Genomic DNA, 72,089 nt, shown 5'->3' on the forward strand with positions numbered 1-72,089 from the left:
ACTTCATCTAAGATATCTAAATTTGTTGGCATACAGTTTTATGTGTGTGTTCACCAACTGTATCCCCTCTTTATCAGGAAGCTGTCCACCCCCATTCTCTGTAGTTACAGTGGCAGAGTTCCCCAGCCACATTTATAAGATGTAAGCCAGGCTGCCTACCTACCCTTGATTGGCTCATCTGACCAACTGCGGTTTGGAAAAGTGTTCTCTTCTCTCCAGTCTCATAAAGCAGTTACATGTAAGCTCAGAAGCTCTTGGTAGCCACATTTGCCATCCCATTAGCTGAAAAATGGGGGAAACCATTTTGCAGTGAGAGGCATCAGTGAAGCCAACTCGCGGAGTAAATATGGGAGGCAGAGGTTTGATTAGGATTAAATCACTGGTTTTGGTTCATATTACTGAAATTTAGTTGCATGTCTGTCAATGTTTTCTCACTCTCACAGCCTTCTTTTCTTAAGGCCTTTGAGAAGACATCTTTCAAATACAACTAATAGAGTCTTGACTAGTAGAGAACTCTGTCCCAGGGAGCGAGCATTGTAACTGTAGTCAAGAGAGGCTGTATTCTGTGTTCTTTGGGTGCAGTCACAGTCAGTGGTGAGTCTCAATGAGAGAGTGACAGAATAGGGATGTAACTCAGCCAGGAACATCCTTTCTCTTAGTAGCTAGTGAACTGAGGCAATGTACGATCAGAAAATTACTCTTCTGGGTGAATAGTAATAGCTACATTCTCTGTTATACTCCATTTCTTTCTTTTTTAATTTATTTATTTATTTATTTTTGGATGTACATCATAATATATTTCGAATTCTGTAGATTACATCATATTCACCACCCAAAAACTAATTATAGTCCATCCCCTCACATGTGAGCCTAATCACCCCTTTTGCCCTCCCCCCTTCCCCTTCCCCTATGGTAACCACTAATCCAATCTACAATGCTATGTGTTTGTTTGCCATGGTTTTTATCTTCTTCTTATGAGTGAGATCATACGGTATTTCACTTTCTCCCTCTGACTTATTTCACTCAGCATAATACCCTCAAGGCCCATCCATGTTGTCACAAATGGCCAGATTTCCTCATTTCTTATGGCTGAATAGTAGTCCATCGTATATAAATACCACATCTTCTTTATCCATTCGTCCCTTGATGGGCACCTAGGTTGCTTCCAAGTCTTGGCTATTGTGTATAATGCTGCAATGAACATAGGGGTGCAAGTATCTGTATGCCTTCGTGTTTTCAAGTTCTTTGGATAAATACCCAGCAATGGGATAGCTGGATCGTATGGTAGATCTATCCTTAATTTTCTGAGGACATTCCATACTGTTTTCCATAGTGGCTGCACCAGTTTGCACTCCCACCAGCAGTGAACAAGAGTTCCCTTCTCTCCACATCCTCTCCAACATTTGTTGTTTCCTGTCTTGCTAATTATAGCCATTCTGACCAGAGTGAGGTGATACCTCATTGTAGTTTTGATTTTCATTTCCCTGATAGCTGATGATGTGGAGCATCTTTTCATACGCCTGTTGGCCATCTGTATGTCTTCTTTGGTTCAGATCCTTTGTGCATTTTTTAATTGGATTCTTGGCTTTTTTTGTTGTTGAGCTGTATTGGTTCTTTGTTTATTTTGGATATTAACACTTTATCTGATATATGGTTTGCAAACATCTTCTCCCAATAGTTAGGTTGCCTTTTCATTTTGTTGATGTTTTCCTTTGCTCTGCAGAAGCTTTTTAGTTTGATGTAGTCCCATTTGTTCATTTTTTCTTTTGTTTCCCGTTCCCGGTAGGACATGGGACTTGAAAATATGCTGCTCAGACCAATGTCAAAGAGCGTACTGTCTATGTTTTCTTCTGGAAGTTTCATGGTTTCGGGTCTTACATTCAAGTCTTTAATTCACTTTGAGTTGATTTTTGTGCATGGTGTAAGGGAATGGTCTACTTTCATTCTTTTACATGTGGTTGTTCAGTTTTCCCAACACCATTTATTGAAGAGACTCCTTTCTCCATCATATGCTCTTGGCTCCCTTGTCGAATATTAGCTGTCCATAAACGTGTGGGTTTACTTCTGGGCTCTCAATTCTCTTCCATTGATCTGTGTGTCTGTTTTTGTGCCAGTACCATGCTGTTTTGGTTACTATGGCTTTGTAGTATATTTTGAAATCAGGGAGTGTGATACCTCCAGCTGTGTTCTTTTTTCTCAGGAATCCTTTGGCTATTTGGGGTCTTTTGCTGTTCCATATAAATTTTAGGATTTTTTGTTCTATTTCTGTGAAAAATGTTGTTGTAACATTGATAGGGATTGCATTGAATCTATAGATTGCTTTAGGAAATATGGACATTTTAATTATGTTAATTCTTCCAACCCAGGAGCACAGAATATCTTCCCATTTCTTTGTGTCCTATTCAATTACTTTCAACAATGTTTTATAGTGTTTGGTGTAGAGATCTTTCACGTCTTTGGTTAAGTTTATTCGTAGGTATTTTATCCTTTTGGTTGTAAATGGGGTTGTATTCTTAATTTCTCTGTCTGCTACTTCGTTGTTAGTGTATAGAAATGCAACTGATTTTTGTACATTGATTTTGTATCCCACGACTTGACTGTATTCCTTTATTGTTTCTAAAAGTGTTTTAGTGGAGTCTTTAGGGTTTTCTAGATATAAAATCACGTCGTCTGCAAAGAGTGACAGTTTCACTTCTTTTCCAATGTGGACCCCTTTTACTTCTTTTTCTTGCCTAACTGCTCTGGCTAGGACTTCCAATACTATGTTAAATAAGAGTAGTGACAGTGGGCATCCTTGTCTGGTTCCTGTTCTTAGAGGGATAGCTTTCAGTTTTTCTCCATTGAGAATGATATTAGCTATGGGTTTGTCATATATGGCCTTTATTATGTTGAGGTATTTTCCTTCTATACCCATTTTATTTAGAGTTTTTATCATAAATGGATGCTGTATCTTGTCAAATGCCTTCTCTGCATCTATTGAGATGATCATGTGATTTTTATTCTTCATTTTGTTAATGTGGTGTATCACATTGATAGATTTGAGGATGTTGTACCATCCCTGCATCACTGGAATGAAACCCACTTGATCATCATGTATGATCTTTTTAATGTCTTGTTGTAATCGATTTACTAGTATTTTGTTGAGGATTTTTGCATCAATGTTCATCAGTAATATTGGCCTGTGATTTTCTTTTTTTGTGTTGTTCTTGTCTGGTTTTGGTATCAGGATAATGTTGACTTCATAGAATGAGTTAGGAAGCCTGCCCTTCTCTTCAAATTTTTGGAAGAGTTTGAGAAGGATAGGTACTAAGTCTTCTTTCAATGTTTGGTAGAATTCACTAGGGAAGCCATATGATCCTGGACTTTTATTTTTGGGGAGGTTCTTGATTGCTGTTTTGATCTCCTTACTGGTGATCAGTCTACTCAAATTTTCTACTTCTTATTGGTCCAGTTTTGGAAGGTAGTATGTTTCTAAGAATTTATCCATTTCTTCTAGATTATCCAATTTGTTGACGTATAGCTTTTCATAGCATTCTCTTATTATCTTTTGTATTTCTGAGGTGTCCGTTGTAAACTTTCCTCTTTCATTTCTGATTTTATTTACTTGAGCCTTGTCTCTTTTTTTCTTGGTGAGTCTAGCTAAGGGTTTGTCAATTTTGTTTATCTTTTCAAAGAACCGGCTCTTGGTTTCATTAATTTTTTTCTTTTTCTTTTTTAGTCTCTATTTTGTTTATTTCTGCTCCGATTTTTATTATTTCCTTCCCTCTGCTGATGTTGGGCTTTGTTTGTTGTTCTTTTTCCAGTACCTTTAGATGTGCTTTTAGATTGTCTATTTGGGATTTCTCATCTTTGTTGAGGTCGGCCTGAATTGCTATAAACTTCCCTCTTAGAACCACTTTTTCTGTATCCCACAGATTTTGACACGTCGTGTTTTCATTTTCATTTGTATCCAGGAATTCTTTGATTTCTTCATTGACCCAGTCGTTGTTCAGTAGCATTTTGTTTAATCTCCACATTTTTGTGGCCTTCTGGTTTTCTTCCTGTAGTTGATTTCTAATTTCATACCTTTTGGTCAGAAAAGATGCATGGTATTATTTCGATCTTATTAAATTTATTGAGACTTGTTTTGTGGCCTAGTATGTGATCAATCCTGGAGAATGTTCCATGGGTATTTGAAAAGAATGTGTATTCTGTGGTTTTTGGATGGAATGTGCTGTAAATATCTACTAAGTCCATCTGGTCTAAAGCGTCCTTTAAGGCCAGTGTTTCCTTATTGATCTTCTATTTAGATGATCTATTCATCGGTGTAAGTGGAGTGTTAAAGTCCACTACTATTATTGTGTTACTGTCTATTTCTCCTTTTACGTCTGTTAACAATTGCTTTATATATTTAGGTGCTCCTGTGTTGGGTGCATAGATATTTACAAGTGTTACATTTTCTTGTTGGATTGTTCCCATTATCATTATGTAGTGACCTTCTTTGTGTCTTGTTCCACTTTTTGTTTTAAAGTCTGTTTTGTCTGGTATAAGTATTGCTACCCCCGCTTTCTTTTCTTTGCCATTAGCATGGAATATCTGTTTCCATCCTTTCACTTTCAGTTTGAGTGTCTTTAGGTCTGAAGCATGTCTCTTGTATGCAGCATATACACGAGTCTTGCTTTTTTATCCAATTGGCCACCCTATGGCATTTGATTGGCATATTTAGTCCATTGAGATTTAAAGTAGCTATTGATAAATATGTATTTATTGCCATTTTGTCACTTTTTTCTAGTTGTTTTAGCAGTTCTTCTCTGTTCCTTTCTTTTTCTCTTGCTCTCTTCCCTTGTGGTTTGATGGCTGTCTTTAGTAATATGTTTGATTTCTTTTGTCTTACTTTTTTTCTTGCTTCTTATAGGTTTCTGATTTGTGATTACCATGAGGATCCTATTTAGTATTCTATGCATATAATAGTCTATATGGAGTTGATAGACTCTTTAGCTTGACCTCTTCCTAATAGATCTACTTTTTTACTCCCCTCCTCCAACATTATATGTTTTTCAAATCATATATAGTCTCTTGTTTAGTGTGTGTCTATCCATTACCCTCTTATTGAAATAGGTGATTTTAGTACATTTGTATTTTAACCTTCACATTATCTTCACAGGTAGTTGATCTGATACCTTTACTATATATTTACCTTTACAAGTGATTTTATTGCCTGGTTTTTTGTTGTTGTTTTGTTTTTTTGATAATTTTTTTTAATCTCTATTTGTGGTCATTGCTTTCCCACTTAAATAAGTCCCTTCAGCACTTCTTGCAGAACTAGTTTCTTGGTGATAAGCTCCTTTAACTTTTGCTTTTCTGGGAAGCTCTTTATCTCTCCTTCCATTCTGAGTGATGACCTTGATGGATAGAGTATTCTTGGCTGTAGGTTTTTCCTTTTAGAACTTCAAATATGTCATGCCATTCTCTTCTCAGCTGTATGGTCTCGGCTGAGAAGTCTGCTGATAGCCTGATGGGCTTCCCTTTATATGTCACTTGTAGCCTTTCTCTTGCTGCTTGTAGGATTCTCTCTTTGTCTTTAATTTTGGACATCTTAAGTATAATACGTCTTGGTGTGGGCCTCTTTGGGCTTATCTCATTTGGAGCTCTCTGTGCTTCCTGTACTTGGATGTATGTTTCCTTCCTCAGGTTAGGAAAATTTTCATCTATTATTTCTACAAATAAATTGTCTGCCCAATTTGTCTCTCTCTTCTCCTTCTGGGACACGTATAATCTGAATGTTAGCATGCTTGATAGTGTCCCAGAGTTCCCTTAGACTGTTCTCATTCTGTCTAAGTCTTTTGTCTCTTTTCTGTTATGCTTGGGCGATTTCCTCTCATCTTTCGTCTAGCTCACTGATCTGCTCTTCTGCGTCCTCTACTCTGCTATTGAGTCCCTCTAGTGAATTTCTCATTTCCAGTATTGTAGTCTTCATTTCTGATTGTTTTGTTTTTATATCTTCCAGTTCTTTACTGATGTGCTCACTGTGTTCATCCATTCTTCTCCCCATATCTGTGAGCATCCTCATGATATTTTGTTTGAACTCTTTGTTGAGTAGGTCACTTGCTTCTGTTTCATTTGGTCCCTTTTCTGGGGTTTTGTCCATGTTATTGCTCGGAGCAGCCACCTTCTAGAGGTATATTCTTAGTCCAATAAAATAACACCAGTTAAGTGCTCTGAAGACCCTCAAGCACTTTGTGGCAGGATAATGTTGGAGATCTTGGGTAGTCTTCCCAGCCCCGCGCCCCATCATTTATTACTTTTTCCATCATTAGCAGAAAGCAGAGAAAAGAAGGTTTCTTTCCGGCTTTGCATTTCAAAGGCCCGCACCCTCTGTGAGTGGAGAGGACTCAGGCACAGCTCAAGTGTTGGGAAGCCAAGGAAAGCTTCCTGCTCATAGCCTAGGTGGGGTGGGGTGCCAAGAGAACAGAGTCAGTGGAGCCAGAGGGAGGAGGTTTCCCTCTGGGGCCACCAGGAGGGGCCTTGTGGGCTTCCTTTGAGCCCCCAGGAGCCAGCTGGGGAGCAGGTCAGCACTCACACTTGAATAACATTGTTCATCAGCTGAGCTGAGGGCTAACCAGCTAACCTGGCTTTCTGTCGGGTTCCATGCAGCCTTTACTACCACAGTCACCAGAACTTTACTCCGAAGCTGTGCAGCAGGATTTTCATGTTGTGAGGACTGTCCCCCTACCCTGCACTCTCTCAGGACAGCTGTGAACCCAGAGAAGTAGCATGGGATCCTAGACACCCAGCGGGTGAGGGTGGGGTGGAGGGAAATTCCAAAAACATATGCCGGAAAGAGTATGGGTGGGAGTTGAGAGAAAAGAACTTGGGAGTCCCTGCACTGAGACAGGGTTAACACAGCCTCGTGATGCCGTAAAAGGCCCTGGCTGGATGCTAGGGGGCCTGGCTTTAATCACAGCTCTGCTCCCAAGTCACCATGTGATCTTGGACATAAAACCACATTCTCTGGGTCTCAGTTTCAACACTGTCTGCATGCGTTCATTCATTTACCCTCTCATTCATTTTTTTCTTCATTTAGCAACTCCCAACCTCTTCTCGAATATAATAAACATTTATTGAGCACCATTTATAGGTGGAAACCTGTACTGGGCACTGGACATAACAAACGGAGATGGGGTCTGTCTTCAAGGAACTTCCAGCCCAGAGATCCAAAATAAGGGAGTCTAAGTGATTGGTCTAAGTTTCTGCCAATTCTGCCATTCTGTAATTCTATTATTACTGCAAGTTTTACATTATCTTACCCACCCCCCAAAAAGATATAACCCCTCTTTCACAGAGCTGTGGCTCAATGACAGCAATTTCTTGCCCTGATGGATTGGTTTCAATATTTGGAAATGTCTAAAGGCCATTTGGAGCCAAGTGTGGTGGAGAAGGCAGCTAAGACCTAGAAAAGAACCAAGTTCCAGGTGGGCTGGTAGCAGAATCTTATGTTCCTGTATTTATTTTTGGTTGAAGTCACTGAGAGCACAGCTTTTGAGTGCCCTGTGGTGGTCTGCCCAGGGATGTGGTTTTTGTTAAGCTTTCGAGTCATGTCCCGAGCACAGCTTGCTGATGCCTGGTGGGGAGACTCCCAGCTGCTTGTGGGCAGCCTCCATCAGCGAGCTCATTGCTGCGGCCTGCTTTGTCATCGGCATAATTTGGTGTCTCTGCCTCTGCCATAGTTAGGGTTATTTCATCTTCCCTCTCCGCACCTTCCTTCAAGGACTGACAACAAAGGCAAGCAATAAAGGGTGACACAACTAAGAACCTACTTGTCATGAATGCTAATCCCATGCCCTCACTCATCTCAATTTAGAGGTAGTTTTATACCTTCTGGGTGAAGAAGCCTGTTGAATGGAAGCAGCCATTGTCATTCCATTAGTACTTCCTAAATATTGAGCCAGATTGTTCTGTGTGTTCACTTGCAGATCTCCTGCCTTCTCTAGACCAGGACTCCTTGATTCCATCCACTCATTTACTCCTTTATTCTCCAAATAAATAAGAGTCATCAGGAGCCAGGCAATGTGCTAGGCTGGGATGATGCATAAGACATTATCCCTGCCTCGTGAAGCTCACAGTAGTGGGGAAGGGATGGACACGTACACAGTTATTGTGAGACGGCACAGTAGGTACAGATGGAGAAGTACCTAAGAGAACAGTGGAAGCACAGAGGAGAAGAGGGCAGGCTGGGCCCTTCTTTGTGGTAGACTGTGTTCTTGTTTGCAAAGATATACTGCTCTTCTCTGTGCTGAGCTTTATACTTCCATGCTGTCGTTATTATACTTCTCTCTATTAAAGTCAGCCTTGGCCACGGACTTGCTTTGGTCAATTAAATGAGGTGCAACATTTTGAGTCAGAAGCCTTAAAAGATAGCATGTGGTCAGCCATAGTCTTCCCTTTTGCCCTTTGCCATGATGACCAGCAAATACTCAAGATTGCTCTGTTACCTTGGGTCCCGGAGAGGAGCTGGCATAGGATGGTCATGCAGAACAAGGAAAAAGTAAATTGTTGTTTGAAGTCATTGAGATTTTAGGGTCATTTGTTACTCAAGCATATCCTAGTTAATTTTGACTGATACGCTTTTATTTGTCTTTGTTCCCCAGTGTCTGATGTGTAGTAGCTACTTCATAAAGTTTGTTGAATGAGCCAAGAGATGAAGGATTCAATATCCTTGAGAGAGAGTGAGGAAGAGAGGTGCTGTGGGGTCTGGAAGGCCTTGTGTTAAGAAATTCAGCAGGAGCTTGGCCATGGTGGGTATCATAATCTTTTCCAGATGAACTCAACAGGAAAGGCTCACAGGGCTTTTGTCTCCCTTTATGTCTTCTGTTTGCCGCTATGTCACACACAAGCTTTGGGAGCTGATGCGACTGATTAGCCAGAAAAGAAGTGATATTCACAGGATATTGGGAGGCTCATCCAATCACTGGGGAGGGGGAAGTGGGACAGAGAAGCAGACTTGGGGCTAAGTTTCCAGGAATAACACCACAGAACTTCTCAGAGAAGGCAGTGTTTCCCAACTCCACTAGTAAGGGTAAAAATAAATGACTAACAAAAACACTCAAAATATAGTGCCTGAAAGAATAGAGATCTTACTTCTCTTTCATCCAGCAGTTCTGAGGGGAGCAGTCTAGGTCATCCGGGTGCCCAGAATCTTTCCACATCCTTGTTCCATTATCCCTTTGGGCACTGTCATCATGTGGAATATCAAGGTTGAGTGGCTTCGATATCTGGGTCCCAGCCAGTGGGAAGACAGAAGAGGAAAGACATTCATAGTCTTGCCCAAATCTGAAACTGGCATCTAACACTTCTACTTATATTTCATTGGGAAGAAATTCCTCACATGTCAACATCCAGCTGCAGGGGGCATAGAGTTTAGTGAGGTAACCATGTGTACAGCAACAGTACTATCAGGATGTATGTTCATCAAGTATCATTGCAATGATGCTCTGTAACAAACCCTCCTAAACCTGGTGGCTTTTAAACAAGCATTTATTCACACCCTCACAAATTTGCACGTTGGCTGCTGTTCAGCTGCTCTAAGCTAGGCTGGGCTGGAAGGCTCCCGTTAGTCTACAGGTTGGCTGGGCATGTGCCAGGCTGTGGGTTGGGTTCAGACCTGCGCCACATAGGTTTGTTCTGGGGCTCAGGTGGCAAAGGCAGTGTCTCTCTGGGGCACATTCTTCTCCTGAGAGAAGACCACAGGAGTGAGCAGAAATGCTTGATGCCTCTGGAGACTCAGTCCGGAAGTGTCGCATAGTCACCCTCACCCACATTCCACTGATCAAAGCAAGTCACGTGACTAAGCCCAACATCAACGGGGCTGGGAAAATACTGTGCCTGCTCTATTGAGAGATACTGTGAACTCATATAGCAAAGGTGTGGGTGTGTAATTCTAATACAGAGGGTGCATGAATAATCGAGAGCAACATTTCAGCCCACACCCTGTGAATGAAGGGGAGAATATGTTTTTATGGATAGTTAGAAATCTCTGCCACGTGTAAGTTTTTCATTTGTTGGCATTTGTAGAATTTACACAGCACATTGCGTTGAGATGGAAGGAATTTGGGGCCATCGATATGGGACTTGGTGAAAAAATTCAGTATATACTTATAATAACATAGGTAAAATACAAAATATTAGGGAAGATATTAAATATTGAAGAAGCAGTAAACTTCTAAATAAAATATTTTCAATTTTTTATTAAAAACGTGAGTTTGCTTCTGTGAACCTATTTTATTGAGGTATAATTTATGTACAAAAATGCACCCATTAAAATTGTACAATTTGATGACTTTTGACAATTTGATATATAACTTCTTTTAGATCAAATTTTATACTTGAAAAGCCTACTTTCAAATCCAGGCTTCATCAGCAAAAAAGAGGAGGACTGGCAGTAGTTAGCTTAGGGCTAATCTTCCTCAAAAGAAAACCTTTTGAATGATGTTTTTTTTTGGCTTCAGCAGCAGAAATTTATCTTCTCACACTTCTAGAGGCTGGTAAGTCCAAGATCAGGTGCCAGGCAATGTGGGCCTGGGTGAGAGCTCCCTTCCTGGCTTGCAGATGGCTGCTTTCTTGCTGTGTCCTCACATAGTGAAGAGTGATCAAATTTTTTTTTCCTGAGGAAGATTAGCCCTGAGCTAACTACTGCCAGTCCTCCTCTTTTTGCAGAGGAAGCCTGGCACTGAGGTAACATCCGTGCCCATCTTTGTCTACTTTATATGTGGGATGTCTACCACAGCATGGCGTGCCAAGTGGTGCCGTGTACACACCTGGGATCCAAACCGGCGAACCCTGGGCCGCTGAGAATCGGAACGTGTGCACTTAACCACTGTGCCACCGGGCCGGCCCCAAGTGATCAAATTTTTAACACAGTTAATTCTTTTAGAGCATTTTTAGGTTTACAGAAAAATTGTGCAGAAAACACACAGAGGTCCCATATATCTTACCTCCAGGCTTTGGGCCCCAACTTTCCCTAGTATTATCATCTTTGCCTTTTCCAGAAGGTCATATAGTTGGAATCATACAGCATTACAGCTTTTTCAGACTGGCTTCTTTAGCTCAACAATATCCATTTAAGGTGCCTCCATGTCTTTTCATGGCTTGATAGCTCACTTGCTTTTATTGCTGAATAGTATTCCATTATATGGAGGCGCCACTGTCTTCATCCACTCACCTATTGAAGGGCATCTTGGATGTTTCTTTTTGGCAATTATGAGTGAAGCTGCTATAAACATTTGTCTGTAGGGTTTTGTGTGGACACAAGTTTTCAACTCATTTGGGTTAATACCCAGGAGCACAATTGCTGGACTTCATGGGAACCATATGTTTAGCTTTGTAAGAAACCACCAAACTGTCTTCCAAAGCGGTTGTACCATTTGACACTCCCGCCAGCACTGACTGGGAGTTCTTATTGCTCCACCTCCTCACCAGCATTGGGTGTCATCAGTATTTTGGATTTTAGCTCTCTAAAAGGTGTGCAGTCTTATCTACAGTTATCTGTTCAGATCTCTTGCCTACTTTTAAATAGAAATATTCACTTTGTTACTTTGAGTTTTAAGAGTTGTTTGTATATTTTGGATACAAGTCCTTTGTCTGATATGTGTTTTGCAAATATTTTCTTGCAGACTGTGGTTTGTCTTCTCACTCCCTTAACAGTGTCTTTTGCAGAGCAGAAGTTTTCAATTTTAATGAAGTCTGACTTATCGTGCTTTTGGTGTTCTATCTAAAAAGTCATCACCAAAGTCAAAGTTACCTTGATTTTCTCTTATATTATCTTCTTGAAGTTTTATACTTTTGCATTTTCATTTAAGTCTATGATCCATTTTGAGTTCATTTTATGAATAGTTTAGGTCTGTATCTATATTAATTTTTTTTCATGTGGATGTCCAGTTATTCCAGAACATAAAAAGGACAGTAGAAAAAAGAAAAAGAAACCATCCATTCTCCATTGGGTTGACTTTGCTTCTTTGTCAAAGATCAGTTTACTACATTTATGTAGGTTTATTTCTGGGCTCTCTTCTGTTCCATTGATTATTTCTTTCTTCTTTTCCTAGTAGGCACTGTCTTGATCAATGTAGCTTTATATTAAGTCTTAAAGTCAGTCCTCCAACTTTGTTTTTCTTCAGTATTGTGTTGTGTTTTGCCTTGCCATAGAGACTTTTGAATAAATTTGTCAGTACCCACAGAATATCTTGCTGGGACTTTGATTTGAACTGCATTGAATCCATAAGTCAAGTTGAGATTAACTGGTCTTAACAACACTGAGTCTTCTCATCCACAAACACGGAATATCTCTGCCTTTACTTTGTTTTTTTTCGATTTCTTACATCAGACTTTTGTAGCATTCCTCCTACAAATCTTGTATTATTCTTTTAGATTTATACCTATTTCTTTTTTCAATTATCAACGTTTAATGGCTATAAAAATGTTTATTTATTTTTTTAGCAATGCACAATACTTACAACCCTCAATGTTTTGTGGCTCGGACACTTTTTCCATTTGTGGCTCATCCAAGCATGGTGACCCGTGGGTTAGGAATTTTCTGTTGAGGAGCAGCAGCTGCTACCACTGAGCCTGAGACACTCTTCCACTGCCACTTGTTTATTAAAAACTGGCTCTTGCCGGCTCTTCCGGTTGTAACCAACATTCTCAATTCTCACTCCGCGGGTAGGCCCATCTTTCCTTTACTCAAATGCCTCTAGTCATCTCTCAGAACGGTTCAGATTTGGGAATTTTTGGAGGGGAGTTTTACTCAGCCTTTTGTTTACCAGACCTAGACATTTTGTCTGTCCTACAGATCAAACAGGACCTCAGTTGGATGTTGGTGATCAGCAAATTCTCTGTGGGTCACATCACTCTGAAGTCTACTTGAGCTCCTCTGTTCATGTCTGTCCTCACACCCTCCTCAGCACTGAAAGTTAAGTACTACAACTTGTCCTCTGCTAATCCAGGTTCCCATCACTCCACTTAAATCAGGGAGCTCCTTTCAACTGCACTGTCTTTCACAGCACCCCTGGTCACTGAGAGCAGCCACTGTGGTAATTTCTATAGGTGGCAGTGCTTCTTTCACCAATGATTCTCCAAAAGCCTTGGTGGAGGCCCCTTCAGGAGACATGGTTACAAGAGAAGTGAGCCGGCTACATGTGAAAATGCACTTCAATATTGCCTTCTTCTTGATTCTTTGGATTTTTTCCTATACAAATACCAGGGGATTTCCTCCTTCTCATTCTCATCTAGCTGAGTCCAGAAGTCAATCAATTTATCTAGATGATACATTGAAACCAGAGTCACTGGACAGTGCACTCAAATTGACAAATCTAGGCTCATTCACATGTATACTTTTCTATTTAAATTCTCAAAACCTTGCAATTCTTCCTGTTCCTGGGATTGACTTTGTAACTGGCCTCCCAAGGTGTGCCTGCATCTGATCCAAGTATTAAGAGTGACAGAGGTCAGAGGAGATGGGCTGGTGGGCAGGGTAGGAGATTAATTCCCTCTCCAAGGTAACTGTGTCAGGGGAGGTCAGATAGGGCCTCAAATAAGGCAGGGACAGCCTCATACAGAAGGGAAAAGTCTCTGTTGCTGCTGCCAAGAGGGGCCTGGGAGCTTGAGTTTCTAGGCTTATCCAAAGTCTCTTTTATGGCCCCATTTCCACTCCCAGATTCCCACTTTTTCCTGGTGATAACTATCTCTCACACATGAAATATGGGAGGCTCATAAGTCAATTGACTTTGTAATTTGGCAACTTGTAGGCAAAATTTTGAGTTTGGGTTTTAGCCTTGCAGTTCAATTAATAATTGTTTTTTAGCTCTGTTCTAAGAAAATACAGATTTTTAACTCTTGAGCTGAGCATTCAGGACTCCGAGAGTGTCACTGCATTCCTTTGAGTGGTCCAGGTTTAACCTCATCACTTGAGTTCAGTCTTGAATTCCTCTTGCTCTTCATGTTATTTTTTTGACTGTGGCCACTTGGTTTCCCAAAGCCTTGTCTTCAGTGGGTACGTCACTCCAGGTGAGCATGAGGAGTAATTCGTTGTTTTTCCATGTGTGCCCAGGGCTTCCAGAGCCCAGATCTTTACAGCAGCTGAAGCCCAGCCTTCACGACAAACCAGGCCAGGTGGCCAATCCTGGTTTCTTCTCATTTCCTCAAACTTCTGTGGCTTGCAGTCCCACTTTGGGTGATCTTCGTTCTGTTCATTTTCCCACTGTCCTCCTTCTGCTTCCTTGGGATGTGAGATAATGATTTTGGGGTATTGAACATGACTCTTGTGGAGCCAAAGGTTGCTATAATAAGGATGGACAAGTATATAACCTTAAAGAAAAGCTTGGACTGTGTCGGGTGGTGACTTTTCTTTGATCTCTAGGCAGTCTCAGATCTGCTGCTTGGGGTGGGAGAGGTGAGGTGAGCCCCGTTGCAGTTTCACACTGGAGTGGGACAGTCCTATCACTGCCAGCTCATCTATGCACATGGGGCTTTACAGACCACAGGCTGTAACCTGCCCTCCACTGGCCTTGCCTCCTCCAGCTTCTCAGCCACCTGTGAGATGGCCAGAACAAACACAGATGTGCTCGCCTTGGAAGCTGAGAAAAGAAATGAAGAGACTTTCCCAGGACCCCTAGGGTTGGCCAATAGCTGGGCCAAGAATCAAATCCACATCTTCCCAGAGCCTCCATGCTGACCTCCCTGTCAGGCCTGGCCCTAACCCTCACAGGCCCAGGGCAAGGCTACCATGGGGGCTCACACACTATTATCTAAAGATTCAAATGTAAGAATCAAGACAGCAACTGTCAAATAAAATATACTCTATCCTCCCATCTTGATAAATTGTCACAGTTTGGAGTCTCCAGAAGCAGATCCTGAGACTGAGTTTGCCCTGTAGGGCATTTATTAGTAATCAGTAGGGGGAGGGAGGAGGAGCAGGAAGAGAGAGATGTCCCACTGCAGTGCAGGCCCCACCAAACCTCAGCCGACCCCACTTGGTGTCCCAGAGGATATGTGGCCCCTCGGAGTTTGCCAAGGTTGGGTGAAATGGCTGGGCCACCTCGCCCCCAGCCCCAGGACAGGGTGTACCTCTGGAGAGGGGTCCCTGGGCAGCTGCAGCAAGAGCTGAGAACAGGGCGACAAGGCCCTCCTCTAACAAATACTCCGTGATAATGACCTGTTCAGCTCAGGAAGGGCAGCGGGGTGAGAGGCCCTCCTTCTCTTTCTACTCCAGAACGTCCTGGCCCCCAGGTCCAACCTCCGACCACCTGCCTCCAGAGTCGAGTCTTGGCCCCTCCTTGGGCCTATGAACACATCACACGGGGGACTGAGCCGCCCTGGGGCAGACAGAGGGGCAGGAGATCCGCTACCCACAACACCGTGGAGGCGGGCAGGGAATTCCAGAGTCCCCAGTACCCAGAGATTGGTCTAAATCCGGACGGGGCCCATCCGGATCCCTCCACAAGGGGAGCAGGAGGAAGGTTCCTAAAGAGGGAGGGGCAGGATAGGGCCCCCCTTGCTGGGTCTAAGGTACAGCTACCAAAGATCACAGGGAGCTGCTGGGAGGCATAAACGAGAAATCGCGTTAAGGAAGGCTCTGAAATTCCTAGAGGAGGAGACTGACTCCTGGTTAATATTAAATAAAATACAGGCTTAAAAAAAAATTCCCATGAGTACAAAGATTGTTGTTGCTATTAGCCACATTCCTGGTGTAGCCCTGCCAAGGTCTGTGTCACTCTTCTGGGTTCGCCCCTGGTCCAACAATCCGCTTCCGCGGTGGAATCCTTCCCGAGAGTGTAGGCCGGGATCACCCTCCATCCCCGCCCGCGGCCATGTCCCTGGGGCCGCGCCAAGCAGGGCGCTGTGGGACGGAGGAGTAGGGGAGCCCGGGCAGGGAAGAGCGCAACCAGTACCTAGAGCAATGGCCACTGGAGCAGGAGGCGGCCGGGCCCAGCCTGATGCAGTGACGCCAGTGCAGCCCACTGCCAGGGCGCCCAGGCCACCAACTCCAGCCGTCCCTCCGTCTTCTCCTCCTGCTGCTCACCACGCGTGGGAGTGAGGGCGTCGCGCGCCCGCCGGGGGTCACGGGCTCAGGGGCGTCCCGTGCAAGGGAGCCCAGGCGGAGGGAGGCGCACCAGCGCGCACGAGGGGCGGAGGCGGGGAAAGGAGCGGGAGAGGTGGAGGCAAGGCGGTGGCGAGGGAGGAGGACGGAGAGCGAGGGAGGGATCCGCCTGCCGCGCCCCGGCTGTCCAGCATGTGTGGCCGCAGGCGCTCGTCTCCACTGATGTCCTGTGGCTTGGCAGCTCCCGGTGTCGGGATGGTGTGTGTGCGAGGCTGTGTCCACGCGGACCAGCGCGCCGCGACCCCAAGCCTCCAGCTAGCTCCTCCGGGCCGCGGTGCATGTTCGCCTGCCACTGTGTGCCGAGAGGCAGGAGGACTATGAAAAGGATCCACTTTCGAGCTCAAGCATCAAATCGCTCACCCAGGAGGTGAAACGCACTGAACGATTCGGATATTTCCTGAAGCATCCAGGTGTGGGTAGAGCACGACGAAGGAGCCTGGGACGCGCGGGGCGGGAGGTGGGGCTCCGCGCGTGGGCGTGTGCTGGCAGGGGCGAGAACCCTGGTGCCAACTGGAAAGCCAGATTTCACTTCCTCCGCCCTCTGAGGCTGGGAGCGAACCAAACAATGGGGAACAGTGTCCCAGACAGGCGCCGGTGGCATGTACCCGGCTTGGCTCTTTCCCGGAGAGCATGCTATGCGCACGTCTCGCTGGGGCCAGGCTTGGGGCTCTGGGCAGCTGTCTGCCAGGAGACCCTAACCCTACTGTCCTCCACCCCGCCAGGAAATGGGAGCTCTGAGAGCCCACAGGGGCACCTGTGTGTCGCCACTATCCTTCCTCCCTTCTTCCACGTGGAGAAGGCATGCACCAGCCTGCCTTGCCTCGTTTCTGGCTCCCGCACCTGGGCTCCGAAGGTGTCCTCAGCCCCAGGGATCCGCTCCCGCTCCCTGCCGCTTCCCTTCCCGTGCCCTTTTTTCGCGTGGGGCGGCGGCGAAGTTTCCTGGGAGTGAGAGCGGCCAGGCTGCCCGGAGCTCCAGCGTTGAGGGACGGGCACCGCTGCGCGGAACTGGAGCTACCTCAGAAGGAATCCTGTGAAATCTGTTTCAGACAAAGGAAAAGGGCTGTGAGGTGGGCAGGGAGGGACCCTGCGGGACCTGGGTCCCGGAGAAAAAACGCCCCTTGGATTGTTGATGGACGTTGGCTCTCGCCCAAGCTGGAGAAGGGAGAGCTGTTTGGGTGAGGGCAGTTTTGCTGACAGCCCCATCCTCGGGTAGCAAGTGCCTTTGTGCTTGCAGGAGATCTGGTGTGAGCTGCTAGGGCGTGTGTGTTTGTGTGGGCGTGTAGGCGCATGTGTGCACTTTCGGTGCGTGTATACGTAGGCTGGTGTGTGCCCGCTGCCATGACCCACTCGCTGCCCACAATCTGGAAGAGTCATGTCAGGGCTCAGCATATTAGCTTCTGACTCGAATTTCTTTACTTATCTCTGGGAATTCCTCTTCTCACCTACTCCAAGGCTTGAAGCTCCAGGATTGAGCTGTCTTTTAAATGCAGGGCTCCCTGTCCACTGAATGTTCTGGAGGATCTTGATTTCATTCTGAGCTAAGCACTGCTTAATCCTTAATGAAAGGATTAGCAGCGTGGGCAGTTTTCCTGCTGCCACAGGGTTGCACACAAACGTTTGCCGTGTACTGTCCTGTGATCCAGAGAGAGTGATTGTGCTCTTTGCTTTAAGTCCTAAAGTGCATGTACAAGTCCTTTAACCCATCCTGAACATGGCGATAATGAGGGGCAAGAGCAGGCAGTGGGCTGTGGACTTCTCCTCTGCTCTCTCAGCCCTCTGTCTGCCCTCTCCAGGCTCACTTGGTGGGAATGCCCCTGACTTTTTCCCCTTTCTGGACTATGTCTTGCTTAGAATAGGTAAGCCGTCCCCAAAGGACGTGTATTTGTTGTCTGGTGTTCTGGGAAACAATAAATTGTGCCAGCCCAATAACAGTGTGGAAAGTTAGAGTTTGTTCTGCCCAACTGATGCCAAAGAGGTAAAATGCCATGTTCCAAAATGTTGATTTTGGCATTCTGAAAAAAAAATCCAATGTTTCACTTTGTGGCACATCTTTTGCTGCCCCTAAGTGGAAATTATCATTTAACCAATTAAAATGAATTAAAAGGTTTTTATTTTGATAATTTTGGACCTTGTACCTTCCTAGTGTTCTATACCCAGGGATTGAAATTGCGCTTCTGCGTATAAGGTCCCAAGAAACTTTCCATTTGTTTTAGAGTGAGAACAAAAGGAGTTTTTTTTTTAAAGAACCTTTTGGAGTCACCAGTATGTACCCTGGGAAGTCCATCTGTCCTTCCTTCCTTGCCTTTTTCCTCCATTCCTTGGAATCACCAGGTTAAAGGAGTGTGTGGACTGTTGCACAGTGACGAACACATCCTCCCTCCATAACCTGTGCAAGAGGTGGTTTATGGGTTCTTTTTGAAAAACAACAGCTTTTAAATATTCTTTTTCCAAATTATATATTGTGCTGTATTTTGGCAAAGAAAACTCTCCAACAACCGACCTAATGGCAGGTCTCAGCAGCCTGATAGCCATTCCCAGGAGGAGATGCCAAAAGCCACATGCTCTGTCTTTTTTCACAGGGTCTGGAATTCTTTGTCGTCACGTCATTTGCATGTGAATGTTTAGGTAGGGTGGAAGAGGAATTCAAATTGACAAGGAGCAAAGCAGAGTCTAGGGCACCAGACAGAGGCCTGGGGAAGGGAAGGAGTCGCTAAATGGTCTCTACTGGTCTTTTCGGATTGAGCCAACCCTTGATCCTGGAGACTGTAGAAGGACGTGGCTGAGCTCTAACCTCTTTCATTCAGTCTTCCTCTTTCAAGTGGAGTGGAGTCCTAGCCATCTTCCCCATCTGTCCGCGTTTTTGGATGCCAGCATGGTATTCACAAGCCCTTCTAATGAACCTGCTATTTTTAATCCTGACTTTTATTGAGTAATATGTAGACTTTCACATTATTCATTCTTTAGAAAAGCCTGGTACACTTGGTTGATATTGTTGGAATCGGCTGCAAATTTGGATCTGGATTTGAGTAGAAATCCTAGCATAGTCCTAGCATGTAGTAGGCACTCAGCATATACTTGTAGATATAGATTAACTTCCTTTCCACACTATTAAATCCATGAGTTCAGGAATATTTTGTTGTTGTTTTTCATCAAGGAGTCCCCAGTAGGTAGAGTAGAATCTGACATATAGTATGTGTTCAGTAAACACTTGCTGAATGAATGAGTGCCCAACATTTAGTCTAGCTCATTATCAGCGTGAGGGTAGCATGACAACATTAGATTGGGAATCAGGAGATGTGTGGTTTAGTTATGTTACTAACCAGTTGTGTGACATTGAGTGAGTCATTTGACATTGGAGTCAGTGTTTCTTCTTTTGTAAAATAAAGGAATTGGGGAGATGGATGACTCCAGTTTTAAAAGTGTAAGGTTTACTTATTACATAAAATCAATTACATTTGCGTAAAACATTGCTGTTGACAGAGTGGTTGTATACTTATTATCTCCTGTGATTTTTATAACTCTCTTGTTTTATCTCAGTCTTATAGTTATGGAAAAGGAGGTTCAGAGAGATGAAGCAATTTGGGTCACCTGGGAAGTAAGTGAACCAGAACCCAGGTCATTTGACTCAAAGTCCGGAGCCCTTTCTTCTCTGGAGCACTGCCTCTTAAGACTTGAGAGTTAGGATGCTTTTGGCTGAAAGTAAGACAGCAGGCCAGCTAACATGGCTTCAATAGTAAGGACACTTATTATCTTACCTAAGGAGAAGTCCAGAGGTAGGACAGCTTCAGTGTTTTTCAGCAGCTCTGCATGGACCCAGACGCTTTCCACCTTTCCACTCTGCCATCCTCAGCACACCACTTATGTCACCCAGTCATCATGATTATGAGATCGCTGCAGTAATTCTGGATGTCGCTAGGCACTACCACATCCACCATATAAAAGGTGGTATTTCCTCATGCATTCCTTTTAATCATGGAAGAACACCTTTTCTAGAGGCCCTCATAAATCTTCTCCTTGGATCCCATTGGCCAGGATTGGGTCATATACCCATGCCCTAGCTGCAGAAGAGTCTAGGATGGTGTGTGTCTGGTGTCTTCACTCTTCACTCTCTATAACGAGAGATGGACTTTGCCATTATGGGGGGAATGGAGAGGTGTGTGTGTGTGTCTGTGGTGAGGGGCAGGGATGGCTGTTGGCTGAGCAAGCAGTAGTGTCTGTCAGAATAGGTCAAAGTGAGTTACAATTATTGTTACAATAAAACTGTCAGGAGAGTTTAATAAGAAGTTACGTAAACCCTGGCTTATTTCAGGGAATCTCTGTGTGATCAAATTCCAGGACAAGAAAAATTATTGGATAACTCTTCTTAGTTTGTGTTACTAAATATCAGGTCAGTCCTTACTGAATTGCTGGGTTCTGGGCAGCTACAAGCCATCTCATATGTCAAGTGCTTAGTCCCCGGGCCACAGTAAGCACTGAGAAAAATACCAAGTGTTATCTTGATATTATGTGAAGGCGTATTAGATGTAATCCTAAGTAGTGGGAAGGCTTTGACTTAGAATCTAACATTTTTAAGCCCAAATTCTATCAGTTTGTGACTGTGCAAGACCTGAGATGATGTGTGTAAAAGCACGTTGTGAGTGTCAAAACACCATCCAAATGGAGAGTACTACTCTAATCAATTTAGTTTTAAAAAAGGGGAGTAGCTCCTGCTCCCTGAGTTTCTTCTCTGTTGGAGCAGGAATTGGATGGTCACATGCAGACATCCATATGTGCTAAGCTGAGTGTCGGGCTCCATGAGAATCCCGCTGTAAAATCCAAGCCAAGAGCAACTAAGGGCCACACCTTTTCTTTTTTTTTTCTGCTTTTATTTTTCTCCCCAAATCCCCCCAGTACATAGTTGCATATTTTGGTTTTGAGTCCTTCTAGTTGTGGCGTGTGGGACCCCACCTCAACATGGCCTAATGAGCAGTGCCATGTCCCCGCCCAGGATCCGAGCCCTGGGCTGCCTAAGTGGAGCACGGGAACCCAACCACTTGGCTGTAGGGCCGGCCCCAGCCACCGCTTTTCTGCTAAAAGGACAATCCCACACTTTTCTTTATCAAACTCATCTAGAATGCCATTCAGGGTCTACTGAAAATCAGACACAAAAGGAACAGAAGGGAGAGACAGTTTGTTAAATACTGTGGCCCAGCTCTGATGTTTTTAGGCCTAGATTACATGGGCCAACTCTTTGTATTAAATATATTCTGAAAAAAAGTAATGTTATTTCAATGGTCTGCTAAGATCTTATGTCTTAACGTCCTCAAAGCAATGGCAGAGTGCATTGACTGTGAGGAAAATGCAATCCTGTTAGCTCCACATCGGTTGGACAGTATATAGCTGGATGCTTTCACTCATCTAGCAAACTCTAATTCAAACTGACTTTAACATTAAGGACATTTACTGTCTCATATATCCGGAAGTCCTGAGTTAAGGACTTAGTTCAAGGACCGTCCTGCCTTTTGTGATGACTTTATCCTTGGACTGCTGTTGGAATGGTTGTAGTAGTTCCAGTTCTCACGTTTTCATAGGGTCCCCTCCAGAGGAAGAGAGAAACCTCTTCCGACTCAGCATTCCAAGCAAAAGTCCTGCAGTCACTCTGATCAGACCTCCTAGGCCACATGCCCAACCCTGCAAACCCTGCACCAGTGACTGTCATCAGTGGAAGGGAATGTACCTATTAGCTTAAGGTGACCAGAGGCTGACCCTGGGACTCAGGGTGGGTCTAACTTCCCTCCTGGTGGTGTTCTGCATGGGGGAGGGGTCAATACCAAAAACCCAGGCCTCTTTCCAGAAGGAGGAAGGGGAAGGGGGCAATGACTTCTAGGAAGATGACCTCCAACAGCTAGTGTAGATGCTTTGTCTGGGTCAGTGGTTTTCAAGGTGTGTTCCGGGACCCCTGGAAGTCCCTGAGATCCTTTCAGGGCATCTATGAGGTTTACAGTAATTTCAAAATAATACGAAGATGTTGTTTGCTTTTATTGGGTAATAGTTTTATTGAGATATGATTCACATACTGTAAAATTCACGCACGTACTCAAAGTGTATAAATTTAATATATTCACAGAATTGTGTGAGCATCACCACAATCAATTTTAGAACTTTCATCATCCCCGAAAGAAACCCTGAGCCCTTTAGCAGTCATACCCTCGCTTCCTCCCAATCCTCTCAGCCCTAGGTAATCACTAATCTACTTGATCATTTTTCCTTTATTAGGCAACTCTGACCTGAGCAAGAGCTTCTCCATGTTCTTCCGCAAACAAGGCAGCCAAATAGAGTTATCAGTGGAAAAGCATTTTCCTGCTCTTAATCCTCATTTCCCGGCTTGGACTAGCAAATGAAAAAGGCCTCTCTCAGCCTTAAGGTTCTGAGTTACAAGCACAGGATTTTCACTCTAGGAAAGTTGCCCTTTAAGACAGTGTTGTGAACATTAAATAGATAATACATTTAAAAATTCTGTCAATGTGGCACCAAATGAAAGTTAACATGTTATATGAGGGACAGCTTTGCAAGTTAGGCTACAGTAATTTATCCTTTGCTTAGTATTGATTTATATCTCAGATGTCTTCTTTGGCAAATTTTGTTTTCTGTTTGCTTTCCAGGGGGTTATTGTGAATATTAATTATAATAAATCCAAATTCTGTAAAATCTCTCCAAGAAATAATCTAGTATTAGTAACGTAATGACCTGGACCTTAGATGTTCAATAAAGTTTTGTTTGAATATATCGATATACTATGATAAGGTTTGGAATATGGTCATTCTGTAGCAGGGGAATGCAATTAGCATGTTAACAGATCGGCATTTGGTTTGTTATCTGTCACCTCAGAAGCATAATTTGTTGCTTTAAGGCACTAGGCCTTGGTGGTAAACGTTGGTCTGAAAAGGACTGACTGAACCAGGGTCTTCACATACAAACTAAAAATTCAAATACAATATCATTGTATTTGATGGATTGATTATAAAATTAAGCAGTTTTAAAAAATCAGTAATAATTAGCCGTATTAAAGGAAGAGAGGACCAAAACCTAATTAATACGTTGGCTACTAGTTCTTCCTTGATGTTGCCAGCTGATGTTATTTTGGGGGCTTGTCTGTACACATATTACTGCTCATTGTTGTGAAAATAATGTGATCTGTATCTGTATATAGGTGTCATGTACAGTGTTACGGTGCTGTTGGGTATTTATTGGTCCTTTGTTTGGCAGCATCCTTTCTCTTCACTCATAAGCCTCTTGATATCCTTGAGTCTTATGTAAATAGTGTACATTAGCTATTTGATTACGTTGAGATCCAGAGAGGGTATGTAATTTGCCCATAGTTGCATATTTAGCAAAGTTAGGATGGGGTATGGTGTCTTAGCTTTTAGGTTTGCTCTACACCACTAAATACTACTGTTATTTTGCTTTTGAATCTTCCTTCGTAGCCTAAATGATGTAATTCTTCTCCACTGACAACACTTTTAATTGCACAAGAGAAAAACCGTGCACTGACCGCATTTCTGGGCCAGCAAGCACCTTGATATCTTAGACCTGTCATCTAAGGACAGAGTTTTATTTCTTCTCTACTTTCTTCTAGTCAACATGTGGCTCAATGTATATCCAAATGAAAACTGCAATCAACTTACTGTGTATTTATGAATGTTTTGCCATCTAATGTAACTAGGTAATTGAAAGATATCTTCCGTTCCCTTCACATGTTTGGCATGGTTCAGACACTGTTTGTAGTTTGAAATTTAAAATTCACTCCTAAGAAATTGCAAAGAAAAAAAAGATGAATGATGATACCAATAGAATTTTCTATCCGTCCTCTATGGTAATTTACCTTGTAGTTTTGAGGTTGACTCTGGAAGTGAAAAACCTAGCAATCCTAGACCATGGTATTTGGAGGACTTCTAAATCTCTGAGGTACTGAATTTTTAACATTGTATAATTTTAATTCACTAAAACCTAAATGTAAATAGCTGCAATGCTAGTGGCTGCCATATTGGACAGCACCGTGTTAGCCTCTGAGCAGTGTTAACTCTGCAACGAGAGAGGAATTGCAAGTTCAGGTGGGGAGAAGCACATGATAATTTCCCTGCCTTTCTCTATTTACTTCTGTACCATTTGAAGTCTTGGTAAGCATGTGTTAGTTTTGTAATTTGTAGAATGTAAGTCACTTTGAAGAAGGTAAACGTGCCTTTATTGTCAGAGAGGACTTAGAAAGTTGGAAAGGATTTTCGACTTTTAGTCCAATGCCTGCGTCTTTCTCAGGATCCCCTGAAGTCCAGAGCAGAGAAGGGCACTTAACCTGGTGAGTGACAGAGAGGACTGGGACCCAGGCCTCCAGACTCCTGTTTGCATGGCTCTTTTCTCCTCATGATAAGGCATTGTTGACGTGAGCATGGTCACCGCTGCTATGTTTTTCCTTTGTTCTAGAAATAAGTGACATACAATGATTGAAGTTCAAGTTCCACTGTTCATTGCTGGTATATAGGGAAGAGATTGACTTTTGTGTAGTAACCTTGTATCCTACAACCTTGCTATAATCCCTTATTAGTTCCAGGAGTTTTTTTGTTGATTCTTTCAAACTTTCTACATAGATGATCATGTCGTCTGTGACCGATGACAGCTTTACTACTTCCTTCCCAGCTGTATGCCTTTTATTGCCTTCTGTTGCCTTTTTGCATTGGCAAGGACTTCCAGTGCGACATTGAAAAGGAGTGGTGAGAGGGGACATCCTTGCCTTGTACCTGATCCTAGGGGGAAAGCTGTGAGTTTCTCACCATTGAGTGTGATACGAGCTGCAGCTTTTTTTGTAGCTATTTTTTGTCAAGTTGAGAAAGTTTCCTCTATTTCTAGTTTACTGAGAGATTTTATCATGAATCGGTATTGGATTTTGTCAGAAGATTTTTCTGCATTTATGTGATATGATCGTGTGATTTTTCTTTTTCAGATTGTTGTTGTGATCGACTATATTAATTGATTTTTTTTTTTTTTTGAGGAAGATCTGAACTATCATCTGCTGCCGATCCTCCTTTTTTTGTTCAGGAAGATTGGCCCTGAGCTAACATCCATGGTCATGTTCCTCTACTTTATATGTGGGACGCCTGCCACAGCATGGCTTAATAAGCGGTGTGTAGGTCTGCACCCGGGATCTGAACTGGCGAACACTGGGCTGCCAAAGAGGAATGTGCAAACAACCTCTGCACCACCGGAGCAGCCCCTATATTAATTGATTTTTAGTGGCAAGCCTGCCTTGCATACCTGGGATGAATCCCACTTGATTATGGTGTGAAATCCTTTTTATACATTGTTGGATCATCCAATGGTTTAGACAAAGGATAGTAACTCCTAAAACTTGTAATCATTGATTAATACGCAGCACCTCTCAAATCAGTAATTTCCCATCATTTATTTTAGTGAGAATATCTTTTTTCTTTAATAATTATTATAGAGCACAATAATTCTCTTTAATGATTATTATAGTGAAAGTTCAAATAATACAAAAGATGATTCAATGAAAAATAAATCATCCTCATATACCAGAGCCCAGATGTACTCCTTAGGGGTCACCACTCTCCACAGATATTTTTGGTGCATCCTTCCAGAATTTTCTGTTTTAGAAAACAATGTTGACCATCTTTTATTAGGGAATAATAGCAACCCCATGGAGGGGTAGTTTGTATGGGCCAGAATGACCTGGGCTTGTATTTGTGCTGGATGAATGGAATTCACATCCCGGTTTTTTGGAATGTCCTCACTGCTTCTTCCGTTGCATCATTTTGTTTTCCTCCTTTCCAGAGTGACTGGAATAAATGCTGTTCCCCCTTCTCTGCTTATCTCTGTGTCTTTCAGACTCAGGATGTCTTCAGAGAGGACCTTTCGTCCCAAGGACCCTGTTTAAAATTGGACTCCCTCAGTGATGTGTGAAGAAGAGTCACAGAAGCTGAAAGACATCTGACATGTGAGATTCCTTTCAAGGAATAGTCATTTACATAGATCCCCGAGGACCTGAGACAGTGGGAACAAGAAGAAAGGGGCCTGGCCTCAGCGAGGAGGAAAGCGGAAAGGGAAGGCCTGGAGATTTCTCAGTAGTGTGTGAGCGGGATGCAGCGAGGGTATCAGGTGCATGTCCGTCCACTGGTCCCTGGCCTCACTTTTGCAGGAGAGCTTAGAAAGGTTCTCCAGTCGATCAGTTGATCAACCAGTGAGCATTTACGGAACCACACAATTTTAATGCCCCATCACACACACTGTCTGAGTCTTCTCTCTAAAGTGACACTCCAGATCACATTGCTCCTTGTCACTTTTTCATAGCACTTATGGCTGTTTATTAACTCCTTTCTTCGGGTGCCTGCTTGCTTGTCTTCCCAGGTAGAGGGGGGCCAGGGATGCTGCTGCCTCCCAGGGTCTAGAACATCCCCAGCGCCTGGGACACCACAGGTGCTCAACACAAACATTGGTTAGCTGAAAGAATCCATACGTGAACACGCTTTACCAAATAGTCATGACAGTGGTGACAGGGACTGCCACAGTCCACTGAGTACTTGCTACAGTGCCAGCCCCCCTGCTAAGCTCCTTTCCTTTCATTTCATCCTAGAAGCAGCCCTATGAAGTGGGAATTCATGTCTCTGTGTTACAGGTGCGGAAAATGGGCCACAGAGATGTATCCTGTCCCAAGTCCCACAGCCAGTGAGTGGGGGGCTGAGATTTGAACCCTGCTCTGTCCAAGACTAAGAAGTTTAACAAACTAAAGTGTAATCCCTAGAGATGTCAGGCTAAGTGGTACCTTCAGAAAGGGGGCCGGCCAAAGAGCAGGTTTCCGCCTTCCAGGTGAGGTCTGGCAATGGTAGGAGACCAGACACCTGCTCTTCAGGAACTGAGATGGACACACACACACACACACATGCGCGCACACACGCACCCACACACACACAGAGCCCGTCAACAGAGTGCTGCGGAGCACGTTTATCCCTGATGCAGGTTTATGGGAGATGTTTTGAGCAGTTGTGAATCATTTAGGTGCAGAGGCAGAAACGCTCCCTGGCATTGAATCCTAACTGAAAATTGTGCGTGAAGTTAAAGTCGAGAGGTTCAGCAGTTACTCATTTATTTTCCTGTTAATGAATGGGGGAGAGAAAACCACCCTTCAGCCATCAGCCCTGTGTCTCACCTTTTCGTTTTTCTTTCCTGGCTCTCCGGATGGCCCCTGCGTGTTGTGAGTCTTTTTATTTTTGTTATGTCATGTGTTGCCAAATACCCGAGAGCCATTTTCCCCTTCTGGGTGCCCAGAGAGTGCTCAGTCTGATGCATTTTCCTACCAGGAGACCTCCAGCCGAGAGAAGAGGGCTAATGAGTGCCCTCGTCCTGGCAAACTCCTTCCTTCTCCGGGTCCCATTGCTTTCCCCCCCTCCTCGGATTTATGCTGTTTGGGGACCAACTGAGCTGATTATGGTGAATTTATACGGTGCGTTGTATTTTGTAAAAGCCCTCACCTTCAGTTTATGGTCGTTTCCTAAGTCAGTCACTAAGCAGGGAAGGAGGAGAACCTGGGAGATGCAGGCCCTACAGCCAGGCTCAGGCTGGTGAGGTAACTGGGCCAGGGCAGAACTTTCAAGAGGGACCAGGTGCATCTTGTGAATGAGGGTCAGGCCTGTTCAGAGTCTCTGAGCGGCATCCTCTCACATCTGTTTGTTTAACAGCTTTATTGGGATATAAAATACATGCCATACAAGTCACCCATTTAAAGTGGTGTTCAGTATATTCACAGAGTTGTGAGACCGTCACCACAGTCAATTTTAGAACACTTCATTCCCTCCAAGGAGACATCAGCCGCCGTGGTTGTCGCTCACCCAACCTCTGCATTTCTCCCGGCCCTAGGCAACCACTAATCTGCTTCCTGTCTCCATCGATTTGCCTGTTCTGGACAGATCATATGATGGAATCCTAGAACGTGTGGTCTTTGCGACTAGAGTCTTTCAGTTAGCATAAGGTTTCCCAGGTTCCTTTACATTGTCGTGTGTATCAGGACTTCATTTCTTATTATTACCGAATGAGATTCCATTGTATGGATCTACCACAGTGTACTGATCATTCATTGGTTGATGGACATTTGAGTTGTTTCCACTTTTTGGCTCTTATGAATACTGCTGCTGTGAACGCGTGTGTGCACATTTTTGTGTGGATGTATGTTTTCATTTACCCAGGAGTGGCTAGAATTGCTGGTTTATGTGGTAACTGTAAGTTTAAATTTTGAAGAACTGGCCGACTGTTTTCCACAGAGGCTGGACTATTTTACATTCCCACCGACAGTGTGTGAGGGCTGTGATTTCTCCACATCCTCACCAGGAACACTTGCTATTATCTCACTTATTGATTGTAGCCATCCTAGTGGGTGTGACATGGTAAAGTAGATTTGCACTGTGGCTTGGATTTGCATTTCCCTGATGGCTGCAACCTGCATCTTGACAATGTGTTTTTCCTTAGGTGGCTGGACGTTCTGTTGGGGTTAACATTTGAACAGGTGAGGAGAGTGGGGCTGTCTCTGGAGCCCGACTCTCCTCAGGCAGCCTCATGTCCAGGGGCACCCCCCACCCTGAGCCTTTTCCATCTGTAGGGCTGGGGATGGTGGACGGTGACCGAACCACTGCCCAGGCCCTCACTCTGTTAGCCACTGTCAGAGTTGGCCTTCTGCTGAACTGGCCGTTTTTAATTACCACACGATCCACTAGGAAAATGAAGATTCAAAGCAATTTGCTTTTAAAAGTAAGTTACAGAGTTGTCCTGTCATACCTACAACATTAGTTATGAAGTTTCTAAGGCCACAAGCGTTTTTATGAAGACACTGTACGTCAGGCCCACAGCACAGAAGAATGTGTGTGTTTTCCAGCTTTCCTTTGTCCTCAAGAATGAAGAGATAAGCAGAGCCAAACCTTGGAAACGTAGTTTTAATTAAATTCTTTATTTAGAGATAGTTGTAAATTCACAGGTAGCTGTAAGAAGTAATACTGAGAGATCCCATCCTTGGATCTGTTTCACTGTGAGAGAAAGTGAAGATTTACTGAGGAATTGGAAAATAACTCTGGAAGTGAGCCAAGAATTCAAACTCTGCTGCCATCAGCTCCTGCTTTTCCCAGGATGAGGGCCATAGGACCCCATGATCATATGAGCTGCTCCCAAGGATGGTTCTTTCTTGACAGGGGCTCTTCAGCTTTTCAATTTGTTTTGGCTTAAAGTAGACAAAGCTAATATCACACCCCTCTCTTTCTTAAGCTCATCCCCACTCTTTAAGTGTCAGATGCTAATATTGAGTACTTTCTACTATGGCTGCTGCTACCCCTAATCCACTGAAATTTTAAAAGAAATTACACCTGCCAAAGATCTCATTTTAACTGAGACCTACCCACACAAGGAAAAAAATCCTCTAAATGAGGCAAAGAATATAAATGAGCTAAAGATTATAGAGTTGGTCAGCATAGCACCTGGCACATCAGCTGAGTCCAGTGCTCTCACTGCTCCCACACGTTTATAGAATTATCACTCTGTGTGCGGCCCTGCTTGAGGTGCTAGGATCACAGTCAGAGAACAAAGCACACAGAAAGCCCTGCCCTCATGGAGCTTACATTCTCCTGAGGGGAGACCAAAACATTTAAAACAACAACAACAACAGTAATATCTGGAGTCTGCCAGTTGTTGGTAAATGCTTTGGGTGAAATGTAGAGGGGAGGGGCAAAGTGGGAAGGAAGGGGAGCGGGGATGGATTCCAGTTTCTCTTGAAATTTTTGCTAGCGTGCACTTGCAGTACGTTACATCCCCAGGACTTATTCATCTTGTAACTGGAAGTTTGTACCTTTTGACGGCCTTCATCCATTTCACTTACCACTCAGCCTCCGCCTCTGGCAACCATCAATCAGTTCTCTGTCTCTATGCATTCTTTTATTTTTAGATTCCACATATCAATGAGATCGTATGAGGTTTGTCCTTCTCTGACTTATTTCACTTAGCATATTGCCCTCAAGGTCCATCCATGTTGTTGCAAATGGCAGGATTTCCTTCTTTTTTATGTTTGAATAATATTCTTCTTCTTCCATCCATGGAAACTTAGTTTGTTTCTATGTCTTGGCTATTGTGAATTATGCTGCAGCGAACATGGGATGCAGATATCGTTTCAATGTAGTGATTTTTTTCCTTCAGTAAATACCCAGAAGTGGAATTGCTGGATCATATGGTAATTCTCTCTTTAATTTTTTGAAGAACTACCATACTGTTTTCCATACTGTTTGCCCCAACTTACACTCCCACCTGCAGTGCACAAGGGTCCCCTTTTCTCCACATCCAGTGGATTCCAGTTCTAAACGAGGTCAGGGAAGCCCTCCCTGGGAAGGTGGCCTCAGAGCAGGGCTTGGCGAACCCTTTCTGCAAAGGGCCAGATAGTACATACTTTACTTTAGCCTTTGCTGGCCAACTGCTCAACAACGTCCTAGTGCAAATGCAGCCCTACACATTACATAAAGGAATGAGCATGGCTGTGTCTCATGAAACTTCATTTACAGAAATAGGCGGGAGACCAAGTTTGGCCACAGGCTGCAGTTCGTCAATCCCTTGCATTAGAATAAAATGTGCAGGAGGTGAGAAATCAGGCCCTGCAGATATCTGTGGGGAGATCATTCCAAGCAGAAGCATCAGCCAGTGCAAAGACCCTGGGGTGGTGTGAGAGGATAACAGTTAAGAGTCGAGTGAACAAGTGAACGAACAGCAGGAGATGAGGTGAGAGAGACAATAGGGCCAGTCCTATGGGGGTTCGCAGGCCAGTGTAAACTCAGTACATGTTTATTAAGAAGATTCAAAAGAACAATCAATGAACTGCTTTTTTAACAATTGAAGTATGACATGCTGATGGAAAAGAATTATAAGTGTACAGTAAAATTATAAGTGTACAGCCTGACACACTTTGTAAAGAGAACACTCTGGGGTGACAGCACCCAGATCCAGAAACACCCCATGACTGGCACCCCAGAAGCCCTCCTCATGCCTCCTCTCGGATGCGACTGCTGGAGGGTGACCACCATCCTGGCTTCCAACACCATAGGTTAGAGGTGCCTGTTGGTGAACTTCATAGAATTTCTCATAAACGCATTGTGACGTCGGCACTCGTTTGTCTTCTTGCATCTGGCTCCCTGTGTGCACTGTCGTGTTTTTGAGATGCATCCTTGTTGCTGCTTGCAGTTGTAATTCTTTAATTCTCACTGATGTATGGGAGTCAATTCTATGAATATGACATTATTTAGTTATTTTTTCTACTGTGGATAGACAGTTTGGGCCATTACAAACTGGTTGTTAGCTTTAAATTTTTTTCTTAATAAATAGTAAACTCTTAAGTACACAGAGCCAGCTAAAGATTTAGGGGCTTTTGGAGTTTTTGGAACGCTTTTCTTTGAGAACAGGACAGGCCGGGACCATTCGCAGACCCGTCCAGGGTTGAGGTGGTCGTCCTGCTGCTGCAGCTGAAGAGGTCAGAGCCGTCGGCACTGCAGCTGCCCGGGCCTGGCAGGCAGTGGACATTCATCACAAGTTGGTGTGGTTGCTCAAGTTGTCCTCAGCACACTCCACCTTCCCCTTTGACGTTCCTCCAGTAGGTGTTTGTCTGTCTGTTCCAGGATGAGGCTTCTATGTGGTGGGGCCTCCGGGGCTCTCACAGGCTCTTCCACAGCCACATCTGTGAGATCACGAAGAACCTGCCTTCTCCAGATCTGTAAGCCCACGGTGCAGGAAATTTTCTTCCCACGTCCTGGGAAGGAACTTAAAAATTTAGGCAACTCAAGGGGAATCTGCCAAGAGAAGAGAAGACTGTTTGCAAATATTCTTCATGATGTGCTCAAGCAGCACCATGAGCAGATCACTTTTTGATGATTTTGAAGCTGACCTTTTTGAGAACGTGGTTCTTGTGCTGAGAATGCAGTCCAGGTGCAGCTGTAGAGTCATGAGGTGGAAACCTGATCACTTTATTAGGATGACCTTGGTGGCTCTCCCATTTCTCCCAACCCCACCTGTCCTCTTGAGCCTCTGCTAAGCCTACACAACTCCCCTCCCATCTGTAAGTCATCCTCTTAGTAAACAGCATGGCCCCAGCTGCCGATCAGATGGCCTTGGCACCTGGCTAATCATAGAGCATTCCTGAGTCACCAGCGGGTTTCCATGGCCTCCATGTCCTTGAGCACTCTCTGATCTGACTGGAGGGGGAAATTCCTCCTTGTGGACTCATTCTAAATTGAGGAGCCCAAAGAAGACAAACAAGCTGGTAATCTGAGGAAATGATTAGGCTGGAAAACGCAAGAGAGACCTTGCAAGTTAGCAGTTCTGAACATTCTCATGTGTTTATATATGTATGACACATTTTACACGAGTTCCCAATAGCATGGGTATTTCTAGACTATTCCATTGTACTATGAGAATCATTGTAAAATACCTGTTTCAAGGTGCATTATTATAGGAGAGGTGCTCTCCTTATCCGACATGGAAGAAATTCTCCTGAGAGGAATAGACACCTGGCACAAAGTAGATGCGTGGAAATTGTTTACTGAAAGAATGAATAGGGAAAGTCTGTCTTTGAACTTCATGCAGCAACTCTGACATCCACTATATTGGTGTCTCCAGAACCCAGTATTGCTTGCTGTTTGACTCTAGCTGACCCAGTCTGACCACCCAACATCTTCTAGAAGACTTCCTGTCATTCATTCATTCAGCAGATATTCGCTGTGCCAGGTGGCCAGAGGGGACCTTGGGAAACAGTGGTGGACCAGACGAGATAACCTTGTGGGGCTTCTGCTCTGTGGGGAGAGGCTGACAGGAAGCAAACACTCATGCAAATAAAAGTCATGACAGGTGCTGATGAGGTCTGTGTAGAAGATAAGCTGGGTAAGGGGTTAGAGTGCAGCAGAGAGGGAAGAGGGGTGTTCTCCATAGGTGGTCTGGGAAGGTCTCTCTCCTGAGGTGATATCTGAGCAGAGGCTGAAGGAAATGAGGGAGAGAGCCAAGTGGATATCTGGGAGAAGAGTGTTCCTGGAAAGGAGAAGAGGCTCAGAGGTCTTAGAGCAGAAGAGAGTATGGTGTGTTTGAGGAACATGAGGGAGTGGAGTGAGTGAGGGGAGAGGGCTGGGAGAGAAGCCCAGAGAGGGAGTTGGGGCCCACCAGGAGGGTGTTACAGGTCACTGGGAGAACTTGGGGGCCACTGAAAGGCTCTGGTAGAGGCTGGCCAGCTCAGACTATGTGTCTTAAGAGGATCCCTCAGTTGCTGCGTTGAGAGTAGGCCCAGGGCGACAGGAGCAAAGGCAGGGAGACCCCTTAGGAGGCTAGTGCACTACTCCAGGGGAGATGTGCCCTGTGTGGTGAGAAGTTTCGTTACGCCCAAGGCTGCCAGAATGTGCAGTGGTCCAGAACAGGCGGCTCTGCTTTTGTGTGAATTTCAAGCTCAGGAGATAAACACAGTCTTGGCCTTGGAGAGGGAGCTGGCAAGGGCTTCCCTGGTCCCCAGCTCCCACCTTCTTCCTCTCTGAGAGCTGTCACCACAGAACATAAACCTGAGCAGAGCAGTGTACATCTGGGTGTCAGGAACACTCATTGCACACCTGAAATTACAGTAGGTCCCCAGGTGTTTCCTCATCATTCACCTTCCACTCCCATTGTCACCAGCTGCAGGGCAGCCCCCTCGTCTGAGGAGCCGGAGAGTCTCACCCAGCATTGATCACCAAGAGCCACCACTGGGGCTTCGCCTTGTGCCTTCCCCCCGGCCTTCTTGTGGGAATGAGTTAGGCCTTTCCTTCTTTTTTTAATCAAGATATAATTGGTATATAACCTTGTCTAAGATTTAGATGTAAAGTGTTGATTTGATCTATTTATATACTGCAATATGATTACCACTATAGTGTTAGATCATACCTCTACTGTGTCACATAATTATTTCTTTTTTGTGATAAGAACATTTAAGATCTACTTTCTTAGCAATTTTAAGTATATAATACAATCACTCGGCTGTGCATTAGATCTTCAGAACTTATTCATCTTTTAGTGGTGAGTCTTTACCCCTTAGGAATGTCTCGCTAATTCCTCCCCCCACCCCCAGCCCCTGGTAACCACCTTCCTACTCCCTGTTTTTATGAGTTCAGAATTTTTAGAGTCCACATACAGGTGAAACCATAGAGTATTTGTCTTTCTCTGTCTGGCTTATTTCACTTAGCATAATGCCCTCAAGGTCCATCCATGTTGTCACAAATGACAAGATTTCCTTCTTTCTAATAGCTGAAAATTATTCCATTGTATAAATAGACCATATCTTCTTTATACATTCATCCATTGATGGACACTTAGGTCATTTCCATATACTGGCTGTTGTGAACATGGGAGCACATATATGTCTTCAATATCCTGGGAAATATACCCAGAGGTGGCATTGCTGAATCATATGGTACTTCCAGTTTTAATTTTTGAGGAACCTCCATAACATTTTCCATAGTGGCTGCATCAGTTAACATTCCCACCAACAGTGCACAAGGATTCCCTTTTCTGCACATCCTCGCAACACTTGTTTTTTTTAATCTTCTTGATGATAGCCATTTTTACGAGTGTGAGGTGGAGTTGGGCCTTTTCTCACCATGAATTCACCTAAGTCAACCAGGGTGCACTTTCCTCAGACTCCTCAGGGACTGGACTCACCTGGTTCACTTAGCTGGTGGAGGTGTGGCCCCATGAGAGTCGGTCATTCCAACTCTTAGGTCTGGTTTAAAACGTTTCATCTTCACCATTTGGATTCCGGATTGGTTATCTGCTGGTGTGTAACAAATGACCACAGTGAGTGCCTTAAAAGAATGCCCATTTATTAGCTCTATAACCAGCAGTCTGGTGGGCTCAGCTGGGTCCTATGCCCAGGGAATCACAAAGCCAAAATCAAGGCATCGGCTGGGCTGGGCTGTTATCTAGAGGCTCAGGGCAAGAATCTGTGTCCAACGTGATTCAGGCTGGTGGTAGAATCGAGTTATTTTCAGTTGTAGAACTGAAGTCCCCCTTTTTTTGGCTGTTGGCCAGGAGCTACTCTCAGCTTCCAGAGGTCACCCATATTCCCTGTCATGTGGCCCCCTGCATCTTGAAGCCAGCAATGGTGCATCGAATTCTTCTCATGCTCTGACTCTCTCTTACTTCTCTTCTGCCACCAGCTGGAGAAAGGTCTTAGCTTCTAGGGCTCACATGATTATGTTTGGCCACGCTGGATAATCCAAGATAACCTCCCTGTGTGAAGGTCAACTGTGCCACGTAGCACAGCAGAAGCATGAGACTGTTCTCTCATCACGGTGATAGGTTCCAAGGATTAGGGCAGGACATTATTAGGGGCCACCATAGAAATTCTGCCTAATCAAGAGAGTGCTTCCAATATCAGTAGTATTTGCAGACCTGCCTTTGGCCTCATGGCTGGTATGCCTTGGCAATTACTACAGTGCTTTTTTATTTAAAAGATTTTTAGAGAGGCAGTTGGCATTTTGAAGCCACTTGGTGCTCAAAACACAGCATAGTGATCAGAAATCAGTGCTTAGTGTTTCTGACTCTGAATGAAAGGAAACCAAAGAAATTATGGCCTATTATATCATTATATGATCATTAAAGCTTCTATTTAAAGGTGAAATTATGAGGGCTGAGATGGTCAAGGTATTTTTTGTGTTTGAAGTCTCCTGAATCATAAAATGGGAAGGAATCTCCAATGTTCCTGAGCATCTGCTTTTACCCATCACAGCCAACTTCTAGGTAACATACCGAATGAGTCTTTCCACCTCTGCTGGTGCCTCTTGTGACTGGGAGCTCGTTACCTTACAATACGCTCTATTCCATTCTTGGACAAGTCTATTTATTAAAAATTCTTTCTTTTATTGGCCCATATTGGCATCCTTCTGACTTTCACCCAGAGTATCCATTTATGGCCTATAGCCACACGATTTGCTTCTTTTTTCTTATAAAATATGGTTATTCAGATGTTTGGAGGCAAATATCAAGACTCAGAGCGTCTCTTCTCCAATTAGACTTGATCTTTGCCAGGCTACCTGGCATGTTAACTTCACTTTTGGTGCTGGGTACCCCTTCAGAATGTAGGCTCCATCACTCGCTTCTCTGTTGTACTCCCCTCTGTATCCCCAGCTCCTAGCATAAGGCATCATTCAGAGTAGGTACCATTAATACTTATGATGGGATGCAGTTGCCTTTGGAACTTAGGTGTTTGTGTGTTCTCCCTACTGACATTGCCCAGTCTTGTGAGTCATCCCAAGTCTTAACCTAGAAACAATTAATGTTTCCTGTCTTAAATACTTTCCAGAACAAGGCCCATATATAGATAAATAAAAGAAGTTAATGATTCAGGCAATTGAGAGAAGTTACTTCCATAAGTAACAAATTTTGGTGCTTGATGTAAATTGTGCCTCATTTAGAGTTGCAGTGAAAGGAGGAGGTAAATTCATTACAGGGCAAAAAGGATCATACTAAACTTGGAATTGGTTTTCCTTTCCTCTCTACTCAAGTGCATGGAGTCACTTAATCAGGTGCATCTCTCAATGTTGGCACTTGGCTGCAGAAGATGTGATTGCCTTGCTGCTTCCTTCACAGCAAGCACCTTCTTACCTAGAGGTAGCAAATATGGGGTTTCATGGTGGGTATTGGCTACAATTTCAAACATTACTGCTTAGTTTAAAATGCTTAATTTTGTATAATGTAATTATTGACACATTTGTGTCATTTTTCTACAGAAGAAGTGTAGGTAATTATGTCTGTAAGAAATTGCATATTATACCCATTAGCTTGATAGCTCAGCTGTATAACCTGAATGCATTATAACACTCCCATGAAAGAACATTGCGCACTTATAAGAATTTCAGGATGTAGTTCTTCTCTGTGAAAAATTAATGTGGAAGTGATGTCAGCATCATGGCAGAGTGAGTTATTCCCTTTGTCTCTCCCTTCTAAGTTACAACCAATTGGACATCCATTGACCAACAGAGGATTCCCTGCAGAGCACAAGAGGATGCCTAAGAGATCTATGCATCTAGACATCTGAAGGTGGGTGGATTGGATCTCTGGTAAGAAGTGGAAACATGAGAGCAGCCCCTACCCCTTTCCTTTCAGCAGTGATCCAGGGTGTGGATCCTCACATTGACATGTGTGTCTGTGAGCAGACTCTGGGAGAGCAGAAACCATGGTGTGGGTTGGTCCTTGCCTCTCCCCTAGTGGACCCAGCCCATACGACTGCAAGCAGACCCACCAGGACCAAATACATTAGGCATGGCTTCGTCCCTGCCCATCTCCCAGCAATCTAATGTGGGTGCCTCCTCCCACTCCCCTAGCAGTGGCTAGGTCTTTCCAACTTGGGGGGCAACATGCAAAACTCAGATTCTCCTGGGGTTGTGCACCCATGACCTGATTTTTAAAAACATGCCAGCTAGCACCAGAGAACAGAGGCTGCATGAGTGAACGGGAATAATGATCTCTCCTTGCTTAGACTTTGTTCAACCCCAGAGTAGCAGGTGAACCTGTGACCAGAGGCTTCAAGAACCACAGCAGAAGTGGTAACCCAGCTGCCGCACCCCTGACACTAGCTTCCACTGCCACAGGGGCTGCTCACAAATCCCAAGGTCCCTAGGCCCTTGGCAGCAGCAGCAACACCCAAGAACCCAGAACCCTGACAGCAGAGCAACCAGCACCCCCAGACAACCTTGGAGCAGCAGCACAGCTGGTACAAGGAGCAGCAGCATCTGAGAATGTGGAGAGCCCACAGAAAGACAGTAGAGGACATGAGACTCAGGCAACCCCAGAAGTAGCAGAAATGCTTTCAGCATGGTGACCCCAGTGGAAACACCTGAGACTGCAGTAACATCAGCAGCAGCAATGCACTGGCAACCTCAGGGGGACAAGCGGGACAAGGAGGGCACTGATGATGCCTCTGGCAGAGGCAGTGGAGAGTGAAAGTGTAGGCTCTTAAATACAACCAGAAGCAGCTCAGAACCAAAGTAGCAAAAGCTATACTCAAATAAGAAAGGTGAGTACTACCACAATGTGCTGACAGAGGATCAATTCATCAAACACCACCAAGAATTGTAGTAACATGGCAGGAGAGAAAGAAAATGACAGCTACTCAGAAACCAAACTTGAAGTCAGAGAAGATTACAATCAAACTGGCAGAGAATTCAAAATAGCTGTCATGAAGATACTCAATGAGCTACAAAAAAACTCAGAAAGACAGTTTGGTCAGCTCAGGAATGAAATTAATGGACAGAAGGAATACTTCACTGAAGAGATTGAAACTCTAAATAAAAAAACCAAACAGAAATTCTGGAGATGAAGGACACAATTAATGAGATGAAAAACAATGTAGAAAACATTAAAAATAGAGCAGACCATATGGAAGAGAGAATTAGTGAGTTCAAAGATAGAAATCTAGAAATGGGGGCCAGCCTTATGGCTGAGTGATTAAGTTTATGCACTCCATTTCAGCAGCCCCCGGGTTTGCCAGTTCGGATCCTGGGTGCAGACCTACACACTGCTCATCAAGCCATGCTGTGGTGGAAGCCCACATAGAAGACCTAGAAGGACTTACAACTAGGATATACAACTATGTACTGTGACTGTGGGGAGAAAAAATAAGGAGGAAGATTGGCAGCAGATGTCAGCTCAGGACCAATTTTCCTCACCAAAAAACATACCTTAAAGAAAAAAAGAAATCTAGAGATAATTGACGTGGAGGAGGTGAGTGAACTAAGATTTTTTTTTTTAATGTAGAAATTCTACAAGAATACCCAACTCAATTAGGATAAGTAACATAAGGATAACATACATACCAGAAAGAGAAGAGAGGAACAAAAGAGCAGAGAGCTTATTCAAAGAAATAATAGCTGAGAACTTCACAAACCTGGGGAAGGAATGGACATACAAATACATGAAACTAATAGAACTCCTAATTATCTCAATGCAAAAAGCCCTTCTCCAAGGCATGTAATATTAAAACTGTCATAAGTCAATGACAAAGAAAGAATAGTAAAGGCAGCAAGAGAGAAGAAAATAACCTACAAAGGAACTCCCATCAGGCTTTCAGTGGCTTTCTCAGCAGAAACCCTATAGGCCAAGAGGAATAGAAGGATATTCAAAATACTGAAAGACAGAAACAATCAGCCAAGAATACTCTATCCAGTGAGATCATCCTTCAGCTATGAAAGAGAAATAAAAGCTTTCCCAGAGAAACAAAACTAAGTGAATTCATTGTCACCAGACCTGCCTTATAAGAAATATTGAAAGGAACCCTCCTACTTGAAACAAAAAGGCAAAAGTTTACAAAGCTTTGAGTGAGGAGATAAATAGACAGAAAATATGTTAGTAAACACATAATTATACCACAAAGGATAAAGGTAAAGGAAGAATCAAAAATAATTATAACCACTTAAATTTGGTGACAAACTCACAACATAAAAAAGAATAATTTGTGACAACAAAAACATAGAAAGGTAAGAGGAAAAGACAGAACCTGCCTAGTCTAATGGAGTAAGAGGCTATCAGAAAATGGACCATCTCATCTAGGAGATCTTTTATACAAACCTCATGGTAACCACAAAACAAAAAAATCAGAGGAAGGTCACAAATCATAAATAAAGAGAAAACCATCACAAAAAACCACCAAACTGAAATGACAGTCAGAAATACAAGAAAGAAGAAAAAATGTAAATATATAGCAAACAGAAAACATAAGATAAAATGGCACTATTAATCCCTCATATATCAATAATCACTCTAAATGTAAATGGATTGAATTCACAATCAAAAGACACAGAGCAGCTGGATGGATTAAAACCAAGACTCAACAAGATGCTGCCTCCAGGAAACACATCTCAGCTTTTAAAGACAAACATGGGCTCAGAGAGAAGGAATGGAAGAAGATGCTCCAAACAAATAGCAAGCAAAAAAATGTGAGTGTAGCCATACTTATATCAAACAGACTTGAAAACAAAAAAGAGGGCAAGAGAAAAACATGAGCATTATATAATGATAATAAGGACATTCCTGCAAGAAGATATAATACTTATTAATATATATTCACATAGCACAGGAGCAGCAAATTATATAAAGCTACTATTAACAGACCTAAAGGGAAAAGTTGACAGCAACACAATAGTAGTAAGGGACCTTAAACCCCCACTTACATCAATGGATAGACCATCCAGACAGAAGATGAAAATGGAAACAATGGCCATAAATTAAATACTAGACAGGATGGATTTAGTAGATACATATAGAATATTCCATCCAAAAATAGCATAATACACATTCTTCTCAAGTGCACATGGAACATTCTTCGAGATCATATGTTTGGAAAAAAGGCAAGCCTCAATAGACTTAATAAGATTGAAATCATATCAAGCATCTTTTCCAAGCACAATGGTATGAAACTGGAAATCAACCACAAGAAAAAAGTGGGAATAGTTACAAATATGTGGAGACCAAACAACATTCTACTGAACAACTATTGAGTCAATGAAGAAATCAAAAGAGGAATCGAAAAATACCTGCAGACAAATGAAAGTGAAAACACAACATATCAAACATTATTGGATGCAGCAAAAGCAGTACCAGGAGGGAAATTTATAGCAGTACAAGCCTACCTCAACAAACAAGATAAATCTCAAATAAGCAGTCTTACACTACACATAAAAGAAGTAGAGAAAGAAGAACAAACTAAGCCCAAAGTAAGAAGAATAAAGGAAGTAATAAATATCAAAGCGGAAATTTTTTTAAAAGACACTAAAAAACAATAGAAAGGATCCATGAAACTAAGAGCTGGTTCTTTGAAAACATAAACAAAACTGACAAACTCTTAGCCAGACTCAATAAGAAAAAAAGAGAGAAGACTCAAATAAATAAAATCAGAAATGAAAGAGGAGAAATTAAAAGGGACCACAAAAATACAAAAGACTATGAAAAGCTATATGCCAACAAATTGGATAACCTAGAAAAAGTGTATAAATTCTTACACTCATACCCCCTCCCAAAACTGAATCAAGAAGAAATAGGGAATCTGAATAGGCCAATCACAAGTAAGGAGATTGAAACAGTAATCAAAAACATCCTCAGGCCAGCCCAGTGGCGTAGGAGTTAATTTTTCATGCTGCACTTTGGCAGTCTGTGGTTTGAGGGTTTGGATCATGGGCACAGACCTATGCACTGCTCATCAAGCCATGCTGTAGTGGCATCCCACATACAAAATAGAGGAAGACTGGCAGCAAATGTTAGCTCAGGGACATCACCCAGAGAAAAGAAAACCTCCACACAACAGAAGTCCAGGACAAGACAGATTGGCAAATTCTACCAAACATTCAGAGAATGTTTAATACCTATCCTTCTCAAACTATTCTGAGAAATTGATGAGGACGGGATGCTTCCTAGCTCATTTTACAAGGCCAATATTACCCTGATACCAAAACAAGACAAAGACAACACAAAAAAAGAAAATTTAAGGCCAATACCACTGATGAACATAGATAGAAAAATACTCAACAAAATATTAGCAAATCGAATACAACAATACATCGAAAGGATCATATACCACAATCAAGTGGGATTTATTCCAGGGATGCAGGGATAGTTCAACATCTGTAAATAAATCAATGTGATACACCACATTAACAAAATGGTGAATAAAAATCACATCATGATCATCTCAATAGATAGTGAAAAAGCATTTGACAAGTTCCAACATCCATTTATTATAAAAACTCTCCATAAAATGGATATAGAAAAAGAGTACCTCAACATAATAAAGGTCAAATATGACAAACCCGCAGCCAACATCATATTCAATGGTGAAAAACTGAAAGCTATTCCTCTGAGAACTTGAACAAGACAAGGATGTCCACTCTCACCACTCTTATTCAAAATAATACTAGAAGTTTTAGCCAGAGCAAGTAGGCAAGAAAAAGACATAAAAGGGATCCACATTTTAAAGGAGGAAGTAAAACTGTCTCTATTTGCAGATGACATGATTCTTTATATAGAAAACCCTAAAGAGTCCACCCAGAAACTATTAGAAATAATGAATACAGTAAAGTTGCAGGGTACAAAATCGACATACAAAATCAGTTGCATTTCTATACATTAATAATGAACTAGCAGAAAGAGAAGTCAAGAAAACAATCTCATTTACAACTGCAACAAAAAGAATAAAATACCCAGGAATAAATTTAACCAAGCAGGTGAAAGACCTATACGCTGAAAACTATAAGACATTATTGAAAGAAATTGAAAAAGACATAAAGAATTAGAAAGAATTATTCCATGCTCATGCATTGGAAGAATAAACATAGTTAAAATGCCCATATTACCTAAAGCAATCCACAGATTCAATACAATCCCAATGAGAAACCAATTCCATTCTTCACAGAAATAGAACAAAGAATCCTAAAATTTATATAGAACAACAAAAGACCCTGAATAGCCAAAATAATCCTGAGAAAGAAGAATAAAGCGGGAGGTATCTTACTCCCTGGAATTGAAAATATACTACAAACCATAGTAATCAAAATACCATGGTACTGGCACAAAAACATACACACAGATCAATGGAACAGAATTAAAACCCCGAAAGTAAAACCATATCTCTCTTGACAGCTTATCTTTGACAAATATCCTACAAAAAAAAGAAGCCAAGAACATAACATGAAGAAAGGAAAGTCTCTTCAATAAACGGTGTTGGGAAAACAACTGCATGCAAAAGAATGAAAGTAGACCATTGTCTTACACTACACACAAAAATTAACTCAAAATGGTTTAAAGACCTGAATATAAGACCTGAAACCATAAAACTCTTAGAAGAAAATATAGGCAGTATACTCTTTGATATCGGTCTTAGTGGTATCTTTTTGAATACCATGTCTACTCAGGCAAGGGAAACAAAACAGAAAATAAACAAATGGGACTCCATCAAACTAAAAAGCTTCTGTAAGGCAAAAGAAACAATCAACAAAATGAAAAGACAACCCACCAACTGGGAGAAAATATTTGCAAATCTTATATCCAACAAGGGGTTAATTTCCAAAATATACAAAGAACTCATACAACTCAACAACAAAAAAATGAGCAACCCTATCAAAAAATGGGCAGAGGATATGAACAGACATTTCTCCAAAGAAAATTTACAGATGGCCAACAGGCATGTGAAAAGATGTTCAACAGCACTAATTATTAGGGAAATGCAAATCAAAACTACAATGAGACATCGCCTCACACCCATCAGAATGGCTATAATTAACAAGACAAGATATAACAAGTGTTGGAGAGGATTTGGAGAAAAGGGAACCCTCATACACTGCTGGTGGGCTTGCAAACTAATGCAGCCACTATGGAAAACAATATGGAGATTTCTCAAAAATTTAAACATAGAAACACCATATGATCCAGCTAATCCACTAGTAGGTATTTAGCCAAAGAACATGAAATCAATAATTCAAAAATATTTATGCCCCCCATGTTCATTGCAGCATTATTCACAATAGCCACAGTGTGGAAGCAACCCAAATGTCCCTCCATGGATGAGTCGATAAAGAAGATGTGGTGTATATATACGATAGAATACTACTCAGAAATAAAAAAAGGCAAAATTGTGACATTTGCAACAACACAGGTGGACCTTGAGGGTGTTATGCTGAGGGAAATAAGTCAGACAGAGAAAGACAAATACAGTATGATTTCCCTCATATGTGGAAGATAAACACATAGATAAGGAGAACAGATCAGCGGTTACCAGAGGAGAATGGGCGGGGCAAGGATGACAGGGGTAAAGGGGCCCATATGTATGGTATCGGATAAAAACTAGATTATTTGTGGTGAACGTGATGCAGTCTATACAGAAACTGAAATATAATAATGTACACCTAAAATTTGCACAATGTTATAAACCAATATGACCTCAATAAACTAATACAAAATGAAAAGACAGATGAAATTAATTTGAATCATATATTTTATTTAACTCAATATAAAAATATGTTCATTTCAATACATAATCAATGGTAAAAAGTTTTAATGAGATTTTACGTTATTTTTCTTCACATTGAGTCTCAGAAATCCCATGTGTATTTTGTTTCTGCAGTGGGATGCTAAGCTTTCATCAGAAATACTGGATCTTTATTTAGATTTTACAGAATTTACAGTTGAAAAAGTAGACTCACATACCCAAGTTGTTCTATACATACTTTAAAATTTTCCAATAACTGAATGGGCATCAGTTTTTAAATTAAAATTATTTAAAATTAAATGTTTAGTTCCTCAGTCTCACTACTGACACTTCGAGTACTCAGCATGGTGCAGAGTTAGAACTTTTTCATGACTTTCTACATTAGATTTCTTTCCTGATTCCAATCATCTGTTTGTTAATATATTTTTGAGGGTATATAATGAAGGTTAGATGTACCTTACTCTTGAGTAGATTATAAACTAATAAAACAGCGGTACATATTGCTTTGAGTTAAATTAGTTTTCTGCATGACTGTTGTAGCTGTTTTGATGAACCTGATTCTGAGAACTCAGGTTTAAGATCTAAGATTTAAGGTGAATAAAATTCCGGATGATAATTCTTTCACCAATATACTTAAGCTCAGGTCAAATGATCCAGGTAACTCTTAGCCTAAGATGTGATATCTAACTTTCCAGTTTTTAGAGAAAAAGGTAATAAATTGGGACAGAAAAGAAAAAGTCCATTCACAAATAATCAAATAAAACTTTAAAAATATAGAAAATATAATTTCATGGTTTAAATGAAATCTCAAGAGTTAGGTAACCAGGGATGGTTTATTTAGCTACTGAACATAAACTAGTAGAATTGGAAATTGAGCAAACCAGTTTTGAGTATAGATTTTGTTCCAGATTTTTGACACCTCGCATATCGGGTGAGAGGAGACTCGTGTAGATGTGGAAGTCTGTCACGTCAAAGGTCTAAGTGGCTAGAAGAGAACTCTTGGAGGAAGGCCACAGGTACTTGTTCCCCCGTCAGCACAGCTGCTGGAACGTTCTCAGAGCCCAGAGAAAGGAGGCAAGAGTCTTTAGTGCTCCCACATCCCTGCTGACGTCTTGTAAGAGGAATCAAGGCCTGGGACTTGGGACTTTCAGAGGAAATAGCCTTAGTTCTTCCTTTTAAACTCACAAACCCCTGGGATCCCTGAAATAGTTATTAATAATGTACAGATTCCCTGACAGGCTGTTTTGTCTGTCAAAGGGAGGGGCAGGGAAGGGACCAAATCTGACTTGAGTTCTCTTTTGTGGGATGCATCCCAGGGATGACTCATTTTCAGGAGGGGAATGGCTGTCTCTTCTCACCTCATACCTGCCAGCTCCCACTTCACTCTCTTGCCTGGTTAAACCTTCAACCTGATTTCACAGCACATCCTGTAAGAAGCCAGCCACGAGTGCTCCTGAAAACTTCCTGTCAGCATTCCTGTCAGGGACTCCTCAGGTTGCCTGGCAGCAGCCTGCACCCAGCTGTGGCTCTGTCACCCTGCAGTGTTTCCAAGAGAATCACCCTGGTGGGTCCCATTACAATACAGACACAATGGGAGTATTTAGTATTTATGTGTGTGAGATGTGTGTATTTGTGTGCATGTGTACCTGTGCTTTCGGGCACTTTAACATTTCCTTCTATTGCTCTTAAAAGAAGTTCAAATACTACCTTTTCTAAGAAATGCATGCATCTTATGGAACATATGGAAAGGCACAAAGGACAATATACTCCCACTTAACTCGCCTCTCAAGATGATCACCGAGGAAGCCTATCTCCCTCCAGTGTTTAAAAATAATCCTGTAGGAAAAATTCCACCCATTTTGGTTAAAAGGATAAGGGGCAGTTTTTATGGGGTTTTTGGTTATAAAAACCAGAAAACAAATTGCTTGCAGCTCCGAGGAGCTGCGCTCAATGCTCTCGGGCTGAGGGGGGTTTTGTGGTGGATTGCTTACGTCCCAGAGCTTCTACAGACATGATGTTTCACGTGTGGGTACTTCTTAAATGGGCGTTCATTACAGCCTCATTCCCAGATTTTATCCGTTTGGAAAGATCGCCCCCATCCAATTTGAAATTGTGTCTTCTTACACTGCTTCGACTCTGAATGATCTCTCCAGCGCAAGCATTCAGCTGTCCCTGTTGCTGGCTCTGGCTCTTGGTTCCCAGCACGGCATTCTTCTAGAGAAGCAGAATTTCTTCTCTCCTGCCCAGGACGACAGGCAGGCAGTCTCTGCAGCAGCAGCCTTCGTGGATCGGTACCTGGCCCGGTGGCCACAGAGCCCCCTGCTCTGCCGTGTCCCTGGAGAGCCAGCCCTCCCTTCCCAGGAGCTGAGGGTCTTTGTTCCAGGCAGCCACGTGGGCACCCTACTGTTGTGAAGAGGAGGAGGAAGAACGCTGATGTATGCATTCTGCCCATCACTGCTTTCTGAGCAACTGTCTTGGGAGGAAGACATGAAAGACAGATGTAAAAACTGAGGGTCACATTGGGATTTCATTAGCTTAGTGGCTGTCACAGTATGTCCAGGAAGGAGGCTGTGGGCATGCGGCGGATGGTGTCTGAGGAGCTGAAACTGCACTTGTGTGTGCGCGTGTGTGTGTGTACATGTGTGTGTGCACTGCATGCCTGAGGTAGGGCAGACATTTCAGGCTTTGCCATGTAATTTACTTGCTTCAGCTTTAAAAAACATTGTCAGTTGGGTTGCACCAGGCTTGGTTATTTTTCTTTATGGGTGCTTCTGTGAAAATCTTTAAATTTCAGCATAGCCTCCTTCGCGGGGCATTCACTGTGAAGAATAGACACACTATGGCTTTGCTTTCTTTTTCCATTACTGTGGCCTGAAATGCTTACAGTAAATGCCTCCAGTGCACTAACGTAAGCCAACAGCCCCAATCAAGGTGAGAGTGCTCCCATAATCTGGAAGGTACAGGCCTTCATTTGATCATTGTAGGAATACATGAGTGTCCACTCTCAGCGGCCACCACTGCCCTTCCCTACCCTGCTAGTCCAGTTCCCAGTTCCTGAATTGCCGGGATCCGTGGCTACATCATTTGATCGGCTGTTTGACAGGGTCCAGCCGATTAACGCCGAGGGGTGCAGGGTCACCCCTTGGTGAAGAATAACTGGCCTGCCCCTCACATAGTTCTGAAACCTGTGCTGCTTCTAATTGCCCTTCATTCCTTTTCCTTTCTTAACCTCCAGTTTTCACTCCTTTGGGTGGCTGCTTGGGAGGCACTACCTCCTGGGAAAATTAGATATAGTAAGAGAATGTGACCACCTGCAGGTAACTTTCAGGATATTTTTCAGTTAATTATTGGAGGAGCACACAGTCCCATTTGAGACAAGCAGAAAGGAATCCTGCCCAGATAAGATGTCGAATTAGGTTTATGTCCTCCATCTGGTTAATATTTCCTTCTCCCTCCAGTTCTTTGTCTAAATATATATATGCATCGTCCTTCTAAGTTTGCTGGTTAATTGGATGATCAAGAAGTATGTATATATTATTCTTGACCTTCTGCTTTCTGTTAAAATGTTATAGAGGTTTTCTCCTAAAAGCAATAAATAATAAATAATTGATGAGTAGAAGGGCCGAGGGGTGCAGGGATGCCCCTTGGTGAAGAATGGCTGGCCGACACCCCTGATATTTTCTGAATTATATGCATGCTTTCTAGCAAGGTTATGTCTATACTTATTTCTGTTTTTCATTCTTGAAGATAGATAGTTTAGCTTAGCTTTTCAGCCCTTTACTTTACTAACAAAATGATACTTTCTCCAGCAGTGTGCTTAAGGGACTGTTAGCTCCACAATCTATAAGACAAAGGAATGCTTTCACCCCCTAAAGGGCGCGAAAATGTAAAGATGTTTAACTGCCTGCTGAGAATGCAGATAGCCCTGGGGATAAGATGCCTTGGAGTCCCCTTTTGTTCCCATTAGCCATCTACACTAATGGTGTAAATGATTGAGGGAGGCAGGGATGGCTCCCCCAGGATGTAAACAGCTGTCCTGTCTGGAGGCCTGGACCTTCTCTCTTTGATTTAACTTTACCATGAATTACAACAGATGCCTAGGTACCTATCCCCTTTAGCTTAGAGACAACAAACACTAGTTAATTGTGGAGAAGACGATCATTAACCTTATGCTATATAGAATGGAATGGTAATAAATATTCTTGTGCTCGTTTTTTCTTCCTTATCTCTCTGAGAATATTTGTAGAACTATTTCTGTACTAATCCTGAAAAATATATAAACGACACTTGTGCACAGTAAAGTCGGACTTGCTAACACCAACCCAAGTCTCACGTCCCCTTTATTTTCCCCTCATTGCGCCGACGCTGTCCATCCCTCAGGAACCTGGACTCAGCCGGGGCAGGACCCCAGCACTGAATCTTCATGTTAAGCTCCTGAGATGAAGTTTGTCACTTGGTTATAATTTCCAACCAACGAAAGTGATGCTAGGGCTGCGATGTCTGCACCTGTCTTCACCGCAGATGAACCTGAGGTTGGCAACAGCTCACGATGCCATGGAGGTCAGACGGACACAAATGGGAGACTTTGATGCCTGGAGATTCCTGCAATGGGAGCCAGAGGCCAGTGTTCTGCACCCAGCTCTGTCGCTAGCCAGCAGGGAACCTCACTGTGTTTGGGTTTGATTTCTGAAGTCCTGCCCTACAATGTGATGGCAGTATGATTCCAGTGGAAATACGGCCTGTCATGTAAAAACAGAAAACCCCAAAATGCCAAGGTTCATCCAGGAAACTTCCGTGATCCAGGAGCCAGATCAGATGTCGGTTTTCTAAAAGACATCTTCCAGCTGTTCGCCGGCCTCCTCCTGTCTTCCTGGAGGCAGTGGCCAGGCCTCTCAGCAGGCTGGACGCACGTTCACAGAGCCATTCACTAGTTCTGTGCCAGGGTTTTTATTTGTTTATTTTTTGAATATTTGTGCTAGGTTTTCAAAACCACAAAATGTGGATAATAATACTACTTTCTCCAGGGGGCTGTTGGCTGCTGGGACAATTGTTCTATTTGGCAGGGCCGCCTTGTCATCTCTGTTGTTATGTATTTTGAATATGGTCCTAGCCCCCAAAGCATCCCATGAGAACTGGGCACCTCCCTCAATAAATGCAGTGTCGCCTCCTGATTTCCCTGCTGCCCACAGGGGCTCAGCCAGCCTTCTGCTTGGAACACAGTCATGTTTCACATGAATAAAACCCCAAGGCTCATTCAGCTGCATCACAGTGAGCTGAACAAGACCACAGGCTGCAGGACACCCGGGAATCTCTAGCAAAGCCTGGATCTGCTGTCGGGGGGTGTCTGCTTTTGCTTCTTCCCACTGTACAGCTAGAGCTGCAAGAAATCCAGAGAAGAAAGTGTTGGTCACTGCTCACTCCACTGTGGCCAGGATAATGGGGAACTTGTGGGATGAGGTGCTTTCAAGGTTTCAATAGCTTTAGTCCTCTTAGCCAAAGCGAAGTGGAAGATTAAAAATCAGGTCCGATTTCAAGCATCTTTTCCCCTCCGAGGTCTTGGGGAGATGATTAGACACTGGCTCATGTGCCTTCACTTAACTTGGTAGTTGTTTCTGTTCTGAGCTTCAGTGACCGCCCCCAAAAGGTTCTGATGCACCTCCTTTCCTCCCCACCTTTCTAAGGCACCCTTTGATGCCGCCTCAGGACTCAGAGCTGCTCTGCTGGGTTTGGCTCTGCTGCTAGGGGATGTATCTGTGTTAGCAGTAGGGTGGTCATCGTGGACTCGTGGCTGCCTGTGATAGGGTTGAGGGTGGGCAATATGAGCTGTTGGACTTCACCTCTCATATGCCTGGGCCTCTGCCTGCCATTTACTCTGATTCTTGGCTTAAGGGCAGGGGTCACAAACTCAGATGCCTGCAGGTCTAGGCAGGTAGCATTAATGTGCAAATCGGGCCAGGGGCAAGACAATAGGGAGTAGTGGAGACTGTGGCAGAGATGGACATGCCTCTTGTCAGATAAAGATGTTTATTTTTAGGTATGTGACATAATGTCTGTTAGAGGAGGGTATTTAGGAATACCTTTAGGAAGATTAGAAAGGTATGAAGACTGTGGGGGAAGTAACATTGAAACTGTACTCTTGTACACACTCAATAACCAACTTTTAGGTATTCAAACTAAAAATAACAAACAACAGAAAACCCCAAGCACACATCTACAGGTATTTAGCTTGGGCACTGAGAATTTGCTACTTTCAGTAGAGTCTTGAAAGAAAAAGAAAGATGCACTGAGCACCCACTATGTACCCAATAACACACCAGCATTTTGTAAATATTATCTCATTTAATGCTCACAACAATCCTGTGAAGTAAGTCTGTCATCTCCAATTCTTAGATTAAGAAACAGGCACAGTGAGGACCCACCATTTGGGGTTACTCAGCCGGATGTGGTGGCATTAGCATTGACTTCTGTCTCCAGTCTGGAAGCTCCTGACCTGCACCACAGTACTGCTGGGTTTGTGGCCTCTGCTGCCCTCTGGTCTCCTCCATCCCTGTTGGGTGCCCTTTGCCCTCTCTGGGGGCTGTCTGCCTGCTCTGGGCTGACCCTCCGACTCTGAGGTCAGGCTCTCCTCCATAGCCTGTGTCCCTGCGATGCTGACAGCAGCTCCCTGTTCTCCCGTGACAGGTGTCACACCAGCCATCGCAGTGCCTTCAGCCCATGGCTCGGTCCTTCCAGCCTGGCTCACTCCTGAGGTCCAATTCCCTGTCGGTCTCCTCAGGTGAGGATCTCTGTCTGTCGGGTTTAGGTGTTTGCTAGGCGAGGGTATGAACCTCAGCCAACAGACCATGACCACGACCTCAGAGCCTGGAAGCCCACCCCACAGGACCACTGGAGAGGAGGGCAGGTGACCTCTCTCATTTTGTTTGAATGTGATCCTCTGTCTGTGGAGAGGGCTTGGACGTTGGCAACATGTGTGGGGAGAAACATAATTCGCTGTGCAGGGTTGTGTTTTCCTGCCCTTTCATATATTCTCTATTATAAATAAATTAGAACATTTGGAGTCCAGTCAATTTCACACCTCCCCCTCCAGTGCCCAGAAACACTCCCTGTTCACGGGGTGAGTGAAGGGCAATTGGTGAAAAGTACAAGGAAAGGACTTTCCAGTGGCAGGTGCTTTCTCAGGGGTGGAGGTCGGCTGTGGCAGACGAGAGTTTTCTTTTCAAGTGTGGGTTACAGTTTCACTCAGAGATCCGTATTCAGGGTCCCCTGAAGGCAGCTGCGTGGAGTGAAGCCCCGGCTCTTGAGGACTCACAGTGAGGTCAGGTGCCCCCGGGGCATCCTGCTCCAGGCCTTCCTGCTGGTCTGTTCCACCCGCATCGTGTGGTTCTGCCCTATGGCTGATTTCTGTGGAAGGGACCCGTGCTCTTCTCTCACCTCTGCCACTAGATAAGTTGCACCCTTGGACAAGCCGCTAACCTCCCTGAGCCGCAGTTCTCATATTTACATAATAAGGAGAATAAGGGAAACTTACAGGGTCATTTTGAAGATGAAATGAGATAATATCCATAGAGAGCTCCTTGTGAGCTCGGAAATGCTATGAAGTGCTGGTACTAGAAGCATCAAGTCCTCACCACAGACTTGTAGGCTTGAGTTTGATGTTTGTACCAAATTGTGAAGTAGGCAAATAAGTCCTAGCCCCTTCCCACTCCCTCTCTGTGTCAAGAAGCCCTGTGTCTGCGGGCTTGCTTGTCCCAGAAAAGCAGCTCCCCGCTGTGCGAATATTCCTGATCCCCAAACATCCCTTAAATCCTTCATTAAACTCAATTATCCTTCTCCGTACATTTTCTCTCTTCCTAAACCCACACCTGTGCCGGGCTGTGTGCGATTAGACAGGATCATAGTAATCTCTTTGCAGGGATGGACAGTGAGGCATCCCTCCCAAGTGTATTTGCTTTGTCTGCCAAGAACAGAAGGAAGTGGTTTTGTTAAATGAGTGAATTTCAGATGGTGAACTATCATGCGTCTGAGACGAGGTTGTGGTGGGAAAGGAGAGGCCCCTCTGGTGCCTTTCAGGCTGTGCTTTCTGGGTGGCACCTCTTTGACATGTCTGTGCCTGCTAGCGGTGTCTTGTTAGTTTATATATTTTATATAGGATTTTTTTTCCTTTGTTTCTCGTCCCATGATTATTGGATTCCTAATTCAAGTAGGTAAATTTCTGTATTGGCTTTCTTCTTATTTGTAATTTGTGTCTTTATTCTTGTTCTTTGTTTAGTGGTTACCAGTTGGTTTGTATAACACATCTCGTAGATGAGATAGTCCTTTTTCTGATAGCCTCTTGTTTCCTTAAATTAAAACGTTCCATCCCTTTTCTCTTCCCCTTCTAGGTTGTTATTGTCAGATTTGTTTTTTTCCTCTTCCTTTTTGTGTTGTGAGTTTGTGGTTAAAATGACTAGGTTATATTTATTCTTGGTGTTTCTGTTCCATTTATCTTTAATGTTTTATTTAACTTTTGCTAACCTGTTCTGATGGAGAGCTGCTACTTTCTGTTATTGTCCTTCTGCTTATCTCCTTTGTTCTGGATTTTGTAACCCCTTTCCTTTTTTTGATTTTTCAGGTATGAGGATCTTCCTGAGCATTTCCTGAAGAGGAGATCTTGTGGCAATGAACTCCCTTAACTTTTGTTTATCTGGGAAAGTTTTTATTTCTCCATCGTATTTGAAGGATATTTTCGCTGGGTAGAGTATTCTTGGCTGCAGGTTTTTGTCCTTCAGAGTTTTGAATATTTCATTCCAATCTCTTCTGGCCTGTAAGGTATCTCCTGAGAAATCTGCTGATAGCCTTATGGAGGTTCCTTTGTAGGTTATTTTCTTCTTCCTTGCTGCCCTTAGTATTTTCTCTTTGTCATTGACTTTTCCTAGCTTCACTACTATATGCCTTGGGGTTGGTCTTCTTACATTGATAAAGTTTGGAGGTCTATTGGCTTCTGTCACATGAAGTTCCATCTTTATTCCAAAGTTTGGAAAGTTCTCAGCCATTATTTCTTTGAACAGGCCTTCTGCCCCGTTCTCCTTCTCTTCTCCCTCTGGTATACCTATAATCCTTATATTGCATCTCCTAATTGAGTCAGATAATTCTCGGGGAGTTTCTTCATTTCTTTTTAGTCTTAGTTCTCTCTCCTCCTCTGTCTGTAGCATTTCTATATTTCTATCCTCCAAATTGCTAATTCTGTCCTCCATATTATGTTCTGAGAGTCCAGATTTTTCTTAATCTCCTCCATTGTGTTCTTCATCTCTAGTATTTCTAATTGGTTCTTCTTTATAGTATCAAGCTCTTTTGTGACATAGCTCCTGAACTCATTGAGTTGTCTATCTGATTTCTCTTTTAACTCATTGAGTTTTTTAATAATGGCTGTTTTGAAATCATCGTCACTTAGGTTATAGATTTCATTGTCTTTGGGATTGTTTTCTGGGTACTTATCATTTTCCTTCTGTTCTGGAGATTTAATATATTTTTTCATACTGCTTGATGGCGTGGATTTGTGCCTCTGCATAGAGATAGAGTTTAGTCGCTGCTTCCACTTGTTGCAACTGTTGTGTTGGGGGGAGAAGCTGTTTAGCCTGCACCAACAAGGAACCCTGTCAGCTGTTACTGACTGGACCTGGGCCCCTCCTCATAGTCACAGTGGTCCTGTGGGGTCCCTCGTCAGTTGTGGGGGCAATAGCAAGGGGGCCTCAGCCTGCTGGTTCCTACTGTTGCAGACCACCTAGATGCGTTCCCTCCTTGGGGTCTGCAGCAGTATTATGGGCTTTCCCAGCAGCTGGGAGCAGGATCATCTATAATCGCAGCTGTGTCACTGTCAGAGCCCACAAGATCATGCTTGTCCACTATAGGTCCCAGCAGAGCTATGGGTATCTTCTGCAGTCTGTGGTTAGCTCACCTTGCTATGCTACTTTTGCCCCAGGGCCTTCCAGCCTTGTGATTGCCAGTTGGGATCTCTCCACTAGTGCTCTGCAGAGGCTTCCTCTGAGGCTGCTGTGGGAACCTGGAGTTCCCCCCTGGGACACATAGCCATTCCACTGAAACTCCACACAGCCCCCAAGCATGCCCACGGGAACTCTGGGTGCCTCTTGCAACATCCCATGCACAGCTGGAGTCCGTGGGCCCAGCAGTGGCTGGCAGGCTGGTGCCCTGCCAGGGAATCTGCTCCCTGGGAGTTTCTCAGTGTTCTGAATGCTGGGTGGGGCCTCCTTGTTAATGGCGAGCAGAGGTTTTCCCCGCTGGCGGGTGCAGGACACTGCAGTTTCCCCCTGGGCAGTGGAGCTTGGTGCTGGAGCTCCACAGAGCCCCCAAGCACATCCACGGGAAGTCTGAGTGCCTCTTGTACCCTCCCATGCACAGCCGGAGTCTGTGGGCCTGGCAGCGGCTGGCAGGCTGGTGCCCTACCAGGGAATCAGCTCCCTGGGAGCTTCCCAATGTTCTGAATGCTGGACGTGGCCTCTCTGCTAATGGCAAGCAGAGGCTTTCCCTGCTGGCAGGTGCGGGACCCTGGAGTTTCCCCCTGGGCTTAGGTGTAATTGTGCAGGGCTTAGGTAGGGCTGTTGTCACCTGTTTCCACCGTCACTCTGCCGGTGAGTGCACACTCCTGCCCTTGGTGCATGGCAATGCTATGGGGGAGTCCGCTGGAAGAGAGCCTCTGCAAGTACTAGGCTGTCATGGGGTCGGGGGTCGGAGAGTTTTCACCTATCTCCACCTCCTCCCGGGGGGAAGTCCATCCACCTTCCAATGTATAGCATCACGGGTCTCTCAGGCGTCTTGAGATGCTATCTGGATATCCTTTGTTAACCAGTGAATGTCCAATTAGTTGTAGATTCGAAGGGGAAGAGACAAAGAAGACTACTCACTCCACCATCTTGGTCCTGCCTCCCTTTATATAGGACTTTATTTAGGATTTTACATTTTTATATTAGATTTGAGTTGGCTAACCAGTGGTACTAGAATAAAAATATTAAGAAATAACACAAAGTAAGAATCAGGATAAATGGAATGTCCAGCCATGGGGAGAAGTGAAATGCAGGTTTTCAGGCTGTGTGACTTGCACAGTTGTTGTGAGTGGGCCATGCGTTTGTGAGGTTTCTGGAAGGTAACTTGAGAAAGGAAATGTAATCTAAGCATGAGAGGAAAAATTCATCGGTTACTATGGAGGCAAAAATTTCTCAGGGCTTAGCTCCCCCCGGGGGCTGCACAGACAACAGGAGATGTCGACAACAGCAGCCTCAACAACATCTTATGCCAAAATCAGAGCAGATTTCTAGCCTCTTGTTTCTTGGCATGTGACTTCCAGACCCTGGTGTTAATGGTACCCTGCCAATTTGGGTCAATGTGGTCCAAATACACAGCTTTCTATGGCTATATTGACTGTGGTTTGGGACAGTGACAACTAAATTCACCTATGGCAAGCTGAAGGACACATGATTTTTGAAGGACATTCCAAAGACAGCACACAGTGCTTCCTGTTGTGCCTGGGAAGATGTGAGGAGGATGGGCTGCATCTTATTCCTGGCTTGAATTTTCTGAGGCAGTCCAGGCAGCCCTGACTGTCTGGGAGAATCATCAGTCATTGCATCAGTGACGTGGAAGCTAAGCCAGACCTAAGCCTGGTTTTCTGTACAGAAATGGTCATTTGGGAAGGGTGGGGGGAAGGCTTGTCAGGAGGAGCTTGGGTGAACCTGGCTCTTGGATGGAAGTCCAGCTTCCTGTCTTGTGCAAGCAGGTCCTGTGGCTGTGCGTGGGGGTCTCCCCACCTCCCACTGGAATATATGCTCATTGTCTCAGGTCCCCCACGATTATGGCAGCCTGTTCACAGCGTTGAAGGAATATCAAGCTAATCAGATCTAAGTGCAGGCTAGATGTTTTTCCTTTGCATTAATTGCAACTTTTGAACATATTTTTAAGTAAGCAAAAACAAAGAAATATATTTTTAGTGGCTGAAATACCCTTGTTTACTTTGGAAACAATATGCAAGTGTTGCAAAAATTAAAAAGAGCCCAATAATCTCCTTTTATGGCTTTGAAACTATTGATTTTTTCCTGCTTGTCAAAGAAATGCACACTTATTTGCATTCTGTCTTTTTTAGACACAATACAAAAAGCTTAAAGATATTAAAAGTCCTCCATGATTCCACCACCCAGAGATAATCTCTGTAGACTTTTTCTTCTATTTTTTTCTGTATTTCTACACAGCTAAAGGCATATATATTTTATGTTGATATTCATATCTTCACAGATTAATGGCAAGATGAATATGAAGGTCCAGATGTGTCCCAGAGTCTTTCTAAGACTACTGAAGATTCCAGGTTCAGAAGGAATATTGCAGATACACCACTGAGGGAAAAGGTGGAAAGATAAAGAAAAGCTGGTGGATGAAATGAGGACAATTAGGGAAAGGAAATGAACACTGGCTGCGTGCAGACTTGGGCATCAAGGCAGCACGGGGAGTGACCACACACGCTGTGATTTCTGTGACCCCAGAGAGAGGCTTACAAAGTCTTCAGGAATAAGAGCTCAGGTGCAGGAGCCAGACGGAGCCAAATGTGCATCTCAGCTTTACTTCCTGCTGGTTTAGAGCCTCTTTTTTCTCATCCATAAGATCCATATAAATCCTCCCTCATGTGGTTACTGTAAGGGCTTGAAGATGAAATGCACACAAAGCACTCACTCCTGGAAGATAACAGGCCCTCACAAGTGGTACTGTTATTCCAAATGTGAGTAAACTGAGTCAGAGAGGGTAATGTGCCTAAGACCACACAGCTAGTGAGTGGTGAAGATGGGATTTGAACTCAAGCCTGTCCGGCTTTGGAGCTCACGTTCTTCATATTGGAGTAGGTCACTGGAAAAGAAAACAAGACTATGTTTATTTAATGGTACAACATATTTCATTTCTTCTACACCCAGTGTCTGTGAGAATGAATGCCAGCACCTGGGAGTTCATGCTGTCCTTTTCTGGCAACGTCAAGGAAATGGAAGCATTCTGTTCTCTCTGGCTGTGAAGCGTCCCTCCTGTGTGGCATCTGTAGCTGGTGGCATCTTCTGATAACAAGGGAAGAAGGGTTAATGTGTGTTTATTTTTCCCCAGGAAAATGGCAATGAATTTCATGCTTAGGGGTGCTGAATACTACTTAACAATTAAGCTTTTTCCCACTAGATTAGGAAACAGATGTTTCTGATCCATTGAGAAGTTTTAAAGTTTGGAAATACGTAAGAGTTACTTTCCAGGGCTATTGACCTCGATTCTTGGATTATGATCTTTCTGACTGGGCTCCACGCTCTAGAGATTTTAATCTGCAGAAACTCTTTTGTGTATTTATCCCCCTACTCAATGTGACAATTTAAATCCTTAATTCATGGAAGCATAGTTGAGATTCAGGAAGTGGGATTATGTGTTTTTGCTCCTTTTAAGTCTAAATAACTAAGGCGTCAGAGTCCTTGCCTGGTGAACTGCCTTGGGTTCAGTCTTCACTCAGTTCAGTCCAAGTCTTTGACCCCTCAGGCATTCTCACCTTCCTTTTGAAGGCAGCATTTTGAAATAAACAGAATCACGTTAGCTAGAATTCACTGAGTACTTGTTCTCTCAGTCAGCATGGGAGAGGTCATGCTGCAGTGGCAAAAACACTCCAAATCTCAGCAGCTGAATACAACGTCTCTTTCTTACTCATGATGTATTGCCCTCTGTGGGTCTTTAGGGCCCTTCTCCTCACCATGGTCACATGGTGACCCAGGACGACAGAGGCTTCATCTCGAAGCTTCCATGATCATCACAGCAGTGGGAAGGGAGTGTGGGGAAGGGAGTAAATATCTCATTGGCCTCTTAAGTGTCATTGACCAACACAGTCACATGGCCAAGACCTACTTCAAATGGAACTGGAAAGTACGATTCTACCATGTGCCTGGAAGGAGAGGAGAACCAGAATACGTGGGAGCCACCCAGATGGCCACCACCCCTCCCAGGTACAGACTGAGTTAGGTGCCTCAATATATCATCTGTAATCTTGACCCCAATTCTATAAGTACAGGTTCCTGTTATCATTTCATAGATGAGAAAACAGACTCAGAGAGGTGAGGTGAGTTGCCCATGGGCACACATGGTTGAGATTGAATCCAATCTGATACCAAACTTTGTACACTTTCTTCTATGTTTCTTATGTTGCTTTTGACTTTTACCTTTTCCCCAGTTGGACACTTCCCAGGGATATAACATTGCCAGTTAATTCTCCTCCTTTGGTCAATTTTTGTATGCCCTTTGATTGTTGAAGATTGCACCGGGAAGCTGGAAGGGACAACTGCTGATGGCCTGTAAGAGTAGTCCAGCTGGGAGCTGATCCACTGAATCATGTCTGCAGGGATATAGAGAGTCCAGGGGTGACTAGAGAAGAACTAGGGGTCCTTTGAAGCAGTCAGAAACTGGACAACTACTGTCCTTGGTCACTGGACTCTAGGGACCACATGACTATTATGCCAACATGACACATTGATTAAGTTTATATTTACAAGGGGAGCTATGTGTTTCTTTATCTAAGTGAAAATTTGGGCAAAATTTTTCCTTGGGCATGACTTGGATTGCAGAATGAGAGTGGAGGTGAAGGTCTGTCCTTGAAATGACCAGGCCTGTGGTCAGCAGCTAGGAAGAAGTCTTGCTCTGGTCTCTTCTGCTGATAGAGACAAGAATGTTCTCTTGGGCAGCCAGTCTGTGACAATAAACCCACTGATGCCAAAGACCACCTTCCTTGTTTCTCAAAATGACTAATGCCAGGGAAATAGTGCCACTGAGGTAGAAGTGAGTGGGTTTGGGGATCTTGAGATGAGTCTCGAAAAGAAATTCCTTGCTTGAGAAACATCTGAATTACAATGAAGTGAATTTGAAATAGTAGATCAGTGTCTCCTATCTGGTCTTCCAACCAGCTTCCCTTTATTTTACACACACCACTGCTCATGTTACCTTGTGAACTGACTGATAACTTACTGTCACTCACTGACTAAATAACTTCTGATGGCTTCTCATTGCCCGCAGCGTAAATGTCAGACACCTCAGCAAAGCACACATAGCTCTTCATGATCCTGTCTCTACCTACTAATAAAATATTCATAATATGTATGCAGTGGTGCTGTTCAAGAAGATTCTACATAACAGAAAAGCCATTTTCAACTGCCCACCAAACAGAAAGAAAGAACCCTGCTAAAAGAGTATAAAGAACATCTCATTCTTCCTCCTGGGTTTCTCCTTTGCTGTCACACTACTCACACTCACAGTGCTCTGACACCACATGTGTTGGGGAGGGGGCCTTCCCCAAAACAAGCACTTCTCAGACACTGGCTGATTGTCCTCAATTTAACTTAATTCTGACACTGTTTTCCTGGAGATAGTGTCATATCCCATGGGTTAGGGTCTCAGTCCCATGAGACTATACCCCCTTCATACACCAATCACAAATAGTATAGGTCCCCAGGTTGCCCACGACTTCTGTCCAACTTGACTACAAATTAGAGGCTCCATTGACCTTCTCCCCCTTGGATACAATTACTTGCTAGAACACTCACCGAGTGCAGGGGAATACTTACTTAAGTTTACCAGTTTATTATATAATAAAGGGTATGATAAAGGATACAGGTGAACAGCCAGATGAAGAGATATATAGAGTGGAGTCTAGGAGTGTCCTAAGCACAGGAGCTTCTGTCCTTGTGGAGTTGGGGCCCGTCACCCTCCCAGTACGTGGATGCGTTCACCAACCTGGAAACTCTCCAGATCCCATACTTTTGGGATTTTTATGGAGACTTCATCACGTAGGCATGAATGATCATTAACTCTGATTCCAAACCTCTCCCTTCTTGAGAGAGTGGAGGCTGGAGCTTAAAATTCCAGGCTTCTAATCATTGCTTGGTCTTTCTGGTGGTCAGCTCCCAATCAGGATCCATACAGGAGTCACCTCATTAGAACAAAAGATACTGCTGTCACCCAGGAGGTTACAAGGGATTCAGGAACTCTGTGTCAGGAACCAGGGTCAAAGACCAAATATTAGAATAAAAGATGCTCCTAGTACTTATATCACTTAGGAAGTTACAATGGTTTTAGGAAATCTGTGCCAGGAACCGGGGGCAGAGACCAACATATATATTTCCTGTTATCTCACAGAGGAGTTTCATCTTCCCTCCCCACCCCACAACATGCTGATCCTGCAAAGAGAAGCTGACTACAAGAAAAATAGCAGGCAAGGAGTGGGTCACATTAGAGAGACAGATGTTTCAGTGCTTTGTAACCGTTCACTGCCTGCGTCCGATGAAGACTGAGGGCTCTCTCTGGTCCATAATAAGCCAGAAGTAGGCTCCTCAGAGTAGACCAGACCTGAGGAAGAAATGTTGCATGTGGTTACTGAGAGCAGAGGATCTAGACCCAGTCATTATAGGGACCTTCCCGTGGTCATTGGTTATGTCGTTACCGTGTCCATAAGGAAGAGGAATTGGAAACTAATATGCTAACCCACTCTGGAGCCTGTACAGACACTATCCATTTATGGACATTAAACGTTTTATGGCTTTCATGGCCTAAATCATATTTAACCACACTTGTCAAATATTGTCAGAAATAGATGATTATATACAGTTTTCCAAACTGTGTGTGACCCCCACGTAGTGATGATCAAGATTCTGGGGCTCAGAATGGGCATGTCCAGTGAGCAGTGCTCACTCACAGATGCCTTTTTAAAAGAAGCTCACATGTGTGAAGGTGCAGCTCACACAAAGGGGTGAGGGTTTGCAGGCATCTCCTCCCTTCTTCCAGAAGAGTCTTATTTCTCTGGACAGCGACCATTTGCCACTATTCCTTGTGTGGGAGGAAGGCTATGCTGAGTCACAGCCCAGAGGCAGGAGCAGCTCCACTGAATGGCTCTGAGCTGCCTGACACACAGAAGGCTCAGAACAAGGAAGGCTGTTTCTACGTCTTGCCCCCAATGAGGTCATTTGGCCTAATTCAGGCTGTGCCCACTGTCAGTCCTCATGGTACAAGTCCGCATTTGTGTGGAGAAAGCACTCCCTCCCTTCTGAAGGACAGAGGGAAACCATCTGGGACTCCTCCTGAGTCCCTGTGTTTAAGACACATTTAAGACGTCTTCTGTAAGTGACGGTCATGATTTTCCCCAAATAGCCAATCAGTGTTCATTTCAGCAATTTAAGAAATGGAATTCATGGATTTTGTCCCTTTGGGATAATGCTCTATGCACTTAGCCACCCCACACTTTGTGGCTTGCTTTGGAAAATACATTTTCCCTTTTAAATCTAGTAAGGTGTTTCCCTGAGTCAGATCTTTTCTTGCTGTGCTTATAGTAAAGCAGAAGAAATTTTGAGCCTTGCACTGGCACCTGCAGCCTCACTGGGAGTCTACTTAGAGCACCAGAACAGCCAGTGTGTGGGAGGTGAGGCTGAGAGTGGAGGCTGATTCTGCAAAACTAAGTGTGTTTCCCTCACGTGCCCTCGCATGGCCTCATTCTTTCTCTTCCTTGGCTTCCTTTATCCCACACTCCCTTTTGTACTCTTGAGGCTAAGTCCGGCTTCATTCATTTAGCCTTGCTCTGTCACTTCCAGTGACATGCACATGCTTCTACAGTGATGAGTCTGATACAAACTCCATGCCCTGGAGCGAAATGAAATAGGAGACCGGACTTAAAGAGATGCAAGTGTGTCTTGTCTCTCTTTTCTTTGCACTTTGTTCTGCTTCCACGGAAGAAAGACCCAGATCTGTACACTTTGGTTAAATGCTGAGTCTTAACTTGGTCAGAGGATGGTGGTGTCTGTGGAAAGAGCTGTTTGGTGTTGGCTGGAGGAGCCACTGTGACCTTGGTCAGTGATGATGGACGATTATGCGAACCAAATGGAACCTTTCAAGGCTTATGGTATTTTGCAAGTAATTTTCAAGCTCTGACTTCAGTGAGAAAGAACAGAGCAGACATTTGTTTCCAGGGCAGAGAGATGGGTGGACCAAATGAGAAAGAAAGTCTCAAAGTATAATTTTCAATAAATGAAAATTATGACTCTTTTTATACAAACATACAGTGAGCATGTGCCAAAGATTTATTTACCTCATTAATGAGGGAACTGGCAGAAAGGCAAAGCTGATTCCAAGGAGAATATGGAGACTTAGGTATACACAGTCAATCAAACGAAACAATGCCCAAATAAGGTTTCCTGAGACAGGACTGAGATATGCAATTTTATGTAAGGTGATAAAACCATTGCCTTTGGCTTATGGGACAAAAAAAATGGGACGGAAACTATTTTCAGCTCATCATTCTTCTTCAAGTTAACATCTAACTTTACAGGCTGGACCCTGAAGAGTAGTAAATATTGTCAAGTTATTTTCCATAAAGCATCAGGTGCCCTATGTGGCTTTGTAAGACAATGCTCTATGTGACCTGAAGGAAACCTAGTCATATTTTTTACTTATTTCCAAATTTCAGCCAATCTTTCTTAAGAGTACATAATGGAACCGTCACAGAAGTAGTTCCACTGGTGAACATCTGGACAGCCTTCTGATTTCGTTTGCTGTTTATTCTAAATGGTTAGCTATTTCAGGGGTACCTAGGGCCTGAATGTTGTCTCAGTTTGCTCGATCCTTCTTTCTTCCCAGTGTGGTCTGATGGGACTGTTTTCAGGGACGATAGCTTCTAGGAAGACCATCTGGATCGCTATTCTTTTCCTGTGCAGCTCTCTTGGTTTTTACTGTTGGTCCAGGTTGGGAAACTTCAGTCATAGAGTGAAAATGTATATCCTAAATGGCATGATTATTTTTGGAAGGGTATAACTTAAAAACAAAATTGTACTTTTGTCTAGTTCCAGAACACAGTTTTAAATGAATCTTTCTAAGTAATTGGTTTCAATACAGGAAATGACTATAGTGTCTTTAAGTTTATATGCAATAACATTTTATATTTTTGACTTGAAAACTTTCAAATTACCCCTATGTTGCCCCCTGAAGCAATGTTTTCTTTGCTAATATGTCGACCTTTTGTGCATGCACAGACACACAGAACATGGGCACACATATTATAAATCTGACTAACTTCGACCTCATGAAATAAAAATCTGTGATTAATTCAGACGCACTAGATTCTTATTTAGAAAAAGTTAAATATCATGAAGCTCTTCGAGTCCTTTGTAGTGTCTGCTGTGCAGACTGCTTTATGTGCCAATTACTTTACTTAGTTATGTTTCAGGAGCTATGATTGGACCAGCAGCATGAAAGAACAACAAATAGTTTTAATGGATTTCCACGGTCATTTCTTTCTTTTGGAACTGCTTAATCTCAAGGAGGATGCTGCAAAGTCAGAGTCCCGGATCAGAAGTGTAGGATAGGGATTGCTGGGAATAGGAGGAGGGTAAGCTGGGGTCAGACTGAAGCTGGGACCCATGAGTCACAGGATAAGACCCAACTATATGTCATCTACAAGACACCCACTTTAAATATAACGGTGCATATAGGTTAAAAGTCAATGGATGAAGAAAGATATACCCTGCTAACACTAATCAAAAGAAAATGGGAATAGCTATATTAACTTCAGACAGAGCTGACTTCAGAGCAAGGAAAGTTATCAGGGATAAAGAGGGGCATTACATAATGATAAAGGGGCCAATTCTCCAAGAAGATATAACAATCCTTAGCATGTGTGTCTGACAACAGAGCGTCCAACCACGTGAGGCGAAAACTGGTAGAACAACGAGGCGAAGTAGATGGATCCGCTGTTGTCACTGGAGACTTGACCACCCCTCTCCCTGCAATGGAGCCATGAGTGAAAGGAGTGGGTACATGGCGGGGGCTGCCAGGGAGGCCTCAGGGCTCCAGGAATTCCCAGACATGTGCAGATTCAGGAACTCTTCCTAATAATTAGTTTGTGGGGATTAACTTTTGTTTCAAGCCAGGTTCTAAGGTTCTAGGGATTTTTGCATGGTCCAGCATTGTCCAGTTTCTCCATATGGTGGTCTGAGGACCACATTAGAGTCACTGGGGCAGGGGATCGTTAAAAATATGTAGATTCCTATTTTCCACCTCGGATTTACTAAATTGGAATCTGGGGTGGGTCAGGAAGTCTCCATTTTAAATAAGCCTCTCAGGTAATTCTCAAAAATTTGAGAATCACTGAAATGAGTGTTGTATTGCTTGTGCCTCCCCCTTCACCCCTCAACCCTCGTCCCAAATAAAAACCAAACAAACGAAACATTCTTCATTGCAATCATGTTGGCTTCCTGTTAAGATGAAAGCTACCAGACTAAGATAATTCCTACCAAGGAGAAGTGGCTAAAAGGCAGCCTTGTGGAGGGTGTTTGTGGTTTCAGGAAGGGTTTTGTATCCTGGTGACTCACTGGGAGGCCCAGTGTTCAATGGGAGCTTCTTGATCTGGAGTCCAGAGCTCCCCACTGGCTTCCTGGTTTGCAGGGGCTTCAGACCCCACTTTGAGAGGCACCACTTTCTCTTAAGTAGGACACTTGATTTTGTTAGAACTTCCCTTTTCCAAACTAGGCTGGACAGGAGGATTTTCAAGGTGGGCCTGGATATTTGAGTTCAGAAGGCTCCTGGGCACACTGCATGTCAACTGAGAGGAAATGAAATGAGGTCTGTGTGATGTTCACATCACATCCTGAGTGCCAAGCATGTTTATACGTAGTATGCATATTCCAGACTTTTCTGTCATTCTGTGTGTGTGTGTGTGTGTATATGTGCACTTATGTGAGTGGATCCATATGTACGTGTATACATAATATATGTTGTACGTGATAATAGGGCCATATCGTATAAATACATATAAACAGAGATTAAAAGAAAATCATCATTGGAGTGATGGTCCAATTTCCACATGGGTGGCTGCAGAACTGGGGAAGCACTGAACAAGAACTAAATAAAGGATGCAGATGTTAGCATCTTACGTTAATTATAGTTTTCTCTTGAAAGGTCATAAATTACTGATCGTGGTGCGACACTGTTTTCCCCTTGCTCTCCATTGGAAACCAGAAGAATCCCTAAGCTCTAAGTCTTAGACATTGGGAGAGAATTGTTCATAAACATGGCCTGTGTCTGCTTTGGTATGAGCTGATTTGCTTTTACAATCTTGTTGAATGAGTTAATGATCCAGAAACCCCACTGTTCTACTGTGGTCGAGCAGGAGGGCATGGTTGAGTGGAGGTTTACTGGGCTGGTGCCATGTGCCAGGCAGGGGGCCGAGGGCTTCACATGCACCATCTCATTTAATGGGGGACACTTGCCCCAATTCACAGTTGAGGAGACTGAGGATCAGAGAGCCAAGTGACTTGTCCCAGGTGACACAGCCAGGAAGGGCCAGGACCAAGATGTGAACTGAAGTCCCTTTGTGTCTAATGCCACTGCCAGGGACAACAGACCAAATTTTTTTTCTGCTCTGTGGAGACCAGTGGCTCAACATCCTAAAAGGGACTTGGAACTCTACCCGAGACTCAGGTGGCCAAGAGTCCAGTAGTCGAGGCACAGAACAACCTAGCTAGGAGTAGTGCTCATTTTTTGGGTTTGGGGAAAATTTGATATTTGTGAAAGAATTTGATATTTGGAGAGAAGTCTGTGAAGAAGCCTTTCGCTTCCCTTCAGTCTCAAACAGTGCGCCCCCTGCTGCTCTGAAGAGGAGGTGGCAAAGGGGGAAGGTGCGGAACTGAGTGAGGTGGTGGCTTCTGAGGGATCCCCTTTAAAGAGTGTTGCCTGTAAGGAAGACAGGAGAGGGACAGGCATGGTTCTGGGAGAAGGCCTAATCCCTCTTCCCCTTATCTTACAGTCTTTCCTCACCTCTTGCTTCCTCCATCATTGCTGAGCATGCAGAATTTTATGATGTGGTTAAAGGTCACTTCCACCCATGTCCTTTGTTAATATAATGCACAAAGCAAGCACTAATTAGACTTCTTACTGTCCCTAGATTTTTGTTTTCTTCGTAAAGAAACATTTTAAGAATGAAAATGATTCAAGTGCTTTTCTATTGTGCTTGAATTTACATTGCATATGAAGTTATATCCTTTTTATACTACACCTCAAAACAGATATTTCTGCAAGTTTTGGGTGAGTGACCTATGGCCTTTGTTTTAAAAGTTTAACCTGCTGGGCTGGACATCCTTGACAGTTCCAGAGGGCTTGGGGCAGTGTTGACATTTTCTGTGGTGTGGTGGCAGGGTTCACTATGCTTCGCACTTGAGACCTTGGAATGTGAGTGGGCTGTGGGGGAACATGGCTGGCCAGGCTGTGGGCAGGCAGCCACACAAAGGGCACACAGTCACATTCCTCCAGGACCACCAGGCAAGCATGGTGGCTGATGGCCATTTGGCAGTATTCTCTGGCATTCTCCTAGGAGTGGATTCCTGGATTCCTTGGTGCAGAGGAAGCACAGTGACCTAGGCAGACACTGCTCCTGGCTCAGTGTCAAGGCCAGAGCTGTAGAAGCAGTTGATGGGGGGGCGGTGGCAGGGCTTCTAAAAGGGTTCATCATCCCGGGAAGAGGCTAGGCATGCAGAGGGCGGGGCACAGGGAAGACTCTTGAATTGCAGTGTTTTGATCCCAACCCTGCCAGGTGTGTGGCACAGTCCCCTCCAGCTGCCAGATCTGGGAGGGCAGCAGGGGTAGGGAATTGGGTAACAAATGGGATGTTCAGTGCCCAGTGGGGATTGTCTGTGCCTAGAGCTGCCACGGGTTCCTCTGAAGAGTCCCGGGGTTTCTCTGAAGAAGGCAAAGCCCCATATGTAACTAGATGTCCTCTCTCTGCAGAACGCTGTGCCAGCAGCTGGCAGGCAAGCGTGTTCACCACGTGGGGATCGTTCGATAAGAGCTCTTTCCTGAAAGGCAAATGGAAACTTCCAATTAGAACTCAGGCCAGGGCGTGGGGCAAGAGTATTGAAAAATAACAACAAATGTAGTCACAAAACTGGGAAAACCAAAATAATAAAGGAGCTTCCAGATTGCAGAAATTAAAAAGGGCATTAACATCAACAGATCACCAAAACGGGAGAGCCAAGGCAAGTGACACTTTTGACACCTTTGTATGTTTAGCAAAAGCTGATACTCCCGGGAACTGAAATAGCAGAGATGCCAAATGTTTAATCTCAGTGTTGAAAAAAAGAAACAAAGCTAAACTGCAAAGCTGTTTAAGATTATTACCTGTGAAATACAAAGTAAAACGTTAAAATAGAATAAAAAAATCAAAATAGTCTAAGGATGAAAAGTATTGAAAACAAATTAATATAAATTCAAACTTTGGAATTTGTTTGTCCTAGAGTTTTTAAGAAGACAAAGATGACCTTGGAGGGCAGAACAAGTCCTCCTAATTCCTATTCCTGCAAATGTACTAGAATAAGTTATTCACAGGGAATAATAAACATTTGGAAGCACATGTGGTGCTGGTTTCATTTTGCAAAACAAGAAATGTTACACCAACGTCGTGTTCATTTATGGCTGAGGGTCTGGCTGGACAAGGGAAACAATGCGTCTAAAGTGGGCGACGTTCTGAAACATCCACACCATCCGACAGTCCCAATGAGCAGGAAATGCAGAAGCTGGAACACACGCTCCTTAAACGATGGGGCCAATGGATGCCATCTGGAAGGCAGTGCTGCTCAGTGTGAACTTACAGGACATGCTTTGTGTGTCAGAGGGCTCCAATGTCATTTTATATAAATCACAAGAAAACCTCATTACTGCACCTAGGGATCAAAGGCTAAAATTCCTAGTGGGGTCAGACAGGAGATCTGAGTGAACTGATGAGAGTAGAGTGGGTGCCTGGCCAAAGGGGCAGCTGTTGGTTACTCTCCCCCGGCTCACTCCCTGATGTGCTGAGCTGCTGTTACCTGATCAGGTGAGTTTGCAAGGGAGCCCAGTTTTTCAAATTTTAGGGGAAAGCTTCTAATTTTTAAACATTGGCTTTGAGACATCAAAGATATGGTCATTGGACCTGGAGTGTGCTAACTTTGGCTTTCAACCTTAAAGGATATAATAGGCAAATGTTTTCTGGCTCTCTGGTGTGAAATGAAAGAATTTTTTGAAAAGCCAAGCAAGTTTGTGAAAGTAAAAAGAATTTTTCCTTTATCATGGTCATAATTTTATAATTTTCTTACTTGAGGAATAAACAGGCAAAGAGACTGATGATGTGTCAGCTTACTAATTACTCTATTCTCCTCTAAGCATTAGTGACATCTTTGTGATCTGTGTGTATCTAGACACACATGAGATATATATATGTATATATACACATATGTATAGATATATATACACACATGTACGTAAATAAACATTCCTCAGTATGTCTCTTGGTACTGATTACTCACTTTCTCCCAAATTGAGCTGATCCTTGGGTTTTATTTGGCAGATGCAGTGAGCTGCAGAAGGAGGGGGCAGTGTGGCAGAAAGAGGCTGTCCTTTAGGAAGGTCTCTTTGCAGTGGTTTGTAGGATACAGAGGAGGGATGAGATAGAGGGGCAGGGAGATGAGTTGGGCAGGAGTCTCTTGAAGATCTCTCAACTGGAGTTGTTGAGGCCAAGAGTAGGGATAAAGTAGCCTCAATGTGATAAGGAGGGGCTTGATGAAAACATGGGTCATATAGAATAAGACAGCATTTAGTAAGTGGTTAGTGATGGAAACAAAGGAGTTCCTGGAGGTTGCAAGGTTTCAAGTCTAAGAAACTGGCAAACAGTGGCAAGGAGAAGCAGTCGGTGAAGGTTCTGTGTGATCAGGGAAGGTGACTCTGGCATGGGGCCTGTTGATTTACAGGTGAGATGTCAAGCCTGGATATAGAGCTTGAGAGCCTTCTCTTCTCCACATAGAAGCCATATTTGGAACTAGGTGACTCATGAGATCCCTGAGCTAATGACAAACAGGTAAGAGACAAAGATGTAGGTTCAGGAAAAAGAACAGGAGCTAAATGGAAGCCAAGAGAGCTAAGAGTTTCAAGAAGTGGAGGACTAATGAGCTCCCACTTGGTACCTGGTGTCATGAGCATGTTCTCACTGAAGCCTCATAAGGGTCTAGGAAGAGATGTGATTGCCCCATGTTATAGATGAGGAAACTGGGTTAAGAAATGAGAGGCTGGCAAGGAAGTGGGACTGTGGGACAGAGTGGGTTCTTTCAAGAAGATGGGTGGGGAAGGGAGTGAGAGAGAGCTTGGTGGGTGAGGGCATGTCGAAGTGAAAGGAAAGGGCATTTCTGAGGATGTCATGGGAGCATGTTTGTCATCTGCGGGCAGGGGTGAAAGGGAGAGGGCGAGACAGAAGATGAGGCTGGAGATGGAGTAAATAATTGATGGGCTGAGATGAAAAGCCGGGGTCGAGAGATCTTCAGAGTGACAGGAAACTGAAAGCACGCTCTCCATGGGCCGAGGAGCTCAGCCCTCAGTAGTGGTGAGACATCACAGCAGGAGAGCTACAGATTTGGAAGGAGTGACCTGTTCTGGGAGCTGATGGGCAATTACACAGTACTGTGAACGCAAGTATTTGTTGTCGCTTTTCTTTTTATCTGAACATCTTCTCTGGAATATTCATGTAAATTCTCGTGAATTATAGATACTCCAGCTCAAATTAATCCAGCCTAGATTAAGTAGAGATGACTTTAATTGGCTTTCACTTTTTTCCCAGGAGACCATGCTATTATTAGTTGCTGTCACATGAAGTTTCATTTTGCTTTTGATTTTAGCCTCAGTGAAGATTAGGGCTACATATCAAGAGCAATATCAGAGGGAGTCATTTGTTATTGTGATGGGTCATTAACAAGATAATGGGTTTAACATATACCCCATTCTGGTTGAGATTTTTCTGGAAAAAGCTCCATGTTATTGGTAAGAAAGAACTTGGACTTTGAGGTTATTGGTACAAATATCACTACAGTGTTTCCCAAGGGTGTGATCTTAGGCTAAAGGCATCACTTCAGAGTCACCAACTGTAAGGTAATAATTACACCTTACAATGTTTTCATGATAATTAGAAATATGTGAAAACACCTAGCACATGCCTTAGTAAACGGTGGAAATAATAATAGTAATAAATCAACTGGGGACTAAATGTTGTTGTTTATAAAAGATATCAGACAAACATAAGAGTACAATATATGTGTATAATAGGTGTGTGTGGTTTGTGTATGTGTATAAATACACATATGTATATAGATGAACTATTTTCCCATTCTCTTCTTTTTTTTTTTTTTTGAGGAAGATTAGCCCTGAGCTAACGTCTTCCAATCCTCCTCTTTTGGCTGAGGAAGACTGGCCCTGAGTAAACATCTGTGCCCATCTTCCTCTACTTTATATGTGGGATGCCTACCACAGCATGGCTTGCCACATGGTGCCATGTCTGCACCTGGGATCTGAACCGGTGAACCCCGGGCTGCCGATGCGGAGTGTGCAAACTTAACCACTGTGCCACCGGGCTGGCCCTTCTCATTCTCTTCTTGATGGATATTTGAATTGTTTCCAGTTTTATTCTATTACAAACCATGCTACTATAGAAATTCTTGTACATCTCTGCTGGTGCGCATGTGCTAGACTTTCTCTAGACTTTCTCCCTGAGAGCGGAGGTCCTGGTGATGTCCATCTTCTCCTCTGCTGGGTAATGGCAAATCATTTTCTAAAGTGGTTGTGCTCATTCACACTCCCACCAGCAGGGTGTGAGAATTTCCAGTTTCTCTGAATTCCACCAACCCTTGGAAATGTCAGACCTTAAAATGTTTGCCATTCTCATGGGAATGAAATGACATCTTGTTTTTTAATTAGTATTTTCCTGATTACTGATCAGTTGAGCATCTTTTTACATGTTTGTCGGCGTTGTGAGTTTTCTGTTTCTTGAAATGCCTATTCATGCTTTTTGTTCATTTTTTTCTAGACTCATCTTTTTAAAAAGTATAAAGGCACTGAGTCAGACATATATATGTATATATGTATATGTAGACATATATATGACAAAGTTCAAGAGTCAATTCATGCTAACATTAACTGATATTCTTATTTTATGTGGCAGAAACACCAAATTTAGTGCTGTATCTAATAAGTACCCGTCATAGCAGGTGCTGGCTGATGAGTATTGAGTGAATGAATACAGAGAGACAAACAGGCCTGCCATCAAAGATGCACACTTAGCACATCACGAGAGGGGCTGTTCTAAACCAGGACCCTGCAAGCCTGTTTTCCGTGTTTGGCTCCCTAAGGATTGGGTGACTGGATAACCCCTTAGTGGTGGCTCCTTTAGTGAAGTCTGAGCCTCCTGGCCTCTGGGGTTATTGTGACAGAGGAAGGGGAGCCCCGATGTGACACCCCCCACAGTGATAGAAGCCGAGTGCTCTCCACACCGTGCCCCAGAGGTCTCTGGTTTCCTGCTGTGTGGAAGCACCTCGTCTGCTCCCCCAGGATTCACATTCCATGGGGTGTGCCAACGGCCTGGGAATCTGACTTGTCAACAGATGCCCCACGTAATTCCTATTTCTAGGCGACTTTGGGAAATCCTGCTCCAGCCCCATTCCTGGAACTGAGATCCAGTGGTGAAGGTCCCTTGAGTGCTTTCCTTGTTACTTCTTTGGCACAAATGGAGCTGGGAAGCAATATAATTAGGGGACAACATGTGGCTCTAGAATGAAGATTTCTTGGTTTCCCATAAGCAGCTAAGCTCCCTTTCCAAGTGCTCAAGTCTGTGCCAGACGACTCTTGGCTCCCTCCAACCAGCAGCTGGCCCAGGGCCACCTAACTTCCTTGGTGTCTCCACTGCCAGGTACATTGATGTGTCGCATAATTTTCTCCATGGTCCCCAAACCTGCCCCTTCCCCACTGCGGCCAGGCAGTCTTTCTAAATGTCCCCTGCATGAGACCTTTCAAGGGCTTCCAGGGCTCTTAGGAAAGACCTAGCCTGGTCCT

The 72,089-nt window shown here is 43.6% G+C and overlaps 1 long non-coding RNA gene across 1 annotated transcript; it reads left to right on the forward strand.

Annotated features, from left to right (window-relative positions):
- Positions 1–16,213: 16,213 nt before the first annotated feature.
- LOC138920309 (uncharacterized) lies at positions 16,214–48,489 on the forward strand. Its single transcript, XR_011431222.1, has 4 exons — positions 16,214–16,536; positions 26,003–26,111; positions 37,143–37,234; positions 45,077–48,489. It is a non-coding gene; the product is annotated as an uncharacterized lncRNA (long non-coding RNA).
- Positions 48,490–72,089: the final 23,600 nt, after the last annotated feature.

This window comes from Equus caballus, chromosome 23 (genome assembly GCF_041296265.1).
Source record: "Equus caballus isolate H_3958 breed thoroughbred chromosome 23, TB-T2T, whole genome shotgun sequence".
Classification (NCBI taxonomy): Eukaryota; Metazoa; Chordata; class Mammalia; order Perissodactyla; family Equidae; genus Equus; species Equus caballus.